Genomic DNA, 72089 nt, shown 5'->3' with positions numbered 1-72089 from the left:
ATATCCTATAAGAGAAAGAGATCTATGAATATATTCTAGAATTTTTTGGTCTGTTTTGCTCATGATTTTGTCAACTATCACTGCACTCAAATTCCATAATCCACACCATCTTTGGCAAAAATTTTTATTATAGTGTAAATTGGAAGTACTCAATGGTAATATTACACTGTTTTGTTTCAATTCCCCTCTTCCTAAAGCTGTATTATGGAAAAACCAAGAAGTTATATGGTTGTGTTAAGAAAACCTACCTATTATTTGCATAGTAGATCATGTTGAATTAATAGGACAGTGGTTTCCAGACAAAGCTAAAGGTCAGTGGAATCATTGGAGACCCCATCACTTACCATCAATGAGTTTGAGTAAGATTCCCAAATTTTAAGAGCCTCTTTTGTAAAGTGAGAATATTAATATTATCTGTCTTAGGGGTATTACAAAGATTTAATCAAATTAGATCATTAGAATAGTGTCAGACACAGTGTTCTGTGCCTGTTTCCCTCTTCTTCTCCTTTTGCTTCCCCTTATTCTCTTCTTTCTTTTCCACTTATTCTCATCCTTCTTCTCCATTTCTGCTTCTCCTCCTTAACCTCATATTTCTCTTTGATAAAATATCATAAAACAATTTGTTATTATGAACCTTGAATCTGTCTTGGAGGTACTTCTGGCTTACTGGCCAATTTCACAAGTCTTATCCATATGTTGCCACATCACATTATAAAATATTGGTACCTACATTTGTAAGTTATGATTTCTTACATTAAAGCTTGATTTCCTGTAACACACCTAAATCTCTTAACAAAACTTTATAGAAGATGTACTCTATGAATGAAACTGTGCTGGATCGTGGCTATATAAAAGCATTGTTCATATGCTAGTGGAGGGGACAGTCAGATATAAATAACACAGAAGTCTCCACTATTACAAGCATTCTCAGAATTCTGTGACAACATAGAAGACAGAGGTCTGCTTTGCTTATGATGGTCATGGAATCTTGGCAAAGAGAAAGCACTTGAAAGAAGTGATAGAGGGGTATGTGTGTGGGGAGTTAGAAATAATTCCAGATATAGAACATCATATGCAAACTACAGAAGTATGAACTCTTGTGTTGTGCTTGCAAATTAACAAGTAACTGAATGTGCAATCTGAGGACCTACTATATATCAGTTATATAGTAAATAGGGAGTATTCAAAGACCAAAACATTGTTTTTGCCTGTACAAGAGTGACAAATTAAGTCCTCATGTGCTTTTTGAAGATTATAAAATCAGCATAAAGTATTCTTATTGATCTTTGTAATAGTCAAAATATTGTGTGTGTGTTTTAAAGATTTTATTTATTTATTCATGACACACACACACACACACACAGAGAGAGAGAGAGAGAGAGAGAGAGAGAGAGAGAGAGAGAGGCAGAGACACAGCAGAGGGAGAAGCAGACTCCATGCAGGGAGCCCAACCCAGGACTCGATCCCTGGTCTCCAAGATCACACCCTGGGCTGAAGACGGCACTAAACCGCTGAGCCACCCGGGCTGCCCCAAAATATTCATTGAGTAAAGGAATAAATAAATGGTAAATCTTAAAGATTGTTCAGGAGTCAGGTAGAAGTTTTATTTTTCTTTCTCAAATATTACCATTTATTTACTTCAGTGCTTCAATATTTATGTGATACTCAAATGTTTTATTTGGACCTGCTAATTATTTGCTGCCACCTAGTGTAATAAAATTGATGTAATTTTTTCTAGTTTTGTTGAAAAATAATTGACATATATCATTGTATAAGTTTAAGGCATACAACAAGATGGTTTGATTTACATATATTGTGGAATTATTACCATTGGTTCAGCTAACATCCATCTTCCCATATAGATGCAATAAAAGCAAAAGAAAAAAAGGAGAAATGTTTTCCTTTTGGTGAGAACTATTAGGATTACTCTTTTAACAACTTCTACATATTGTACATTAGCATTAGCTATACTCATTGTGTTGTATGTATATATGTATGTATATATGGTATTTACTTATCATATAACCACAAGTGTGTACCTTTTGACCACTGTATTTCATTCCCCATCCCCTACTCTGCCTCTGGGAATCATAAGTCTGATTTTTTTTCTATGAATTTCTTTTTTTTTTTTTTTAGATTCCACAAATAAGTGAGATTATACAGTATTTATCTTTCTCTAATCTGATTTATTTCACTTAGAATGATGCCTTCAAGTTCCATCCATGTCCCCAATAGTAGGATTTCCTCATTATTTTTTATGGCTGAATAGTATTTCACTGTGTGTGTGTGTGTGTGTGTGTGTGTGTGTATGTGTGTGTACAACTTTTTCACTAATCCATCAGTGGACACTTAGGTTATTTCCAGTCTTGGGTATTGTAAATGATATTGCTATGAACATGAGGGTGCAGCTATCTCTTTGAGTTAGTGTTTCTGTTTTCTGTGGATATATTCCCAGAAGTGGAATGGCTGGCTTATATGGTAGTCTACTTTTAATTTTTTTTAATATCCTCTATACTGTTTTCCATTGTGGCTGCACCAATTACAATCCCACCAAGAATGCACAAGGGTTCCCTTTTCTCCATATCCACACCAACACTTGTGTTGTTTCTTGTCTTTTTGATGATGGTCATTCTAACAGATGTGAGGTGATATCTCATTGTGGTTTTAATTTGCATTTCTCTAAAGACTAGTGATGTTGAACATCTTTTCATGTTGGCCTTTGTGTATCTTGTTTGTAATGTTATTTTTAATCAATGATTCCCTGTTGGTTTTTGAGAAGCATTGCCCTTCATAATTCATTTAAAAATTTAAGCCATAATTAAAATTTGAAAAAAGTAGGAAAGTGTCATAAGTGATAGTGTTATTTAATAGTGTGTGATGAAGATTTTTCAGATGAGAGTCTATGTATTAAAGCTAAGTCAGAGGATGCTTGGGTGGCTCAGCGGTTAAATGTCTGCCTTTGCTGCAGGGCATGATCCCGGAGTCCCACATTGAGCTCCTTGTATGGAGCCTGGTTCTCCCTCTGCCTGTGTCTCTGCCTCTCTCTCTCTCTCTCTCTCTGTCCCTCATGATTAAATAAATAAAATCTTAAAAAAAAATAAAGCTAAGTCAGTGAAAGAACTCAATATAAAATTCAAGGTAGGTATGGAAAAAACTAATATAGCTTTAAAAATTAAGAACATTCTAAAGTAATATAATGGAATTTGATGCAATATGGAGTAACTGTCTGTCCTGTGTTGCTGTCCCGTGGGTTCCTGTACTTTGCTCAAAGTTTGTTAATGTTTTCCTAATGATCATTTTTAATGTTTTTGCTTGTTTGGAGAGAAAGAGAGAGAGAAAGAATGAGCTGTAAGGGGCAGAGGGAGGAGAGAGAATCCCAGGTAGGGTCCATGCTCAGTGCAGAGCCCAAAGCAGGGCTCAATCTCACAACCCTGAGATCATAACCTGAGCAGATATTGAGAGTCTGATGCTGAACTGACTGAGCCACCTATGTGCCCTGATCATTCTAATTGTTTAAAAATTGGGTACATCATATAACTTTTTGGTAATTTAAAAAAATCTTAAGTAAATTAAGATCAGAAAATACCATTTAATTTATTCCCTGACTTTAGTTGTCATATATCTATTGGATTGTCGTTTTCTATTTCTCTCTCCATCCCTTCTTTCTTGTTTCATTCTGTGCAAAGGAAAATATTGTTTTGGTTTTTATTTCACTTTTAGAAAACTTGTGGCACTGAAGGAAATGTTGGCTGGGTAGGTCTGCTGTGACATCATTACTAGACTTTCAAGGCAAGTGTAAAATTAAGTTGTTTTTGAATCCAGCACTTGCTGTGATGGAAGAGACTCCGGAAGGAGGACTTCCTGCCCTTCCAGGCTTAGGACCTTTCAGAATTTCCTCTGAGAGCTACCAAATTTAAATGACAATGCTTTATTAGAATATTTCATCTTCCTTCTTTTTCCCAATTATCTCTTCAGTTGTACCATTAACATCATTGATTCCTACACAGGAGAAACTCTTAAGTTGGGGCCAGGAGATCTGGAATTTTAAGTGTTGTGAGTGGTAGTATGACATTAGTTAAGATACATAGGCTACTCTGGGCCCCACACTTCTCTTTTAGAAATTCAAGCAATTAGTTTAGACTTTTTGTTGTTGTTGTTCCTTTCCATCTTTAAGATGGAGTGATTTTTCCTACAATTTACTGAGCTTTATTTATTTTCCAGATTCAAAAGGAGTGCAAACCTTGATTAGAAAACAATTCTTAAAGTGGAAGAGCTCTTGGGGAAATAAGGAACATTAACTGGTTGCCATTCCCCTCTTAGGTCCATCCACTAAAAGGTAGCAGAAGAGTTTCAGACAGCCTCTCATGATTTAACAAGCTGGTTGGATTAAGTTTGAACATGTGTTTCTGTTAGTAAAGGGGTACAATATGCAGTATTGGGAAAGATGTGAGTTCACAGTTTGTCACAGAGAGCCTAATGCCCCAGTGAGATGAAATGGGATGGAAGGCACAGGACAGTCCTGGAGGCATGTTGAAACATTCAAAACACCCCAGGAGATGCAGACTATCCTGACTCCTCACCAATAAGTTGCAGGCTGTACCCATCTACTTGCATTACTTGTGGAAACTGGAGTTCTTTTTTATGAAGTAATTACTGATTTGCTGGAGTGGTTTGTGAAAATTGGTCTTATTATCAGCTCATAAATAGGATATTAGACTTAATGAACACATTCTTCAGATTATCTGAGAACAGAAAGAATTTCACCTTTAAGTGAGGCAATTTTACTTCATTTAGAGATAGCAGCATGGAACCACTTGACCTTATAAAGAAAATAAAGAATTATGTGTCAGATTGAGAGTCTATCACCATTAAGAACCTTTCCCAGGAGCTTGTATTATGGGAATGAAGGTTCAAGCCCTTCACTCTCTCTTTTCTATTTTCTTCTTGATGCCTCCCATAATCTATCCAAAACCATTTATTTAGCACCCGTGGTTTCCAAGTATTTCAAGGGCCCCTTTTTAAAAACATTAAAACAGTTATGAGATGTTCCTCTCATAGTAATGATATTTTTGTATCTAGTAATTAAAAGATGATGCAATAAGTAAAACCTGCCACTTTTAATGGAATTTGATTAATTATGCCTCTCTCCATCTATTATAACTCTACACATTTAAAACATAGTATATATATTATCTGGAGATCCTCTTCAGACTATAGATCATGTTAAGTGAGCAAAAGGATTGGATAATCTCTTCTATTGTCTCCAGGGTCCAAAGGTAGGAACCTGTCTACTGCTTTGGAACACTAAAACTCAACCAGGTTGGGGAGGAGAAGCCCTGAGATGCAAGTTGGTTAAGCTTTGGCTTCTGTTGTTAGTATTATGAATACAAAGGATGTATTGAAAGTAGGTATGTTCTTCCCCCTCAGACATTCCCCAGGCTTGAGATTTCCTTTCTTTTTGTAAGATTTTATTTTATTTATGCAGAGAGGTACACAGAGAGAGAGAGGCAGAGAGAGAAGCAGGCTCCATGCAGGGAGCCCGACATGGGACTCCATCCTCGGTCTCCAGGATCACACCCTGGGCTGAAGGCGGTGCCAAACCGCTGGGCCACCAGGGCTGCCCAGCCTTGAGATTTCTACACTGCTTTGCCTACTCCCTCACCAGTCCTCAACACTTCTCTAGGAACCCAGGCTCCAGCAGAGTGGTTTCATGCACTGGGAACATTTAATACGACAAAACCAAACAAAAATATATAAATGCTAAGAGAAATAAAAAATGGTACAATTAAGAACCTTAAAAAAAAAACCCACACCACAATACACTATCATTATTATATTTTACAAGAAGATGCATCAAGATTAGAAAGAACATAATCTCAACATAAGCACATTTATTTATTTTCCCCAAAGTTTTTACATAAATTCCGCTTCGTTAACCAACAATGTAATACTAGTTTCATGTATAGAATTTAGTGATTTATTGGGCAGCCCGGGTGGCTCAGCGGTTTAGCGCCGCCTTCCGCCAGGGGCCTGATCCTGGAGACCTGGGATCAGAGTCCCGCATCCGGCTCCCTGCAGGGAGCATGCCTCTCCCTCTGCCTCTCTCTCCCTGCGTCTCTCATGAATAAATAAATAAAATCTAAAACACACACACATACACACACACACACACACACACACAACTTAGTGATTTATCATTTACATGCAACACTCAGTAATCATCACAAGTGCCTTCCTTAATCCCAATCACCCATTTAACCCATCCTCCTACCCACCTACCCTCTAGTAACCATCAGTTAAGAGTCTGTTTTCTGGTTTGCTCTCTCTCTCTTTTTCCCTATGTTTACTATTTTGTTTCTTAAATTCCACATATGAGTGAAATCATATAGTATTTTTCTTTCTCTAGCTGACTTATTTCGCTTAGCATAATACTCTCTAGCTCTATCCACGAGTGTAAATGGCAAGATTTCATTGTTTGTTTATAGCCAGGTACTGTTCCATTGTATATATGTACAAACCCCCTCTTCTTTATCATTCATCAGTCGATAGATATTTGGGCTCTTTCCGTAATTTGGTTATTGTTGGTGGTGCTGCTATAAACATTGGAGTGCATATCCCCCTTTGAATAGTATTTTTGTATTCTTTGGGTAAATACCTAGCAATGCAATTGCTGGATTGTAGAGTAGTTCCATTTTTAACTTTTTGAAGAACCTCCACACTGTTTTCCAGAGTGCCAGTTTGCCTTCCTACCAACAGTGTAAGAGGGTTCCTTTTTCTCTGAATCCTCATCAACACCTGTTTCATGTGTTGTTAATTTTAGCCATTCTGATATGTGTAAGGTAATATCTCGCTGTAGTTTTGATTTGTATTTAACTGATGATGAGTGATGTTGAGCATCTTTTTATGTGCCTCTTAGCCCTTTGTATGTCTTGTCATCAACATAAGCAAATTTAAATTAAATGAATTTAATTTAATGGAAAATTGGCTGCATTGCTCTCATTTTTCTTTCTTTTTTTTTAGCAGACTGGTGAAAATACCTGTAATAAATACCTATAAAGGTATTATAGACTAGTTATTTAGAATCATTATAAAGAGGATAAAAGTATAATCTTAATTTCAAATAACATAATTTTGTTAAATATTTTTATTTTTTTTTCTTAGAACTTATGTTCAAATCCTTTAAGAAAGACTCAGATAATAACTTTGTTGCTTCCATGTTGAAAAAGCTTCAAGCTTGGGTCTAGCTATGATGTTTATTTTATTTTATTTACTTTTTTGCCTTATTCTGTTACCTTCCTCTGGTTATAATTCTTCATTTTGTCATTTAAAATAGTCTGCCCTGGGGAGCTGGGTGGCTGACTGGTTGAGCGTCTGCCTTTGGCTCAGGTCATGATCCTGAGGTCCTGGGATCAAGTCCCACATCAGACTCCCCGCAGGGAACCTGCTTCTCCCTCTGTCTATGTCTCTGCCACTTTCTTTGTGTTTCTCATGAATAAGTAAATAAAATATTTAAAAATAAATTAATTAATTAATTAAAAATACTCTGGCTGATTCCTAAAAAACTTATTTGAAGTGGCTTATAGCATATATTGTAATACAATTAAATAAATAGAAGAAGAAATTGAAATAAGTGAAAAATGAAAATAAGGAAATAATATTAGAATGAAAAAATATATGTTGAGAGTCCTGTAGAAATTTTAGACGTGAGCCTCATATTTTCCTAACAGTCAAAATAAAAAGAGAAGCAGATTGATAAACTATTATTGTATAACAAATTACCTCAACCCTTACCTGCTTTTTTAAAAAAAGATGTTATTTATTCATGAGAGACACACAGAGAGAGGCAGAGACACAGGCAGAGGGAGAAGCAGGTTGCCTGCAGGGAGCCTGATGTGGGACTTGATCCCAGGACCCTGTGCTGAAGACAGATGCTCAACCACTGAGCCACCCAGGTGCCCCAAAACTTATCTGCTTAAAAAGAATTTTGTTATCTCTGTGGGTCAGAAATTCAGGAGTAGTATAGTTGGAGGGTTCTGACTCAGGATTTTTCATGAGGTTGAAATTGAGATGACAGATGGGGCTGCAATTGTTTGAAGGCTTGACTGCGGTTACAAGATCTATTTCCAAGATAGGTCATCACTTGGGTGTTGGCTGAGACTGATGGCCTTAGTTCCTTAATGGCTGTTGGCAGAAGCCATTAATTCTTCACCACATCTCTCTCTGTAGGGCTGCCTAGGTGCCCTTACAATGTGGCACTGGATTTTCCAGAGTGGGTGATTTAAGAAAGAAGACAGGAACCATATTGCCTTTAATGATTTAGTCTTGGAAATGACATACTGTTACTTATATGGTATTCTTTTGGTAACACAGACAAATCCTAGTGCATTGTGGGATGCAACTACATAAGAATGTATTAGGAGATGGAGATCATTTGGGTTATCTTGGCGGATGGCTCCCCAATGATTAAATTAAAAGCTTCAATGTTATTAATTTAAGAAACAAAGCAGGTTTGTGGGGAAAAGCTGTTATGTGCACCTCCCAAGCTGAGATATAAAAAAAATTATTTCATGGAACTACATAAAGGGGACATTATATGAAATTATAAAAGATGGTCTCAATCTAAAAGAGCTCATATGTAACTCATACATAAAAGTTACATATTAAGGTTTTTATGTTACCTCTTGTAACATAAAATGAATGGTTGTATCCTCCCCAAATTCATATGTTGATGATATTAGGAGGTGAGGCTTTGTGGAGGTAATTGAGATGAGATCATAGGGGTAGGCTCCTCACAACGTGAATAGTGCCCTCATAAGAAGAGACCAGAGAACTCTATCAGCTAAGTGAGGATACAGCAAGAAGATGGCTATCTGTCAACTGGGAAAAGGATTCTCACTACACACTGAGTTTGCTGGAACCTGAATCTTGGATTTCTCAGCCTCTAGAACTGAGAAATCAATTTCTGTTGTTTAAGTCACCCAATCCATGGTATTCTGTTAAAACAGCCAGAACTAAGACAGCCCTTAGTGTAAATTAATGGCATAAAAACAAAATATCACTAAGCGAAAGTATCGTTATGAGAAATCTATACAATCAGTCAAGACTCAAAGTGTTCAAGTGCATAATAACAAAGATAATCTTTAGGGAAACTGGAGTGATGCTTCTCAGACTGGGGTAATTTTATCCCTAAAATTATATATATCAGTGTGTTGGAGTTACTTGAAACCAAATAATATGTTCTGTCTTTCTGAAGCATAAATTTACATAAGTTTTATAGAGAGAAATTGTAAATGTTTTTTATTAAAACATTTTGTCTCATAAATCTATAAGAAAAATCAGCAGTTGTCTTGTTTTATGTTTTTACATGTGTGTGTTTTACCAATTTTGTTTTGCATGTGTTAAATTTTTGTACATTTTAATATTTTTATATAGCAGGAATTACTGGAATTTTGGACTTTTGTGTCATTGAAGAAGTCTGGTTTATTTGGTCCTCCCCTTCTCCTAGTTGAGTGCATTATGGCTGTAAACCCACCTCCTCCCTGTTATCCACCCTCTGACTTGCCTCCAAAACAGTGGTTAGGATTGGACCATGTGATTTCTCAGTCAGCTTTCCACATTAAGTTTTTAAAAAAATATTTATTTATTTGAGAGAGAGAGCGAGTGAGCAGAGCACATGGAGGAGCAGAGGGAGAGGGAGAAGCAGACTCCATGCCAAGCCTGGAGACTGATGCAGGGCTCAGTCCCATCACCCTGAGATCATTACCTGAGCCAAAATCAAGAGTTGGATGCTTAACAGACTGAGACATCCAGGGGTCCCACGCATTAAGTATTTTGAAGAAAAGGTGGCCTCTTTTCATATGCCTACATGTATTTGTGCATTTATTTATGATTTTAGTTACAGAAAATAATTTTCTCACAAATCAGCTCAACTTCCTAACACAATTTCCCATAATCAAGTCTTTGGTTTACAAATATAAAATTCCACTTAATGTTACTTCCCATGGCAGTGAATTTCCTTGAAATACAAATATATCTGAAATTCTGCTTTAAAGGACAGCCCAGGGGGCTCAGTGGTTTAGCACCGCCTTCAGCCCAGGGTGTGATACTAGGGACCCGGGGTCAAGTCTCGCATCAGGCTCCCCGCATGGAGCCTGCTTCTCCCTCTGCCTGTGTCTCTGCCCCTCTCTCTCTGTGTCTCTCAGAATAAATAAATAAAATCTTAAAAAATATATATGCTTTAAAATGACTGTAATGCCTCTTTGTCTTTCTAAAGATGTAATATCTAAAACTGTATTTTCAATTAGGGCCACCCACTGGTGGTGGCAAATGAAAATTTTGATGATTATGCTTAAAACCTATGAATATGTAAACTGTTCATACTCAAAGAAAGTAATGAAAGTGATCAAAGCTTGTGAGCAAGTGGCATTTTCCTTAAAGACTCCCTCTTAGCAGAAAAAAAGAGCATTACTCCAATCATAGTAGTGAGTCAGCAGCAGTAAGAAGCAGCAGTTAATAAAAAAAAAATGTAGAATATACTCAGATGTAAGACTATGTGTGGTAGCAAATAAACTCAAATCTTAGGGGCTTAGCAATACAATTGCTCCCTTGATCCCAGCCCAAAACTAGTCATACGGACTTAACTGCAAGTATATCAGGAAATGTGGAGGAGCACACGTATATTTGGTGAGCAGTATATGTCTCTCTCATGGATGCATCTTTAAGCATGAGTCTTATTATTATAGAGATACAAAATAGCTTGAACCTTAATATGACTTACAGGGATAAATTTTGACTGCATAAAACCACCCATCTTTCAGTGGCTTTTAAAAACTAACAACATGAATTATATTTTAAAAATCACTAAAAAAATTAAAGAAAAACAACTTAAAATCAGTTTCAGAATTCTTGTTGGCAATGAAACTACTACATAGGAGAAAATTTAGTGAATTAGTACTATAAATTAGGTACTGTAAATTTGGTCAAAAGGTTTTGCTTCAAAAATTGGTATCCAAGCTGAAACAATGGACCTTTCTGAACTGTACCATCAAAAGACATTCTTTGATATGCTCAAAATACGTATTCAAACAAACATAATACTACTATGTTGAAGACAAATTATTTAAAAAAAATTTTTTTTTAATTTTTATTTATGATAGTCACAGAGAGAGAGAGAGGCAGAGACACAGGCAGAGGGAGAAGCAGGCTCCATGCACCAGAAGCCCGACGTGGGATTCGATCCCGGGTCTCCAGGATCGCGCCCTGGGCCAAAGGCAGGCGCCAAACCGCTGCGCCACCCAGGGATCCCTGAAGACAAATTATTGGTCTACCTTTCACTGATTTTTCTTTATTGTTGTTTGCCATGAGAATATTTGTGAAGTCATCTTTATTGCCAAGGGCAAACAAAAATATTGTCAGCAAGATGTGATTTTAAGTGAACAGAGTAGCAACTGAAAAAAATGAATAAATGGGTATCCCATATGAAGCTGTAGGAGTGCTTATCTCCTGAAGTTATTAACTAATCCTGAATCATTTACTGAGAACATTTCATCTGAAAAAATTTGCCTCTCTACTTAGCATGCTTAACAGGATGTCAAAAATGACAGGCTGTGAATATTTTTGTTGAAAATAATAGCTTTGTTTCAATGAAAAGTGATTTTTGAGGGTATATGAAGAAAGTTAGTCTTGAGGATCATGAACCATATGAGACTTTTACTTTTACATGTGATAAAACTTATAGATTTAATGGTAAAAAATCTCACTTTCTTCATTGAAAATCTTTTTTTTTTTTTTTTACAGATTTTATTTACTTATTCATAAGAGACACAGAGAGAGGCAGAGTGAGAGGCAGAAGTGAAGCGGGCTCTATGCAGGGATCCCGATATGGGACTCAATTCCAGGACTTCAGGATCACGCCCTGAGTCGAAGGCAGACATTCAACCGCTGAGCCACTCTGGTGTCCCTGAAAATGTCTTTTGACAAATAATCCCAAAATTGTAAAAGGTACTGACCCTGGATTGTCTTTTTTTTTTTTTTTTTTTTTTTTAAGATTTTATTTATTTTTATTCAAGAGAGATTGAGAGAAAAAGGTAGAGGGCGCCATGCAGGGAGCCCTACTTGGGACTCGATCTCTGGTCTCCAGGATCACACCCTGCGCTGAAGGTGGCGCTAAACCTCTGAGCCACCCAGGCTGCCCTAGATTATCTTTCTTATGTTTCTAGTGATGTGCTCTCATAGAATGCCTGACGTTAGCCTGAGTTTCTGCTTGCACTGTATTATCTTTGTAGCTGCATTCTGAATGTCCCCTCTTGATGATTTCCCTTCATAGCTTGTGATGTAGTAAAAACAAATACACAAATATACATCTCATCAGTCTCTATCGACAGATTTATGGGATTCTGGGATCTCCAAAATATTGTTACCTCCAGAGGGAAGAGAAAATTGACAAGAAATTGAAAACGTGTTTGGTAGGAGCTTGCTTCAATCCAATTTTATAAAATCGATGCATTCACTGTTATAGCATTTTGTTCATTTACCACAGGACATGCTGTTACTCATTTTTCCCCCCAGCAGTAACTAATTTAAAACATTGTTTCTATATTCAAACAGACATATTGTAAAGTAGGAAGCAAGAGATCCAATAGATCCAGATCTAGTTTTGTCCTGCGGCAACCCCATTGGGCTGATTAAGACTTTCAGATCTGTATTGTTTCTTGAAGGCTTTCCTGCCTACCCCTGCTTCATTCACTTTAAATTTCATAGATATCAAACCTCCAATAAACCCCTTACCCTCCTAATATTATCTTGGTGCCTACCTACTCAAGCACCTGAAGTAATGCTGTAAGGCACCAACTGTGAAACCTGGGGATTGGATCATTCACCAACCGGCTGGCAATGACAGCCCTATTCTAGGTGGTATATGAGGCAAAGAGTGTGTATACAAGATTGCAGCCAAACTGCTAAAATTTCCTCCAGTGGTGATTTGGGAAAATTTTCTTGTGGAGGTGAGCACCTTCAATGGTGCAATAATTCAGGCTTTTGAAAAGTGCCTGGTGGTGGGCAGACAAAGCATACTGAAACTGGCTGGCTGTTAGTAAGTTGCATTGATGCCCAACTACAGAGGGATAATGGAATGTTGAGGACATTTAACAATTTTTTTTAAAGATTTATTTATGGGGATCCCTGGGTGGCACAGTGGTTTGGCGCCTGCCTTTGGCCCAGGGCGCGATCCCAGAGACCCGGGATCGAATCCCCCGTCGGGCTTCCGGTGCATGGAGCCTGCTTCTCCCTCCGCCTGTGTCTCTGCCTCTCTCTCTCTCTCTCTCTGTGACTATCATAAATAAATAAAAATTAAAAAAATAAAGATTTATTTATTTATCTATTTATGATAGACATAGAGAGAGAGAGAGGCAGAGACACAGGCGGAGGGAGAAGCAGGCTCCATGCTGGGAGCCCGACGTGGGACTTGATCCTGGGACTCCAGGATCTCGCCCTGGACCAAAAGTAGGTGCTAAACCACTGAGCCACCCAGGGATCCCCCTTAACAAGCAATTTAAAACTAAGTGTTAAGGTCATAGGGCCTCTTTGGTGATTCCTTTTTTTTTAATTTATTTTTTATTGGTGTTCCATTTGCCAACATACAGAACAACACCCAGTGCTCATCCCGTCAAGTGCCCCCCTCAGTGCCCATCACCCATTCACCCCCACCCCCTGCCTCCTCCCCTTCCACTGATTCCTAAAGTCATTTGTTTCCTGAACTGAGAGAGCAGAGATTGCTGAAAACCATACTGGGGACTTAACAGTTTGGGTCACCAAGCTACAAAGACACTTGACTACTCAGCTAAGGCAGACTACTATGTTAAAGTCGTGGCTATGATTGGGAACTTTGGATTCCTGACACATGGGATGGGGCCATTTTTGTGGGTAACCCCATAGATTTTGTGTTTTGTTTTTTTTTTTAACCCCATAGATTTTGAATCCCCAGATTCCTCTGAACTCTCAGCGCCAGCAAAGGTCACCCTCCCTATTAAAAGCTAGCATTCCCATCACCTATTCTCATGGCCTCTCCCATGCAAAGCAGCAGAGTCTCCCTCAAGATCTGCCCTTTCTTACTCTCTTGACTTTCAGGCCAATAACTAAGATTAAAACACGTATAGTGTGTTTAGTGACATACTAGACTTGACTAAAAGGGGGAAGAAAGACCACACCACAAAGGAGTTGCAAAAATTAGCATGTGCTAGCAGGACCAAGGGAAAGTTCTTGATAAAAATGGCTAAAATTTAAGACTGGATAGGGGAGAGGTTATTGACTCGGGACCACTCTCCTGAAGAAGACAAGGGCCCATTCTGATGAAATTGAAATGCCTGAATTACCGTGGCTAATGGTAAAAGTAAAAGGCTTAGAGACGAAGTGTGCCAAAATGTTCATATTACATGCTGCCAGAAAACCCACCAGGGGATTATGGTCCAAGACCCAGAAGATACACTATTTACTAAGGTCGTCATGAATGCATAAGTGAGAGGCACATCACTAATTAGGTCAGTGGTGGTTTTCCTTTACAGTCTATGATTAATGGTAGGAGAGGTTGTCACATAGCTTGGCTCATGGTAGCAATGGGGACAATGGAGACTTAAAGCTATAGAGTTCCAATTATTGTAATGTCCAGAGAGGTTGGAATGGCAGCTCTCTCATTCAGTTTGGGTTATTATAACAAATACCATACACTGGCTGACTTAAACAACAGAAATTTATTTCTCACAGTCCTGGAGGCTAGAATTCAGCAATCAGGGTGTCAGTATGGGTGGTGGTTTCTCGTGAGGGCCTTCTTTCTGGTTTGCGGACAGTCTTTTTCTTGCTGTATCCTCATGTGGTAGAGAGAGGAAGCTCTGGTCTCCTCTTCTTACAGGGACACTAATCCCTCATAAGGCTTTGTCTCATGACTTCATCTAAACTTAGTTACCTCTCAAAAACTACCAAATACCATTACTTTGGGTTTTAAGGCTTTCAATATATAGCTTTTAGGGGGACACATTCAATTCATAGTAGCAGGCTTGAGCTACTATGAGGAGATGGTTAATAGAGTGTGGTATCCCTTGGGACAAAATATATGAGCACACAATGAGGATGTTGTTTAATACGTGCAATCAAAAGAGAATGGCAATGAATGAGCAGGAGGCTGAGTTATTCCCATTAAAAAAATGATGATCAAAGGTGACATATTATATGATTCCATTTATATAAAATGTCTACAGTAGGCAGATCCATAGAGATAGAAAGTAGATTAGTGGCTGTCAGACCTGGTAGAGTCGGGGGTAGGGGTGAAGAATGGTAATGAAATTAATCATTAATCATTACTGCTTAATGAGTATAGGTTTTCTTTTTAGAGGTTTTAAAATGTTTTGGAATTAGTGGTGATAGTTGTACGAATCACGAATATGCTTAAAAATCACTTAATTGTACATTCTGAAGTGGTTTAAACAATTTATGCTACTTGAATTTTATTTAAATTAAAAAAAAGAGAGATGATCTCTTGTCCAGATGAGTCAGTTTTTGGGTCAAAGATCTACTGACTGAAAAAAAAGAAAAAAGTATCTACTGACTGAAAAAGTGGCCAGATTGCAAGAGAAAAGACCGTGAAACACCACAGCAAGTATATCCTCTGATAATAGCCTCAGTCCTTGCCCTAAGGGACATAGGGCCATTTAGTCAGGTGACTGTTCATTTAGGAAAGGGGACTATTCAAACATGTTAAAGACTACAAGACCAGGATGACTTCATTTAACCTTAATTATTTCCTCCAGGACCCATCTCCAAATATAGCCATACTGGGGTTAAAGCTTCAACATAACAAGCTTTGGGGGGAAACATTCAGTCCATAACACTCCCTATTACAGTGAGGGTACAGGAGGGCCAGATAATAAATAGAATCCTGGCCAAAGCCTCTTCCTGTGGGTCCATTAGACTGCAGACCTATCTGGTGTTCATTTTCATGTTGCTGAATTAGGAATGACATTCTTGCCTATGTCAAGTATGTCATAGTACCATATTGGGTCCTTGGTTTGTGACATAAGAACAATCATGCTGGGGTAAACCAAATGGAAGCTTTTTAAATTTCCCATCTTTATCACCAGCCAGAATAGTAAATTGAAAACAGTGTTGGATCCTAGGAAAGGTAGCAGAAATTAGTGTCTCACTTAAATGTTAAAGGATGCAAATAGGATGATCCTGATGGTCTCCATTTAATCCGCCATTTTGGCCTCTGCATAAAACAGATATATCCTGGAAAATAACTGTAGACTACTTTAAGCAGGTGTAGTGTTTTTTGCTAAAACAGATAAATATGGCCTCATGTATATTATTTGTGGCCATTTACTTGGTGAATAAATTATTTTTCATCCCAGCAAGGAAAGAGAATCACGAACAATTTGAATTTATGTGAAATGTGTGACAAAACAGAACTTCGGGGCTCAGGGCTATACTAACTCTTCTATTTCCTGTTATAGTCAATAGAGATCTGAATCATCAAGCACCCCACATAACTTCACATTCATCTGTTGCATCATAGGCATTATGGTGATTGACCAGGATGAACATGAGGTGGCTAGCATGGTGAAGGTCTCCATAAGACACACACACTCCAGGATCCCTATGAAGATTCAAGGGCTTGCCACATTAATAAAAATTCTAGAGATCTAGTTGTCAGGGGCATCGCAAGACATTTCCACCAAAGTAAAGTCAAATGGTGTCATCTTATATCCTTTAGTACAAAGAAGGAGACCAATACCTGATAGGACTTTTTGGGTTCTGGAGACAACACATTCCACACTTGAAAATACTGTTCTAACCAAGGAAGGAATAAGCACAGACTCATGAACAATGGTGAATCGCCTGGCACACTAATCAGGTGTCTGGAAAGAAAAAATACTGGAAGATCAGAGGAAAAAAGGAATAGACAGAAGTGGATGGATGTAATGAGAATAGTTGTGAAGTTTGAGAACCTTTGAATCACACCCACAAGAAAGCATTCACTTTAGAAGAAGCACTGAATATAATCAGGCATGCTGGCTAGCTTTTGTCACCATCCATTTGAAACTGGCAAGATGACACAAATGAAATTGTCATGGTGGCAGAGAGATGGAGTCTTCTTATGGGTCTGACAGCTTTACTTACCAAAGCTGCTAGATCTTGCTGCCTTTGAATATTCAAGCAACAGAGACTAATGCTGAGCTCCTGATACGATTCTATTCTTTGATGGACCAATCAACCAATTGGTGGCAAGTTGACTATACTGGGCTTCTTCCATTGTGCAAGGTCCTCATAGGAATTTGCTCAAATGTAATATTTTGTGAGATTGAAGCATCGTCTTACTTGATGCTGAATCTTGTCTGATACATATGATTTAGAGACCTCTATAGGGCACTGTGTTCCCCATAGGAAGTATACATGGGCCCAGGATCCAAGGGATTGTGATAGGACTAAGCCTCACTTATCATTATTCATAATGATCCATTGGAGGAAATAGGGCTTTCTATCCCTAAAATCCCCCTACAACTATGGGATAGAGGTCCCTAAAAGTGATGCACTATTCAGGGGATACAGCTATAATCTCATTCAACTACAAGATATGGCTATTGCCTAGGCACTTTAGATATTGTTTACCTAGGAATCTGCAGATAGAAGAGGAGTCACCATCTTGACAGGTGTACTTATCTCTGATCAGTAGAATACTGTTATATCATGGGTAACAATGTGGGAAGAAAAATGTGGAACTCAAGTGATCCATTTGGGCACTTGGTTCTCCCTTGCCTATTTGGAACTGTGAGTGGAAAAGTACAGCAATCACAACCTGAAGAGTAAATGGTTACCTGTGGTTCAGACCCCTCAGGAATGAAGGAGTAGTTCACACCAAAAGGTAAGCCACAGAGACCTTCTGTGGGATGGGGGGGAGGCATGACGATTGAGGGCGAGGGAGAATGGAGGAAGTTAGAGGATGAGGACCTACATTGTAGAGATCACCCACGAGAATGGGGCTGTAGTTTGTTCTACTAACCTCTTCCTAATTTTCTCCATTAGCAAGAGAGGAGAAGCTGCTTCCTAAATGAAGGTGAAACAGTGGATCTATTTGGTGCAAGGAATGGACTGTGGCAGCCTTGGAGGTGTGCTACTCAGATCTCCCTTTTAGGAAGAACTTGCCATTCAAGTTCTTCACACCTCTGAGGTGTGCAGTTAGCTGACAGCTTCCACTGTAGCACTTTTGGAGTCTATTGCAGCATTTGAGACAAAGACACTCTTCAGCCTATGACTAGGTGTGTGAGGGTACTGAAGTCGGGTATTTCTCCTGCCTACTTCTGTTGGGGAATCTCTGCCTTCACGTTTCTCATTGGTTTGGTTGATGAGACTTATTAGATCTGCAGTGTTTTATGAGAATGTTACATCTTTTGTAGTTGTTCTACAGTTCTTGAACATTCTATTCTGCTACATTTTTCTCTTACATTTTCTCTTTTTTCTCTTTGCTTTTCAGTTTTGGAGGTTGCAGTTGAGATATCCTCAAGCTCAGACATTCTTTTCTTTGGTACATCCAGTTTACTAATAAATACATAAAGGCATTCTTCATTTCTGTTAGTGTTTTTGATCCATTAGAGCCCTTACATATTAATCATAGTTGTTTTAAATTCCCAGTCTGAGAATTCTAACATCCTGCCATATCTGAGTCTGGTTCTGATGCTTGTTCTTTTTCTGCAAATTGCGTGTGTGTGTGTGTGTGTGTGTGTGTGTATTGCCTTTTAGTATGCTTTGTAATTTTTTTTCTTGATTACTGGATATGATATACTGGGCAGAAGGAACTGCTACAAATAGGTCATTAGTAATGTGGTGGTAGGTGTGGGGGCAGGGGAAGTGTTCTGTAGTCCTCTGAGTAGGTCTTAATCTTTTAGTGAGCCCTTGCCTCTGGACTGTGATCTTCACACATGATTCTTAGTCACTCCCACTTCCTTGCACCCCTTATGCGGGACAAGTTGGCTAGAGTGGGATGGAGTTGGGTATTTCTCTTCTCCCAGGCCAGTTAGGCTTTGTTAAGACCCTAGCAGGTTAGTCTCTGGTTAAATAATATCTCCTGAGGGCAGATCTTATTAAGAACAGAATGCTCTTGCATATTTCAAAAACAATTCCTTCTACCTTCCTGCTGCTGGGAATGCAAGAGGATTTTTTTTCTGATACTCATTTTGAGAACCAGGCAGAACTCTAGGAGCTAAAACTTAGAAAAGTGTGCCCCTCCTGATCTCTGATCTCTGCTGAATTAGGTCTTGCTGCAGTTTTTAATTCTCAGAATGGTCTGTAGCAAACTTCCGGTAATTTGTCAATTACAGTCCAGCTTTGCCTACTCTAGCCACTAGCTCCCAAGGAAGTTTCTGATTACAGGTTTTTGCTTCTCTAAGTTGTGATTCTCTATATTCTCTTGTTGGTCTCTCTAATTTTAGGGACAGTGATACACCCTTGACCTCATTTATCTTCAACTCTGAGGAGTTGTTGATTTTTCAGTTTAGTCAGTTTTTTAACTTGTTGTTAGGATGAAATGGTGACTTTCAAGCTTCTTACATGTCAGACTGGAAACCGGAAGTGCTAATTTTTAAAATCATAAACAGATATTGCATTTTTAATCAAATGCTTTTCCTGCTTCTATTGAAATTATCATGGATTTCCTCTTTTTGTCTGCTAACATGCTTAATTACATAATTGGTTTTCTAACGTTAAACTAACATATTTTTGGAATCAATCCAAAGTGGCAGGCCATTTTCTAATTTTTAATTTTAAAAAATATTTTATTTATTTATTTGAGAGAGAGAGAGAGAGTGTGAGCTGGGGAGAGGGACAAGTAGACTCCTTGCTGAGCACCCACCCCGATGTAGTGCTTGATCCTAGAACCCTGAGATCATGACCTGAGCTGAAACCAAGAGCCTGATGCTTAACTGACTGAGCCACCAATGTGCTCCCATTTTTAATTTTTTAAGTGATCTCTATACCTAATATGGGGCTCGAACTCCAGTCCTTGAGATCAAGAGTCACATGGGCTCTCCCCACGCCATTTTTCACACAGTTAATAAAGTGATAAAAAGAGTAATAATCAGATAACGTTACTCTCTGTTCAAAAGAATTCAACCTTCTCATTGCACTTAGCACAAAACTCAAATTATTTCGGTGGCCTCCATGATTTGGCCTTGCCTCTTTTTTTCAACATCATCTTCTATCACTCCCTTTTTAATTTGTATTGTACTCTTTTCTATTTCTCCAACATATCATACTAATTCCTGCCTCAGGGTTGTTACCTTCTGCCTGCAGTATTTTTCTTTTAAATCCTAAAGTGACAGATTCCTGCTTATTCATGCCTCTGTTCAACTATTACCTTCTCAGAAATATCTTCTCTATTGACCCTCTTCTCAGGTTTCTTCTGTTATGCATTTTCTAGTCACTTTTTCAAAACACATTTTCTTCATAGCATTATGGCCTTTTGATGTTATTTTATCTACGTCTTTATTATGCATTTACTATTTATCTTCTTAATTAGCATGTATGTACCAAGAAATGAGGGATCTTGTTTGCCTTCTTCTCTGCTGTGTCCCCAGCATCTAGAACAGTGTCTGAAACATAGCAGATTTTGACTGATACTTGTTAAATGAATATATAAATGAGGTGACGGAGTCCTCTAAAGTAATAGCAACCTTCTTGGAAGGTAGTCAGCAGGGTCTTTTCTATTCATATCTTTCCAGCTGAAACTTCAACCATGGATATGTTTTTATTACTTGTGATGATTCTTTTCTAGGTCACAACTTGTTAAGCAAAAGGGAGGGTAGGGCTGTCCTGCTCAAAAATAAAAACTAATTTGACAATAAAGGCCAGGGACAGGTGATAACCATCCACAAAGAGTTCTATCAACTTTGAGTGCACTCACCTTTCAAAAGCAACTTGTGGGCCACACTGATCGATGTTAAAGAACACTAGCACTGGACTGGTTCATTGGAAACTCATCAGGTATGACTGCCATTCTTTAATAGCTTGGAAAATACTAATGGAAGATGATGCCATTTGAGAGATTTTTTTTAAAAAAGCTAACAGTTAACTGGAAGGAATTCTACATTTTTATCACCTGTATGTATAGACTCATAAAATGTTACATTTGGATATGAGCTCAGATCTTTAATCCAAAGCATTATTATGCAAATAAGGAAGATGATGCTTAAAGCTCTTAAGTGATTTACCCACAATTACAAAATTAGTATCACAGCTAGGACAAGTTCCTATATTTCTTCCAGTTCTTGGTTATCTTTGCATGAGTTTTTAAATTTATTGATTCTGAAACCCTGGATTAGTTCAAGTTTGTTCAACTTAGCTCTCTTGAACCACAAAGTCCTGATTTCCATTCAATCAGAGCTTCTCAAACTCTCTCTCTCTCTCTCTCTCTCTCTCTCTCTCTCCACACATATATATATAGTTTTTAAATATATCTTTTGTTAATAAATTTTAGTGGCTTAAAATAGCATTCATTACATTATATAGTGTGATTGTTAATTTTATGTGTCAACTTGGCTGGATTGTGAAATGTCTACATAGTTGGTTAAAACATTATTTCAGGGTGTCTCGAGGTTATTTCTGAAAGAGATTAGCATTCGAGCCAATAGACTAAGTAACACGAATTGTCCCCACCAACCATTGTGGGTGGGCATTATTCTATCTACTGAGGACTGAATAGAACAAAAAGATGGAGGAAGAAGAATTTGCTCTCTCTCTTTCTGACTGCTTGAGCTGAATATCATCAGTCTTCTCTTGTCCTTGATACTCGTGGTTCTACAGAGATTTCTTCCTCATGGAGGGAAATGCTAATCTGAAGGTTAAAGACTTTAAAAAATATCACCCTTCTCTTCTTTCCCTGCCCCTGTTTTGCTGTGTAATTTAATCTTGAGGAAATCAGGTCATTTGTCCTATGTCTGGACTTTGTTGAGTGCGTGCCCATAATGCAGTTTAACATGTTCTCTGCCCTCTGTCTTGCTGGCTGACACTTGAATCTACAGATTTGATCAGAAGCTGAAGGATGGGTGGTTTAAGATTCATTTTTAACTTCAGATTTTTTTTTAACGGCTTTATTTATTTATTTATGAGAGACACACAGAGAGAGTCAGAGACATAGGCAGAGGGAGAAGCAGGCTCCCTGTGGGGAGCTTGATGCAGGACTCCATCCCAGGACCCCAAGACCATGACCTGAGCTAAAGGCAGACACTCAAGCACTGAGCCACCCAGGTGCCCCTCAGCTTGACTTTCCAGCTCACTCTTCTCTTTTTCTCATGTTATGTTCACCAGGCTGCTGGCTTACTTTCTGAGATCTTCTGACTCCTTCCCCTCTTCAATTCTGGATCTCCTCTCTCCTATTTTTAATCTGCACCTCTCTCCTATTTCCAGCATTTTCTCCTTAGTTTGGGAATGGAGTTAGGGTTAGTTAGCTCTGAGAGTTGATGGGCCTCAAAATGCTCCATTAGCTTCAGAACTCAAAATGTACCCATTGTATGCATCTGCTCCTGGACTGGGTGTGGCTCCATTCAGTTTCAGCTGCTGTCCTCAAATTGGCCCACTGAGCTTTCCAGAGTGTCTGTCAGCTTGTTTGATATTCTGTCTGGTGTCCCTGCTGTTTCTCTCTGCTTTCTCTTGCTGAAACCACGCAGCTCTGTAGCTCTTGGTGGTTTGTCCCTATCATCACCTGTATTTGGGGTTGTAGGGATACTTTATGGTAGTAGCTGTCTACAGACTTCTGGGTTCGTTACTTATTTTGTCTAGTTTTTTAGTCAGGGGAATTTAGGGAGATTAAAAACTAATGCCAGCGCTATTGCCATTTCCCCATTATTTCTTCACACTTTATTTGTAAGGAAAAAATGTTGAAATGCTATTAAAATGCCTGAGAGATTATTTTGCTTGATTTGAGTTTTGTTGTACTGCTTTGATTATAAATGAAAGATTGTGTTGAAAAGCAGAGGCTAGTGTGAGAGACAAATCATTTTGGAGGCTTTATCCTATGATTTAAAGAATGAAGGAGATCTGGAAGACATAATGTGTCATGGCCTGGGCATGAGAGTAAAGGACGTAATCTCAAAGGATGATGGAAATTTACATTCCAAGGGGATCTGACCTAACAAATTGCATCAGTTCATGGAGAAGAATGAATAGTTCTCCTTTTCTTCTGATTTTGGGAATAGAATGAAGACTCCTGTCTTAGATTCCCCATAGACTCAAGCCATGACACCAAAAGTGAGTTGGAACCATCTTCTTGGTAAATAAACCAATGCAAAATGTAGATTTTTTTTCAGTACGGGATCTAATGTAATGAAAAATAATTATCCTTATTTTAATATGGTCTTCCCTTCTGATTAATTCAGAGAGTTTCCCACATAAAAGTTATACCAAAGAGACAACATACCTATGAAGTATAATTGTCAGGTACTATAATCCCTGTTTTAAAGGAGAGGAAACAGAAATATCTCATTTGGGACGGCTGTGTGGCTCAGTGGTTGAGCGTCTACCTTTAGCTCAGGTGGTGATCCTGGGATTCTGGGATGGAGTCCCACATTGGGCTCCCTGCAGGGAGCCTGCTTCTCCCTCTGCCTGTGTCTCTGCCTTTCTCTCTGTGTCTCTCATGAATAAATAAATAAAATCTTAAAAAAAATATTCATTCATTCATTTATCCAATCAAGCAGGGTGATACAAACATTCTAGTTATGTTAAATCAGGTCATAAAACTCAAAAGTGAAAATATTTAAAAAAAATAATTGAAAATAGTCTCAGTGTTGAGATCTCATTCTTCCCAAGGCAAGAAAACTTAATTTGGCCAGTTCCACATGTACTTTTGTTACCTACGAATCTCTCCTGTACCCAAATCATTTCTGGTTAACATGTAATCTCTTTATAACCATCTCACTCCCCCTTGTACTTCTCAGGGTAGCCACTAAATTCTTTGGGGTAGAGTGTGGAGGCAGGTGGCAAGGGGAGATACCTGGTTCTCAGAGGTGAACACCTTTGGCTTTACCTCAGAAGCTGATGTCCACTTTTCCATTGCTTTTGGATCACTGATCTATGCACTTAGCTCTGCCCTTCTTTGTTTTGACCTCTAAGTCATTTCACAGCTTTATAGTCCTCTCTCAGACCCTTTGAATGGTTTTTAATGCTATAGATACTAAAGAACAGATTTGGGGGCATTCCTCTGGCTCTTCCTACCCAAATGCTTTATGCTAACATGCTGCTCTCTGTTGGATTATTAAAGAGAAGCTCCAGGCCCTTGGGTGTTTTTCTGATCCCTACCCTAGCAATAGAACTCAGATCTCCTCTGTCTTCAGATCTTAGAAACATATCTGGGGGTTTTCTTATCTTTAGCTCCATAGTTTTTTTCAAGCCAATCTTGACTAAAATGGGGAGGTATAAATCCCTTCTTGGAGATACACATCAAAACCTCTGGATGAGAGAAATGGTTCCCTTGTGTTTGGGGCAGATTGCATTATTGTTTATAATTAACCACCCACCACTGCCCTATAAGATTATAATCCATGCCCATTGACATGTGATTTGCCATGGAAGCTGTAGACTTCTTCTTCACTGATTTGGGGTTTGACTGTATGAAAGGTTTTGGGCAATAGGATTTGAGTGGATATGTCATGACATGCTGAAGAAGCAGCTTTAAGAGGCCACATGTGTTTCTACTAGTTCTCTGGTTCTTCCCATATGTCATGAGACATGTATGCCAAGTCCCATACAGGGGCTACTTCTTCAGCCTGGGACCTGGAACAAGAAGACCTAGGGAGCTTATCCACAGCATGTTATTAGTACAAGCAAGAAATAAACCTTTGTGGCAGCTGGCCATTGGGATTTGGGAGTTGTTTTTAATAGCAAAGCTGACTTATACATTATGGTTTAATTTCTTTTTTTTTCTTTCAGTCCTAAAAAGCTATTCCAAACTCAAACCTTTTACTTATAAGACTGTTGCCACACCATGAGCTTCAAATGTCTATTAAACAAACATCTGAGACTTGCCTTCTTTTTCCCTGAGGTGAGGAAGGAAATGCCCTAGCTGTTTGGGAATAATATAATACCAGGGGCAGAGGACATGGAAATGTATATATGTGTGCACAAAGCTGGAGTGTGAGGTACCTCAGTTAATACTTCAGAGTTTTATCCTGTCATTCAAAATTGAATGAAAGAATGAAATATACAGTTTGAGAAATCCCAAGATATGTATCTTTTCTGTCCTAAAGAAATTTATAGGGCAGGTTAGTAATTTCTTTAGGTAACTATAATATGAGGCAATAAATATTAAGTATGTCATCAGGGTGTGCAGACAAGTGCTATGGAGATCATCAAAGAAGAGTCCTTGAAGGATAGGTAGGATTTAGAAATACAGGGATGGGGAGAAAAAGCACTTTGCATCCAAGATGCAGATTGAGCTAAATTAGAGAGGCAGGAAAGTGAGTGCCATGTATGGTATGAGTAAACAGGTAAGTACTAGTGATTGTCTTGTTCATCATTAGACTGGTGGGAGAGTTAGGTTGGAAAGGCTAGCAGGGGTGCCCTTGCGGTCCTAGCTAAAGAGTATAGACTGTGGAGTGGCTAAAGACCGTGCAGAAAAAGGTCTGGAAAGTGGATTTCAGCAGCATTTATCATTCTAAAAACAATGTGTCCCTTTAAGATTTTGACACATAAAGTATGTATACAAAAATTGGAGAATCATGGGCAGCCCAGGTGGCTCAGCGGTTTAGCGCTCCTTCAGCTCAGGACGTGATCCTGGAGACCCGGGATTAAGTCCCATGTCCGGCTCCTTGCACAGAGCCTGCTTCTCCCTCTGCCTGTGTCTCTGCCTCTCTCTCTCCCCTCTCTGTGTTTCTCATGAATAAATAAAAAAATAAAAATCTTTTTAAAAAATTGGAGAATCAATTCAGAAAAATTCTCTTTTCTACCTAGGCCTGATAGATTGATCTCCCCAAATGGCCTGTGCGCACTAGCTGTGTGTGTATGATTGCTGAATTATCGTATTTATGAAGCCATTTCTGGAAAACAGTCAACCTGGTTTGTTGTTGGTGTTACTGAACGGTGTGTTTCGTTCAAAGAAACAGCCTTAATTTCCCGCAGTAGTTGCCTACTACTAGCGCACATCTTGCTGTACTTACATCTCCTTGAAATTTTACACTTGATCTTAGCCAAAAGGCTGAGAAGCGATCTCTCCTTGAAATTTTAATTAATGGTTAGAAAATAAGTACATGGTCATAATGACACTGTACACTTAAAATGGTGAAAATAGTAAATTCATGTATATTTTGCCCCCCCCTCCCCCCAGCAAACCTTCCTATGGAATAGTTCACAAATTAATAGAAGTTTAGAGCTGGAAATTCCTCAGCTCATCTCTCATTGTCAATCCTACAGGTGTCGAGGTTGACTAGCAGATGTGACACTCTAGCACCAGCCAATCTTTTTCTGGTCTTTTCTGCCCTGCAGATAAGGATCCAGGGTCTAGGAGAAAAGTCTTCTCTATCTGTTGCCCACCGTGGTAGAGGAGTGTGTGTTGTGTGTGTTTGTGCACACACGTGCGCACACGCGCCCTTGTGTGACTGGAGACCACTGAGCCGCCAGCCACAGTGTCCTTCCTCCATTCTGGGGAAAGGTACGGTCTAAGGGTGCTGTTACAGCACTTGAAGGGATCCTGGACCATCCGGCGGGACCTGAGGCGGCAACCAGCGGACGGACGGCGCGGCTGGAGTGAAAAAAAGGTTTGGATCTCAATGACAGCAGAAGAAAGTTGCAAAAGGTCTGCCCAAGCGCCTGCTCCGGATCAACTTTCCGCCGCGGACGTGAGGAGCAGCTCTCGGGGCCCGTGGGCGGGGTGATGCGCCCTGCTCCCGCCTGTGCTTGCTCCCCATCCGCGCCCCAGCGCCTCTGCTCTGGCGTCCGCACCTGGCCGGCGCGCGCCCCGAGGGTCAGGGACCCAGGCCAGAGCCGCCCGCGCGGCCGCCGCCCCTGCTGCTGCTGCTGCTGCTGCCGCCGCGGCCGCCGCCGCCGCCTCCGCCGCCGCGGCCGCCGCCGCGGGCCCGCCCGGCCTGGCACATGCGCAGTGGCGACGCCGGGCCGGCGCCTTCAGTCTCCTCCTCCGCCGCCTCCCGGTTCCGCAGTCACTTCCTGCAGCTGTTTCCCTGTGGGTCCGGCCGGACTGACTTTTGACAGTCAGCCTTCAGCTGCGGCGGGGGCCTGGCGGGGGCCAGCCGGCAAAGTCGCGCGGGGGAAGGCGGCGTGGAGGCGGGCCGAGCCGGGCGCCGCGGGCGGAGCGCGGCGAGCAGGCTCCCGGCGCGTCCCGAGGGTTCCGGTGAGTGCGGGCGATCGCGAGCCGCGGGGCATTCGGGACGCGCCCGGGAGCGCCGGCGCCCAGCGGCTCCCTGCGGCTGCGGGCTTCCCACCTGCCCTCCACGTGACAGCCTTGCGCCGCTTTTATTTATCTGTTTGGTGCTGAGCTTCTCACGTGCACCGCTCGGAGCGCCGGGGCGTGCAGCTCCGGGGCCACGGGGGATTCCATCTTCCGTGATGGCATCCTGACGGGCAGAGGTGCGCGTGTGCGCAGGCACACACCGGGACCGCGGGCCCTCCGTGGGCGATGCCGAAGTGGCCGTAGCGCACCTGCAAGTGTGCAAACGATTCCCTTGGATTAGGAAGCGTCACAGCCGAGACTGGAAAACACTCGCCAATTCACCAAGGCCTCCCCCCCACCCCCCCCCAGATCCCTGCGTTCTTTTGAGTCTTCCCTATATGATTTACCTTGCTCAGCTGGTTATTTTTCTATTTTCCTCTCTCTCCTTCCTCCCCACTGCGTTCCGATGACCTCTGAATGATGCTCCCCGATTCCCCCTCATTTCCAGGATTCCCGATTACCGTACAGACCTCCTTAGTTCGCTGAGGTGCCAATTACCTGTTCCTTTACACCGTTCTCTTTCCTCTGTAGGTTTCTCCAAATGAGAAAGTGATTGTCTTTTCATACAGTCTGTGAAGAGTAGGCCCCAGTCCAATCATGAAAACTATGTGATGATCATCCGTTTTCTTTAAACAAGGGTATATATACCACGAAGCTTTGACTTTATTGTCTCCGCAAACCTCCCTTCCGAACCAGGACATTAACCACCATAAATCCTTATGTCACTCCAAGCACCAAATGAAATGCAATGGTTTTTAAGATCTGAGGAATATATTATTTACATCAGCTGCCGAGTTAGTTTCTTTTAATCTCATGCAGTAGCTGAACAGATCCCAGTGGCATATGCTTTGGGTCTCTCTGTATTCCACCATTCATGCTTTCACTAAAGGTTCGGTTTTATTTCTTTTAGATTTGTGCTAGTTTTTGTTTGCCAGCATGGTAATCCCTGATGTAGTTGTTATGCACAGAGCCTCTTTGGGAGTTATGTTATCGTTTCGATTGTTAAATATTACAAGAAATAACCTTGAAATACCTAGCTATTCTTTAAAAATTTTGAAGATAAAATGTGATAATGGGTATGTCTGTACTTGGCAAGAATTTTTTCTGTAACACAGGGGATTTTATCACTTCCAAAAAGGGGTCTCTTGGACCTCTGTGCTTGGAGACTGGCCTTTATTTTGATGGAAACCTGTAGGCAACACTGGGGGAGATGCGGGCTGGAATTTCCTCAAGTGGGAGTGAGCTTTCATAAAACAAGTCCAGACATGTCTAGGCGATCAGTAGTATTTGATTTTGTTTATATTGTTGATTGCCTTTATCTAGATGTTTCAATACCCTCCTCCATTTTCTCTTCTGAACTGGCAGCTTGTTTGTGGCAGTTTGGTATGTCTCTGTACAGGTGGTATGTGTAGTCTTTTAATATTATGAATTATTATTACTTGTTGAATGAGTGATTTTTGTCTCCTTAGTTTTCCTTTTTAAAATGTCCATGCCTGTCTTTGCTTGATTTAATTGAGAGGAATAATATGATTACAGAGAATCTGACTTTTTAAAGCTTCTAAATTTGTATTGCTTTTCTTTATCTTCCCGGAGCATATGGACAGCATACTTATGCTTAAGTATAAAAAAATATAGTCTTTTAAATATGATGCGTGAGAAGTATTGTTGAATAATATGACTAATTTTTGTACTTTGCCCTTAACTACATTATTTCCCCATTGCACTGATGATATCTTCTGCTGCCCCAGACCCTGAATTTAATATAAAAGTTGTTACTTGCCTGCAATGTCCATGTGTATACTTATTAGATTTGGTAAAAGAGACTTAACTTTTTAAAATTTTAGTTAATTTTAGTAAATGCATTATCATCTGAAAATATACACATTTCTCTTGCAGATGGAAAATTTCAACAGTTTAAAATAGCCATAGTTTATTGACCAAAGAAAGAGGTTTTAATAGTATTGAGAGAGTGGAAGGAATTGTGTATTTTGGAATAAGGATTTTAATTTGGGTTAATTAGAATCATGGGAACTCATAACGTGTACTGTGGTTCATTTTGAGATACTCGGGGTTAGAAAGCACCATCTGGGTGGAAGGCAGGAGAAATCATGTATAAAATCGAAGAGCTATTAGAACATATTGGATGTTTTCTGAGTGAAACAGAAAAATCAGTTATGTAATAAAAAGAGGAAAGGAGATTGCTCTAAGACTGAGGAACTAGAATTAAATGGGGGCTTATGACAATGTGATCCATTACCTCATAGGACATTTGCTTATTGCACTGTTATGCAGGTAATTTATGACTAGAAGGAGAGAAAATATTCTGATTTTATAGGGGACTCATGAAGGCTGTATGAGGTGGGGTCCTAAGCTCAAGGGCCTACAGGGAGCAGGTAAGTAACACAAATACAGACAGCAGGCTAAGCGGGAAGGAAGTGGCCTGGAGAAGGCAGACCTGGCTACTGGGGACAGTGCCTTTCAGCACTAACTAGGTAATTGTCCGTGTAGGGCCATGTGCCCAATGTTGCCAGATCATTCTTTTATCAGGAGAAACCATGAATCTTGATTTTAAAATGTTGATGACTAACTCAATTTAAAAAGTGAAAGCAAAACAAAACACTGTATATTCAAAACAGACACATCTGAGGCTGCATGTGGCCTACACACTGTCTGCAGCCTCTGCTGTGAGGAATCATTGGCTTACCTATTTAAATATTATTGGTTGATGGGAAGGAACTCTTTTATTTATTTTTGTTACACAGTAACTGAGTTATTCCTAGACTTCCTTGATATTTTAGCTAGCGCTAGAAGTGTTTTAAGGGTTCTGAGACATGAAAGTCTATATTTCGCTCTTTTTGATTCATCTGGTTGGAAAGACTAGTTTGGATGGAAAGGAGACATTTGCTAAGCCAGTGGTGTTTTTGTCTATGCATAATTATCATCGAGAGTATTTAAGTGTAAGTGTGCCTGAGGGAAGGGGTCCGGACTAGGTGACCTTTGATGTCCATTTCATCCATATGACTTTTAGATTTAATTAGCCAGGATGCAATGCTATTAATGTTCATAGGCCAGAGGGACCGCAGTTGGAGCTGTGCCAAGCAAAATAAAGTGAAATCTATAAAGCTGTTCTCAGTGGAAGAGCACGGTGTCAGTGTGGATTAACAGATAGGGGACGTCTGCTAGATGAGGCAAAAAGAAATCCCAAAGGTGGTATGGAGAAGTAGAGGAAGGGGTCAGATGGTATGTCATTTACATGTTTGCTGAGTTCACATTTTTAACTGAGTTTTTTTTTTTTTTTTTTTTTTTTTGCTGTTGATTCAGGTTTGAAGATCTGACTTCTCCTCGCCCATTGGATTATGCCCAAGGCTTTCCTACCCAATGATCCTCTTGCAACACGCCGGGCTTCCTCTGCCTAAGCGGCCCTCATCCTCTCCTCCTATGTCAGTGGCCGCCAGGTCTACAGGAACCTTGCAACTTCCTCCACAGAAGCCTTTTGGGCAGGAGGCTTCCTTGCCTCTGGCAGGGGAAGAAGAGTTACCTAAGGGAGGGGAGCAAGACTCTGCCCTGGAGGAGCTATGTAAGCCCCTGTACTGCAAACTCTGCAATGTTACCTTGAACTCCGCGCAGCAAGCCCAAGCTCATTATCAGGTAAGGGGAGAAAAGAAAGTCCGGCCTTTAGTGAGAGAACCTTTTAGGGCTTTGCCCATTTCAGAGTCTTCTCTCTAGATATGACTAGTTGTGCCTGTAATAATCAAAATGGCTTAGTGAACAACTACATTTTTGTTTGTTTGATTAAAAGCATAATGTTCCTACATTAAAAGAAAGCATCACTTTTCTTAGAATGGGATCTCAACCTAATTGTGTGGCTTTTGATAGTTTCCTAGTCATTGTAGGCTAGTGTACATCATCTATGCTTGTGTACAAACCTGTGATTCTAAAGTGAATAGGTATTTGAAACATGATGTACCAAACTCAATTCAGTGTCAAACTGTTTAGGAGACTTAGCCTTTTAAATATTCTCCTCCAGCTAATACAGTTTGCATCGATTCAAGGTAATCTGTCTATGAATGTTATGCTTTTTCTTTTTTTTTTTAAGATTTTATTTATTCACAAGAGGCAAATAAAGAGAGGCAGAGACATAGAGGGAGAAGCAGGCTCCATGCAGGGAGCCCAGTGAGGGACTCGAACCCACAACCCTGGGATCACGACCTTAGCCAAAGGCAGACGTCTGCTCAACCACTGAGCCACTCAGGTGTCCCTGTTTTGCTTTTTATATTTGGCCTCGGACTCTTCTTATATAACCTATCACTGCTAAGGAAAACACAGGTATTTTTCTGTGGTTGGAATAAAATGACATTGGAATATTGAACCTTACCTCATAAGGAAGCATACTCTGAACTGATCATTTCTAAGACTTAAAGCTTTCACCTCCATGTAGAATGTCTAGTGGGAAGGACAGTTTTACAGGGTGTAATTACCTAAGAACAAATAGAAAGCTAACCTTTGGCTAGAGAGAGTACAGTATTTCTTTTTATTTTAGATTGCTATCCATATGCAATTATACAATTTCCTTTTTTAGAGAAAGGAGACCCGAGAAGCAATTGAGGTCAAATGTCACCGAATGAAAGGATGTCTTCTGGGTCAGCCTTGTTTTGACTATTTATTTTCTGCGCAAGTAGCTGCAATAATAAGACATGGCAGAAAGAAGACTTACACAGCTATTTCTTCTATCGTGCCATTCTGTCTCTAACTTAAAGTTTTTATTGACTCTAGGTGTAAATCTTTTTGTTTTGTTTTGATCCTAAAGACTGATGATTGTGTCACTTTGTGATTGTACCTCAGAAATATTTTGATGGTGTATTGTTTTCCCTGGGATTTAGGGGAAGATATAATATATTGCTTCCCTGGAGTTCTCTTTGTTTGGGTTTGTTTTGCCCTCAGGTGTAGGGAGGTGAGTTAATTATATCTCCAATCTTGGCACGTGTCCTCAGCGGTGCATAAAGGCATCTTCTGGTTTTATTTTTACGCACCCCCCCTTCTTCAATCCTACTCTTGTTCCCTCTGTGTACCACTCTCCAAACAACAGTGGTTGGATACAGGGTCTTCCTTTGCCTATCTTACTGTTTGAGGGGTGTTGGTTAGGATAGTGCTTCTCAAACCCAAGACACAGTGCTAGCTTTCCTCTTCATTTATTCCTGTGGATATTCAGTTTTATAGCCTAAGACTCACTTTGAAAAATCATGCTTGAGTTCTAAAGTTTTGATTTTTAGGTATGTAAAGCCCCTGGTAAATCATTAACTTGAGAAAACCCACCTGTGTGTCCTCTAAAGGTAAACCTCTTGGGAAATGTGTAATTTTAATATGTGTGTATGGATTATACCTGTATCTCCTGCCTGTTTGTTTCTCCTAATATCACTTTGTGTCTCTGTAAAAGGCAGTGATGGCTGCTTTTGGTTATGCATAAGAGAGGATTCAGTTTGAGCAGGCTCATTGGATTATAAGGTTTAAATTAGATAAGAAACAATCTGGATTCATATGGATTTTTTTCTTTGATTCTACATTTGTGTGTGTGCACGCGCTCTGAACTTTTTAGTTAATAGGGTTAGTAATTATACTTAATTTCGGCTCTGTCCATAATGTGGTAAATATATCAACTAGAAAATATGGGAATAGGGAAGTGAAATTTGGGTAAGTATCTCAATAATCAAGAATTTTTAAGTGGAAGAGTTGGAGAAGGAGGACAGTCTGTTGTAGTGGATAATTTAAGCAGCCTAGAACTAGGGTAAAGATGAAGAAGCTAGTGGGTATTAAGAAAGTAGAACCTAATGGAAAATTAAAAGTTTGGGTTTTTCTAAGAGTTTATTTTTAAGAGCTTAGGAGCAAAGATTTGAATGAAGAAGGTTTGGGGATTTTTTTGTTTTTGTTTTTCTTTACAGAGAAACAAGTCAAAGCAGTTAGTGTATGAAAGTGTGGAGCAATTTCATTAGGATAGTACAGGAGAAAGTTAACTTTAGAAGTGAAATCTGGATTTCAACAAGAAAGATATGGTCAAGATGAGGGAGTGTGGATCAAAGAGTAGATCAGAATAATAAACAATCAGAGCATGAACATAACTTAGAGGTGGGTGAAACCACCATAGAAGGGAAACATAAAAATGTCAGCCTGAAAGTTGCATCAAACGCCATATACATGGTACATAAGTAGGCAGTTATTTAAAAAGGCTATTGAAGACAAGGGTAGGACCATTGAGTAAGGCTTACCAAGGCCCAGGAATAGGCAGATTGGCAGTGATTATAAGTAGACTACTACAACAAAGTGGTAGATGAGATGATGGAAAGTTTTATTTCTGAAAACCTGCTTTATAATTTTTAATACAGAGTGGTACCAAGACCGCAAATTCACTATTTCAGTTATGTGTGGGATAAAAGGGGTCAGTGGTAGCCTGTTTGTAAGCTAGAAACACATTTGTGTGAAGTGATAAATCACTGTGATTACATTACTCCAAATGGTTGAGTCAGTTGATGCCATTGTTGAAATTGCAAAGTTTCAGATTGCCCAGGGTATTGTAAACAATCTTCAGTCTGGTGTGAACAGTGTTATATTAGAGTCTAACTGTATCATATTCCAGAAATCCAGGACACATAATGGGAGCTGCTCAATCAATACTTCCCTTTAAACTCACTACTTCTTTCCCTGACATCCCGCTAACATTACTAAGTTGGGGCTGCTGTAGCAATGATCCTTGTGTATCTGTGGTTGCCACAGATTTACTTTTATTCCCAGGACTTTTTAACTTAGTCATTCTGCTTCAAAATACCCTGAATTGTTGTTTTATTTTTAGTAAGATTACCTATTTTTACAGTCTCAGAATTATGGCTTTAGTTATATATTAATTTAAAATAAAATCTTTGGAAGAAAAAACATATCTTCATTTTATTAAAATCTATCTGCTGCCTGCAGGTTACGTAGGGCAAGCCTGGCATGGAGTAACACAACACTGTCTTAGCAGCAAACATGCCCAGAGGAAGAACTACTTCAGATGGAAGGTCATTAACCCAAATAAAACAAGCAAAAAACAAAACTGGTTGAATTTTACATGTCCATTTAAAAAATGGTCTGAATTCATCATGCAGAGAATGCAATTGATATTATCCCAAAATTTAGAATACTGATTTTGGCACTCATATTTTAACAGGGGTCACTCAGGTTTGGATGACATTATCACCAACTCTAATCTCAGCTAATTTTTATGTTTTCAGAGTTCTCCCACCTGGTTGTTTTCCAAATGAACTTGCACTGGACTGAGAATAGTCCAAATGCACTTCACAGGGGGACAGAAGTTCTCTATGATGCTGCTGGTAGCTGCACCTTGCCAGCTCTCTCCCTCAATCCCTGTTCCCCCTACCTCGTTTCTTCTTACTTCCCAAGAGTACATATCCCTTCTTCTGACAGGCTGATTCCTCACCCTAACTCTGGATTTCATCACCTGTCATCACTTCTTTACCTCGATCAAATTAAAAAGCTGCTCAGGTTTTTCTATGTAAATAAAAATAGCAACAGCAGCCTTCCCTTTGTTTTAATCCCTCATATTGGCAGCTTTTCTCCTCTCCTTAGGGTTCTGACAAGTATAATTGTCCTCTTCTGATCTCTATTTCCCATTTATTCCCCTGCCCACCACTGCATTCTGGTTTTATTCTACTAATATTTATCCAATATTCTACTAAAATGGCCCTCTCCATGGTCACCTGTGACCTTACAGGCCAAATCTAGCTCTCACTTGACCTTTTGTAGCATTTGCCACAGGTAGCAGCTTCCTCAACACATCGAAAGGAATTGTAGCTCAAAACAATACCTGTAGAACAAAAGGTGTATAATGAAAAGCAGTAATCACCTGTGCTCCCTTCCTCTTCCATCACCATTTCTTCTCCATTCTCCTTTCCACCTCTCGTCTTGTGTTGGCTCTAGTTTTACTTTGACACCATTGAGGTTGATCACATTTCTGTTTATTCCGTAATCAGGTTAAGTTTACCATGCTCTATTTGTAGGTTGATTCCAATTGTTGAAAACCAATACGCAGCTTTTGCCTTACTAGAAGTAGGAGTATATTGTTCACCACAGAGTTGTCTTCTTCTCTGTTTCCAATGTCACAATCCCATGCTACTCAAGAAGGATGGATGGATGGCCCTTTCTTGAATGCCACCAACTGCTCAAAATCATCCCCTTTTCAGTTTGTTTCCTATGTATTGTAACTTAGAAATCACCTTTTGTATTTCCTTGAGTTTCTGACACTTTAAAAAATAGGGAGAAGAATCTTATGCATTTATAAGAAAACAGCCATCAGCTTCTTAATCTTTCTTTTTATTGCTTATGATCCACTTCATACATCTTCGTTAAACCCACTGATGTCCTCTTTTAATTTGAACTAGTTGTTTTATTACTGGATCAGGACTTCATGTGTAGCTTATTGTATATCCTAGGTTTAATTGCTTTTCTTCTGTTCCCTCCTTTTTCTTACATAATGTATATTTATTATCCCTATTTCCCTCTCCAGACTCTCAGTCACACTTGCTGTTGTGTGGAATCCCTCCACCTTCCTGTTTCATTTGCAACTGGTTGCCCTCTAGGTTTGCTGCACAGCTGTCGAATTTGGATTTCTCTTTATTGCTCTCTGGCTTGGGCTACATGGTTTTCTAAACATGCATGCTTGCTTTCTCTTTTTCATTTTATTTTAAGAGAGAGATGTGTTGTAACATACATTTACATTTATTCTTTCTTCAAGTAATGTGTGTGCATGTGTATGTTTTGTTGTGTTTTTTTTTTTTTTTTTTTTTTTGTAATCTGTATTGCTGATGAGAAATCTTACCCTGATTCTTATTCTTTTGTGGGTGACTTACTTTAATTTGGAGCATTGTTTTTCCTTCTGGAAGCTCTTAGGCTCTCCTTTGGATCCTTGATACCTGAAATTTTACAGTGATGGATGTGTTTAGTTGTGCATCTTTTTTCATTTCTTGGTCAGCACTAGTAGTTTCTTCAGTTTGCATATTCCTGTTTCTCTTGGGCTCTGGGAAATTTTCTTTGATACTGTTTCCTTGATGATATTCTTCTCTGGTTTTTTGTTTCAGTCTCTTTTCCTGGTAATTCTATTTGTGCTAGCCTGGACTAGCTGGATTGATTCTTTATATTGCTTCTCTCTTCTCTCTTTTATCATTTCCGTATTTCTGTGAGGTATTCTTGAATTCTAACCCTCTATTGAATTGTTTTCATTTTGACAAGTATGTCCTTAATTTTAAGAGTTTTTTAATTTTTTATCGTTCCTTTTGCTAGCATCTGTTTTATAGGCTATTAATTAAGAACATGAAATCATAGACTTTGAGGTCAGTAGCCTTCAAATTGTAGTCTTACTACTTACTAGATGTGTGACATTGGAAGAATTATTTCCTAACTTCTCTGTGTCTCATGAGGAAGATGATGATGATACTAATGATACCTGCATATTAGTATATATGACATTTAGAACAGTTCCTGGTACCTGAGATGTCCTTAATACTGTTGGGTTTTCCTAGGGTGCAGTGGAGCATGGTGGCATGGTTTCTGGAATGAGAATAGTCCTGGCTCTGCTATTTACCTGTAGGTTTGGGCAAGTTTATTTTATTTTATTAACTTTTAAGTGATTAACATTTAACTTACAAACCAATTCCAAAAGCAGTACAAAGAATTCCTGCATGTACCTCATCCAGATTCCCCAAATGTTAATATTTACATAACTGTCTTACGATTATCAAAATCAGGAAATTAACCCTGATATCAATAAAATTATCTAATCTACAGACTACATTTCACCAATTATCTAATTTCTGGTTCCAGAATCCAATCCAGGATGAAATTTTGCATGTGGTTGGTTGTTTTGCCTCCTTTGATCTGGACAGGTTTCATTTTTCTTTGCTTTTTACAATCTTGTGATTTTTGAAGAATTGTTTTGTAGAATATCCCAATTTGGTTTTGATTGATGTTTTCTCATGATTGAATTCAGGTTATGTTTTGTTGTTGTTTTGTTTTGTTTGTTTGTTTGTTTTGGCAAGAATACCACAGAAGTGATGTATTGTCTTTCCTAGTGCATCATATTAGGAAGGTTGTGAGTATTTTGTATCACTGATACTATTAACTTTGATCACTGGTTAAGATGGTGTCTGCTAGGGTTCTTCTTTATAAAGTTACTGTTTTTCTTCTTGTGTTTAATAAGTTTTATGTGGGGAGATACTTTGAGACTATGTGAATTTTTTTTTTTTTACTATGTGAATATTTTATTTCTCATGGTATTTGAGAATACCAGTAATTTTGGCATCCAATGATGATTCTTCCCTACAGTGGTTATTACTGTGGTGTTTGCCAAATGGTGATTTTTCTGTTTTGATTATTCTTTTTACATTTATTGATTGGAATTCTACTTTAAGGAAGAACTTTCTGTTTTCATTCATTCATTCATCCAGTCACCATAGATTATGTTTTCCTACTTTATTCTGGTATATAATCTATTACAATCATTATTTATCCTGATGTTTATTTTGTTACAGATTTGAACAGTGTGGGCCCCTTCAAATTGGTGCTTGTGTCCTTTTAACATATCCCTGTAATTTTTGTTATATTTCCTTAATTGTTAAAAACAAAAGATTCAAGGATTTTCTTGTATTTTCCCCATGCTAGCCATTTCTTCAAGGAGCCAGGTTTCTTTTATTGGAAAATGGTATTTAGAGACTAAAATCTGAGTGCAGGGCATGCTTTTCACTCCTGGGATGTTACTGTTTTTAGATCCTCTCAGTGACAGAACTAATAATATTTATCTACGTATATACACATTTATATTTATGTGAACATATGTTGAAAGCTGAGTTCTGACTGATACTTCCAATTTCAATAAAACATGACAATGTTCATTCTAACCTTCTATCTTTTATTCATGTTTCACTCCTTTCTTTGATAGTGAAAAATGTAGGCTTTTATTAACCACATTAACCACAGAACACACACACACACACACACACACACACACTTTTTCTTTCTCTCTCAGTATATATAGTTTGGGGATTGGTAAGCTATATACCTATGAAAAACAAACCTATTAAGCAGGGGATAGCATTTGTGTATTGTTCTTTTTGTCTTTAGCATGATATATAGTCAAATACTATTTTACAGTTATTTATGTTACAAAGATGCTGCCTGCTAAGGTTCTTATTTTGTAAAGTTCCTATTTTTCTTTTTGTGTTTAATAAGTATTATGGGGGAGATACTTTAAGACCAAGTGAATAGTTTTTTTTCTCCCCTCCCCATTTAGTATGGTTTTGTGATTAAATTTTTTATATAGTTATTTGTTTGTTTATATTTATATTTCATTTTGGGTCCTTCCCAATCCTTGCAGACTTTGATTCTTTTTCTAAGTTTGTGAAGTGCTAATATAGTTCTAAAAGTCAGAACAATACAAAAATGTATACATAGAAAAGTGTCACACCCTGCAATCCCTTGTAGTTCATTCTCTTTCCTCCATTTATACATTTTTATTTTATTTTTATTTTCTGAGAGAGAGCAAGAGAGCAAGTGTGTGAGTGGGGCAGGGAGGAGCATAGGGGAAGGGAGTGAGAGAATCTTAAGGATGCTCCATGCTCAGCACAGAGCCCAATGCTAGGATCCATCTCATGACCTGAGCTGAAATCAGGTGTCAAACACTTAACTGACTGAGCCACCCAGGTGCCCTTTTATACATTTTTAAATGATTTTACTACCCTGTTCAGTTATTTAATGTGTTGCTATCTGGGTTTGACAGTTTTTAATGTATCTCAGCTAAATTGCCTATTGCAGAATCAATGAACTTATTCTATCTTCTTCCTTTTTCTATTTTTTCCTGCATTATTTCCGTTTTGTCATAATGTGTAATATTTGAACATTAATCTTTCACCCTCATTTCCACCGTTAATTTAGTCTTTGATTTACAGTTATATCTATGAAAATACTCACCATTAGCCCTTTTGCAGAAGTTTTCCCAATCATTTCTTGGTTGAATGAAGCTCCAAAAGATTCCTTAAGTGGAACTTACCAAGTATTGAATTCCTAGGGTTGTGTATATTAAAATGCTTTTCTACAGTCTTGACCCTGAATATAGAGATGGTTGGCTATGCATAAAATCCTTAGTTCACACTTTCATTAAGTTAAAAAAAATGATTCTCAACTACTGCTTTGTTTTACATATTATGGAGGTCATTCTAATTCTTATGCATTTGTAAGTTATTTGATCTTTTTGCCCTAGAGAGCCTATAGTCTCATACCTTTTAAAAGATATACTTCAGATCTGATTGCTCTAATTTTCCTGGATACCTGGTATGCCTTTTCAATATGTAGATTCAGGTCTTCACTTACTTTTTGACATTTTTCTTGGGTTATAGTTCCAAATATTAGTTCTATTTGAACTAATTTGTTTTGTTTTTTGTCTTCAGGGACTCCAATTTTATATAAGGTATTCCTTCTTTACCTGTCTCCCATTTCCATTGCTTCCTCTTTAGCCCTTTAAAATTTTTCTTTATATAGTCTTTTCTTTATTTTTAAAATAAATTTATTTTTTATTGGTGTTCAACTTTCCAACATATAGAATAACACCCAGTGCTCAACCCACAAGTGCCCCCCTCAGTGCCCGTTACCGAGTCACCCCCTACCCCCCACCCACCACCCATTCCACCACCCCTAGTTCGTTTCCCAGAGTTAGGAGTCTCTCATGTTCTGTCTCCCTTTCTGATATTTCCCACTCATTTTTTCTCCTTTCCCCTTTATTCCCTGTCACTATGTTTTATATTCCCCAAACGAATGAGACCATATAATGTTTGTCCTTCTCCAATTGACTTATTTCACTCAGCATAATACCCTCCACTTCCATCCACGTCGAAGCAAATGGTGGGTATTTGTCGTTTCTAATGGCTCAGTAATATTCCATTGTATACATAGACCACATCTTCTTTATCCATTCATCTTTCGATGGACACTGAGGCTCTTCCACAGTTTGGCTATTTTGGACATTGCTGCTATAAATATTGGGGTGCAGGTGTCCCGGCATTTCACTGCATCTGTATCTTTGGGGTAAATCCCCAGCAGTGCAATTGCTGGGTCGTAGGGCAGATCTATTTTTAACTCTTTGAGGAACGTCCACACAGTTTTCCAGAGTGGCTGCATCAGTTCACATTCCCACCAACATTGCAGGAGGGTTCCCCTTTCTCCACATCCTCTCCAACATTTGTGGTTTCCTGCCTTGTTAATTTTCCCCATTCTCACTGGTGTGAGGTGGTATCTCATTATGGTTTTGATTTGTATTTCCCTGATGGCCAGTGATGTGAAACATTTTCTCATGTGCTTGTTGGCCATGTCTATGTCTTCCTTATATTGTCTTATTTTCTTGATTGCCTTTCTTTCTTTCTTTCTTTCTTTCTTCTTCTTTCTTTCTTTCTTTCTTTCTTTTTCTTCTTTCTTCAGTGCCTCTTACTACATTTTTATTTGTGTGTACTCTCCTTTGGCATATATTTACTTCTCATTTTTGATACAATTCTTTTTTTCTTTCCTGAGTTTAATTACCCTACTTTAAATTTCTTATTATTTTGGCTATTTTTCTTTGTAATGTTGGATTCCTGGTTGAAGGTGATTTTTCATATTTCCAAATTCTTGTTTGAATATATTTAATTCAATTTGGAGTTTGTATTAATGGTTTTCTTCAATTTCATGTGTTTTTTGGGGGATGGTGTTCATTTGCTGAGATGTGTTGATTTTTTTGGTAATAACTTTCTATAGAATTGATTTGTTTTCATCTTTCCATTATGTGGATTTTTGGGTGGTTAATCAATAGCAATCTCTTTTATAACTGTAGCAAAGTTCACTTCTTCATTTTTTTTTTTTTTTGGTGGTTTGTATGCCCTCCAGTTTTTTGCTCTTTTTTGTCTTATAGAATGCTAGTTTTGTTTTTTTACCCCCTCACCTCTCAGTTGCCAAAAGGTGCCAGATCTCTCTTTCTTTTTGTCTCTTTCTCTTCCAGAAGCCACTTTTACATTTGTGATCAATTGTACATTTAAGCCCCTGTGCAGCAGTCAGTGCTCTGTTCCACCAGATCATGTTTTAGGATTCACAAACTTAGGGTGGGTTTATTTTTCCTGGTTGTGGCTTCAAAGCATTTTTAGGCCTGCTGTTAGCTCCCTCTTCTCTTTCCTGCAGTTTTTGTCAGACTGCTCTTGCTTCCTGTGAATGCTTGTGGCAGGAGCATGAGCCATGGCTTATTGGGATTTGGTGTTTTTCCCTTTTTTTAACTTTTAGTTATTTTGAAGTCTGGGCATTCTATAACTCTACTTATGTGGAGGGCATGGCTTCTGTGCATTTTATTCCATTACTTCTTTTGCACTTTTGCTACATACATGTTTTCTTATTTAATATGTAGTGGTTTTCATGTTTTTAACTCCCGTATTAAAAATTATTCTTACATAACTTATTTTGCAACTTGTTCTTTTCATTCAGCATTTTGTTACAAGAATCATTCATGGTGCCATGCATGGTCCTAGAATGTTTATTTTTTACCACTGCATAGTGCTCCATTGTATGAATAGGCTATACTTTATGCATTATCCTATACATGGACACTTAAATTATTTTTAAAAAAGATTTATTTATTTTAGAGAGAGAGTGTGTGCGAGCAGGGGAAGGGGCAAAGGGAAACAGTGAGTGAGAGAGAAGCACTCCCCACTGAGCATGGAGCCTGATCAGGAGCCTGATCCCTTGAACCTGAGATCATGACCTGAGCTAACATCAAGAGTCAGATGCTTAACCAACTGAGTCACTCAGGTACCCTGACACCTCAATTATTTTTACTTTTCAGTGTGTCCCTCCTAGGAACATTCTTATAGATATCTCCTTAAATGTGTGTTTCTGTTTGGTGATACCTAGAAGTATAGTTCCTAGGTCATAATGTATCTAGCTAGACTCTTCTTTTGAACTCCTTATTCTAGGCTTCCGTAATGCCCCACTTGTCTGTTTTTTTTTTTTTTTTTGATAGGCCATTCTCATTTTTCTGGATCCTCATTTTCTGTATTATATTGTCCTAGGGCTGTGTCCTTGGCTGTCTTCTATCTACCTAGCTCTAGCTTTGATCTACTCTGATTTATCCCCCCATGCTAATCCCCAGTTGATCTTTATCAAACCCAATCCAGTCATGTAACTACTTTGCTTAAAGTCCTTCAGAGGCTCCTTTCTGCCTCTAAAGTCCAAGATCTGTTTCATCATCAAGCTTCCTATGTATCTCAACTCCTACTCTTCCCCAAAGGATCCAGAAAACTATCCCTCCTTGTGGCTCCTCAACACAGTTTGCTGGGCTTTTGATTATAGTATTTTTCTCTGTTCACAATTTTCTTTCCCTTTGCTCTTTACCTGCCTGGTAAACTTTTGCTCATTTTAAAAAGATGACTTGATTTTCCCCTTTTCAGGGAAGTTTTTTCTGATACATTTAGACAGAAGTATGAAATTCCTTCTTTCTGTTCTCCTGGAAGTTTATTCATTATCCCCATTATGGTACTTGGTTCATTTACCCAAAAAATCTGATTGCCCATGCTATGCTAGTAAGTGTTGTAGACATTGGGGATAGAAGAGTAAACAAGACAGATCCTTATTTTAAAGAAGTTTACATTCCAGAGACTGTAAGAGAAAAAAAAACAAGTAAACAATATCATGTTAGATCATTCTAAGTGGCACTAAGATAAACTAGACTTACAGTGTGATGGAGAATGTGTTGTGCAGAGTAGGGGAGAATGGCAAGACTCTTGAGATTCAGTAAGATGCCATTTGATTAAGAACTGAAAGGTAAGAAGGAGGCAGCCATGCAAAGATCTGAGAGAAGAACAGTCTAGGCAAAAAGGAAGACCTGGAGCTAGAATGAGTTTTCTCATAGTTCTAGAGGCCTAAAGTCTAAGATCAGAGTAATAGCATGATGGGTTCTGGTGAGGTCCTCTTCCATGTTATAGATAGCCAACTTCTCCTTGGATCCTCACATGGCAGAATGAGGAAGAGGAGCTCTTGGGCTTCTTTTTATAAGGGCACTGGTTACCCACATGACCTAATCACCTCCCAGAGGCCCTGCCTCCCGATACCATCACATTGGGATTAGATGTCCACACATGAATTTTGGTGGGACACAATGATTCATTCTATAACAGAGATAGATAATTTGGGAGCTACTAACTTGTCAAATATATTTTAAATTATATTTTACCAGACATGGTAAAATAACATAGACGGAGAAGAGGGCCAAGGGTGGAGTTTTGGATGTTGCAGTGTTTAGAGAATGAGAATTGGGGGAACAAGAAGGCATCCTAGGAGACAACAGAAGGGAGTATCAATGGTGTCATGCCTAGAGTTAGAATATAGTGAAGCCACAGATGTGAGGCTGGAGGTCAGCAGGACCATGGCAAGAGCACCTTTAGGGCATTCCAGTGGTCAGAAGGTAGAACTACTCCCCTTACTCTAATTAACAGCTTACATATCTTTCTTCTCTTCTTGGCATGTGCTAGTCCTTTTTATTTCTGGGGTTTAGCATATCATAGATGGTACTGAATGTTTGCCTATAGGTTTAAAGTTTATAGTGCAGTCTGAAGAATGACATATTGTTTCACCCTCATTTAGAATGCTTTCAGACCACTCACCCTTCCCACAAGTTTGTCATTTCAAGGAGTATAATCATGTGAATAACTACTTAAACAAAACATCCTGAGAAAGGCAAATACATTTTAATAGAGGTTCACAGTGCCTCCTGAGGCCATCCTGAAGTAGTCAAAGGGTCTTGCTTTGGTATTCAGGGGGCCTGCATCAAACTCTGGCTCCGCTACTTAGCCCAGTTAAAGGAACGTGCCAGAGCAAGTCCTCCACAGTTTCTGGATTGCAGTTCCTCAGCTATCATATGTGGATAATATTAACAAATTCCTCTTACAGAAATTTTTGTGAGCAGCAAATGAGCTAATGCACACGAGAGTCCTTTGCAAGTAAAAAGATACTCTGTAAGTGCTATTTTTGTAAAAATAATTGGATTATCCATTTCATTACTGACTTATAAAATAGATTAGATCACAGTGTAATAAGATTCGTATTTAGGCAGTAGCATATGAATGGCAACAAGTTGGGGGAGGAAATAGGTCACTGGAAAGTGCGATACTTTTCTAGAAATATATAAGAAATTAATTTCTTTTGGCTTTGTTCCCTTGTCTTTCCCACATAAATCATTCTGTTAGAACCAAGGAGTAGACTCTTACCTTAAGATCTAGTGGGCTGTTTGCCCCAGTGTTGCATATATCTGAAAGAACAAAATGCTTGGGGTTTCCTCCCCCCACCTTTTTTTCTTTTTTTAGTGAATACATTAACTTGAGTTGACAGATTTTTTTTCATGGTGATTAGTCATTTTATTTTACTTCTAGGGTAAAAATCATGGTAAGAAACTCCGAAATTACTATGCAGCCAACAGTTGTCCTCCTCCTGCCAGAATGAGCAATGTGGTAGAACCTGTGGCTCCTCCAGCTGTTCCTGTTGCTCCGCAGGTGAGGCACATGTGTCGGGGTGGGAGGTGTCCTCTGCACACAGGGTCACGGGTGAAATTTGTCATCCATGAGCCTGTCAAGATGCAGTTGGGCAAATACTCCTGAAAGGTTCTTCTTGGCACTTCTGATGCCTCGAACTGTGGTGCTGGATGTAAAGCATGCCAACATCCATGACCTTGAGATTTCTCATTGGCTTTGGTTGTGATGCATGAAATAAAGAAAGAAAAATTGTCACTTGTACCTTTCTCTATGCATTTCTCAGAATTCTGGGTCAAAGGACCCTGAATGTCTAGTCTGTGCCCTGAATGAAAAGAGAGATTTTTCAGTATTTATTATCTTTATAGTAGTTAATCCCATTTACTTTATATTTTGCCTTCCAGCAAGGTCAGTTTTTTGAGATTGCCCCTCTCTTACCTCTGTGGAGTTTGCCTGTGTAAACTTTTCCTGAACTTTAGTATACTGACACATACTTGAGATCCAAGTTCCTCTCACTGTTTGGTAGATAAAGCAGGTGTTTTAGGCAAGATAGTGCTGTACTTTAATAGCCTCTGAAATATGGATTGCATTCCTTAATCTGTCTTTGTCCATAGAACAATATGTGGTCATAAATAATAATAACTCTAATTGAGTACTTACTATGCCAGACACTCTAAGCACTTTTCATGCATTACTTCATTCAGGGCTGGGACTAAGGTGAGGTGAGGATGCACTTGACTGAGGCACAAAATTTAAGAGGGAGCCAAAACACTGAGTAATAGAGATAAATATTTTAATGTAATATTTTAAAAATCCAAATTAATGTGAAAAAAATCAGTGGTAAACAAAGTGTCAAAAACTTAAAGACAGGTAAGTATTATTGATTTGCCTCAGGCTGCAGTATAGCTTGTCATGGCACTGTTACTGATCCTGTCTTTATTTAACATTTTGCTATTTTGTTTACAGTGATTTTTTATATTCGGTTTGATTTGTATAAATGTTCCATTAAAATATTATTTATCTTGATTGCTGAGTTTTTTGACGCACCTTTAAATTTCTTGCCCTTGGCAAATGTTTGCCTTGCCTCATTCTAGTCCTGGGTCCTGAACTTCATTTAATGTTTCCAATAAATTAGAGGTATTGACCTTCTTACTGGGAGTGTAATTCATGGGCCGGCAGCATTTGTCTCACTTGGAAGTTTATTAGAAGCTCAGATAAACTAAGTAACTTGTCCATGGTGTTATGCATCTTGTGAAGTGGTGGAACAAGAATTTCTTTCAACCTTGGACCTCTACTCCTAGCTGCCATGGTATAATTTTACTTTTCTGAATGTCAGTTTTCCAGTATTTAAAACATGAATGTCAATACCATCTGTTCCTCCAACCTCATGAATTTGTGGGGTAAATGAGAAAGGATAAAAACAGAATCAGAGAATAGGAAAATACACAGATTTTCAGGCTGAGCAGTTTTCAGGACCCTGATTCCTGAAGGCTGCTCTGGACAGGACAGCCACTCCCCACTTGGGATTGTTTTCAGCTGGCTTCCCCTCCCTGAGCAAACAGCCATAACCTTCTTTCATAGCACAGCCCTTTGTGATTTTTGGAGACTGCTTTTCTGTCCCCCTAGAAAAATCTGCCTATCCAGGTGAAAACAGTGCTGTTTCTTCAACTGGCCTTGATAGGATATGCTTCCAGACTCTTTATTAAGTATTTTATTCACCTCTAGCTAAAATCTAGTATGTCTATTTTTGTTAACCCAACAGTATTTGAGTATATACTCTCTTCCAGGCACTGTGGTAGGTTTCTCTGAACTTGTTTCTTAGCCTGAATACTGTTGCCTGAATCTGCTAGTTATTTTTCTAGATATATTATATCTGTAGCTAATTTGTAGACTTTTTGGGGAACAGAGGCTCATTTGATAAATATATGTCTGCATATCTTTTCTGCATTTGGTAGCAAGCCCTATAAACAGTAAATATTTATTGATGGATTCTGGAAGGACTTTACCTTTCTGGTCATGTGATTTTCGGCTTTCCCTTTACCTCCCTGTATCTTCTATGCATTTTTTAAAAAATGTCTCCATGGAGATAGAAACAAGCCAAACAAGCCATTGGAGATACCAAATAACTGGTTTGGTACATAGGTGATCGTAATACAAAACTGCGATGGGGGCTCCTAGCCTTTTTTCCTTTTTCTCTTTGTTGTTGTTTTTCTGGAATGAAGTACATCTTTTCCATATAAAGTTGAGTGCTTGCGGTCTTATCATAACTTTTGCTTATTTTTCAACTGTTAGAAGAAACTGTGAAGGGGAAGAGGGAATAAGCTCCACCTTTTTTTTTTTTTTTTTTTTTTAACTTTGTCTCTTGTGTCTTTGATGTCAGATGGGTTCCTTTAAGCCAGGAGGCAGAGTGATCCTGGCCACAGAGAATGATTACTGTAAGCTCTGTGACGCCTCCTTTAGTTCTCCGGCTGTGGCTCAGGCTCACTATCAAGGGAAGAATCATGCCAAGAGGCTGCGGCTGGCGGAAGCTCAGAGTAACTCATTCTCGTAGGTATTGCCATTTTCTCTCAGGCCAAAGTGTTGTGTAAGACTGACTATCTTTAGAGAAAAAGAGTTGAAAGAAATCCTTGTTTAGAAGTCTCACACTTTTAAAATTTCTTTTCTCCAGGGAAGCCTCAGAGGCTGGTCAGCGGCGGACCCGGAAAGAAGGGAATGAGTATAAGATGATGCCTAATAGGAGGAATAATATGTATACAGTACAGAATAATTCAGGTATCTTGTGGATTTTCCATGTACCTTGGCTACATTCTGCAAGTGGTCTTCTTTATTTTTATTTCCTTTAATGGTAACAGCCCTGAGAATTTGAGGTTAGTTCATCAGTCTGATCAATTTGTCTAGTGGCTTTTCAAGCTGGTGTTTATTTCAGGTCTTAGTTATTTATTTATTTTTGGTTTAGTATATTGTTTATTTTTATTTTAAATTAGAGTTTATGTTTTAAGGTCTCTGCTTACAGTTTCTGGTGTTTGCCAGCCGAGAAATGTAAAATGCATTATAAAAATGGGTTATTTGGTTTAAAGTTGTACCATGTTAAATCTTCAATTGTTGGGGAAAATAAAAAAGATTAAGCAGTAGCTTTTAACTGGGGTAGTGAATCAGAATCACTGGGGGAGTTTTTATAAAATACACATGCCTGACCCTGACCCGTGGCTTAAAGGTTTTCAGTCAGTAAATTTGGAGTGGGATCCAGACATACATGAAAATGCTTCCTCAGTGATTCTGATATACACCTTTAGTTGAGAAGTACTGCTTTAGAGGAGTGTTTTCTGTATTTTCTGACTCTCTGAATAGTCCTTCATCCTCCCCCTATCACAGCCTCCAATGCACACATATACCAGCAGAGGTAATTCATGTGAATTGTAAGTCAAATGAAAAACAAAAAAAGTTGGGACACCCAGTGGCTCAGTGGTTGAGCATCTGCCTTTGGCTCAGGGCTTGATCCTGGAGTCCTGGGATTGAGTTCCACTTTGAGCTCCCTGCCAGGGGCCTGCTTCTCCCTCTGCCTGTGTCTGTGCCTCTCTCTCTGTGTTTCATGAATAAATAAAAAAACAAAAACAAAATAAAACCAAAAAAAGTTAATTGGACAGGCAAGAGAAACATAGAAAAAAGGGACATATATAGAAAACATAATGTGATATGATTAATAAAAGTTGGACAATAGGGATGCCTGGGTGGCTCAGTGGTTGAGTGTCTGTCTTTGACTCAGGTTATGATCCTGGGGTGCTGGGATCGAGTCCCTATTATTAGGCTCCCTGCAGGGAGCCTCCTTCTCTGTCTGCCTATATCTCTGCCTTTCTCTCTGTGTCTCTCAAGAATAAATAAATAAAACCTTAAAAAAAAGAGTTGAAACATGTATCAGTGATTATAGTAAGCGTGAATTTACTGAGGTCCCAGATAAGACAAAGATTATAAGATTTGATTAAAAAATTCAGCTGAGATGTATTGAGCACTGGGTGTTACAGATATCTGATGAATCACTGAACTCTATCTCTGAAACTAATAATGCTCCATATGTTAATTAATTGAATTTAAATTTTAAAAATGAAAAAAAATTCAGCTGAAATGAAGGAAGCTGAGATAGCCGTATTAGATAAAATAAACTTTAGGACAGAGGGCAATTTAGACTACATTTTCTAGCCAGAATACAATTAAATGAAAGGTCAATAACAAAAAAGATATTTTTTAAAAACCCTACAAAATTTCCATTTGTTTGGAAATTTTAAAACACTTGTAAGTAACTCCTGGATCAAAGAAGAAATCATGCTAAAAATTAAAATTCCTAAAATCAAGCAGTAATAAGAATATATTAAACTTTGTAGGATACAGTGAAAATAATATTTTGAGAAAAGTCTTATTTAGTATAATAGAAAAGCAGAAAATTAATAAGCAATGGTCCAACGTAAGAATTCTATTATATAACTGCATATTTACCCAAAGAAAACAAAAATACTGTTTTGAAAAGATACATGCACTCCTGTGTTTATTGCAGTGTTATTTACAATAGCCAAGATATGGAAGCACCCAAGTATCCATTGATAAATGAATGGATAAAGGTGTGGTGCGTGCGTGTGCGCGCACACACACACACACGCACACATGCACACTATGGAATATTACTTCAGTCATGAAAATGAATGAGATCTTCCTATTTGCAACAACATGGATAGACCTAGAGGGTATTATGCTAAGTAAATACAGAAAACAAGTGGTTGTTAGGGAAGAGGGGGTGGCTTGGGCAAAGTGGTCAAGGCGAGTGGGAGATACAGGCTTCTAGTTATGGAGCAAAGAAATCAGGGTATAAAAGATAGAGCATAGTGAATATAGTCAGTGGTATTGTAATACTGTTGTATGGTGACAGATGGGCTACATTTGTGATGAGCACAGCATAATGTATAGAGTTGTGCGGTCACTGTTGTACACTTGAAACTAATGTAACATTGTGTGTCAGCTATACTTCAATAGAAACAAAACTCATTAAACCTAAAAACCTAATTTGGTTTACCTATAAAAATGCCACAATGAGTATTTTGAAGGCTTAAGGAGAATTTATTCAAGTAATTATAGATTAGCTTTTTTTTTTAATGCACCAGTGCAGTAAATTCAATTTAACAAAGTTAAAAAAAGAAGTCACTTATGTAAAAAAAAAATTGCTAATTCTACCAACATTTTTGTATATGTCATTCTCATCTCTCTGTATATTAGAATATAGAAATAGATTCTAATATAGAAATATAGACAATAGAAATATTATATTTTGTGATATTCTTATTTTACTTAATAGCATATTATAACCACATTTTCATGTAATCAAAGAAAATCAGAGTTTTCATTACTTATAGTGACTGCATGGTTTTCCATTCCATTCATTACCATAATTTTTCAAATCATGTATTTGATCTCTCCTTTTCTCACATCCTCTCATAAAAACTTGTATGCACACTGATGAAATAATATCCTTGTTGATAAGTCTCCATGGAAGAATTCTGTTTTCTTAGGATAGTTCTTACAAGTAGAATTTTTGGGTTAAAGAGTTAGCATAATTATAAAACTTTTCATATAATGTCTGGAAGTTAAACAATTAAAAAAATTTTATTTACTTTTAAGAGACACTGTCATTTAGAGCTTGGGTTTTGCTCTACAGTAACCTTTCTGACAATAGTTGGAGTAATCATTTTAGCTTTTTAGATTGAATCTGTATAAAATTGTAGTTTAAAAATATTAATTTTGCTTTCATTTAAAGCTGAGAATCAATGAATTCTATAATTTGATGTTAGCATGACAAATCACAGTGATAATCAGACTATTGTCATTTATTTAGTGAATATTTGGAAGGGAATACATTATTTTTATCTCTTGCTCTAGCAGGTCCTTACTTCAATCCCCGCTCTCGGCAGAGAATTCCACGAGATCTGGCCATGTGTGTTACTCCAAGTGGCCAGTTTTACTGCTCCATGTGTAATGTTGGGGCCGGTGAAGAGATGGAGTTCCGACAGCATTTAGAGAGCAAGCAACATAAAAGCAAGGTGTCTGAACAGCGGTACAGAAATGAGATGGAGAATCTGGGATATGTATAGTGGTATTTGTATTCAGATAGAGCAGCTTTTCCTGCCTGTTGTTTGCCTTCTGTCAACAAGCCCTGCTTTTGTGGTCCTTTTGATATGAGTACATTCCTCTGCTTAATGTCAATACTTGTAACCTGCAGTGGTACCATGAGATGTCAAAACTGGGGAAGGAAAAGAATGTGCTTCTTAGGTCATGATGCGTTTTCAGGTCAGTTGTGTTGAGCTACTTAGAGTATGTGACCTACCTACCCCATGAGAAATAACTTTGTATCTTGACCAAGATCTGGTCAACTAGTAGCTTGATACTTAGAGCTTTAACTATTTAAAAAATTTCACCTTCTTTTGCAATTTTAATTTTATGTACTGTTAAGAATTTTATTGAGTTCTTACTTCAGATAACGGTAAAAACAGGTAAGCAGAGATTTTGGTTTCCCAAGGTTTGGCTTCCCAAGAAACCACCTCAACGCAATGCCTTGCCAGTAGGATATACTAATATAAAACTATTCGGGTCTTTCCCAGGACATGTTTTCCCCTTGTCTTCCCATTACTGATTGAAATGCAGATTTTCTTGGATTCATACATTTCCAGTGTGCTTATAGACTTCCAAACAGTGAAATTTCATTTCCAGTTGTGGATTTTACATGTTTCAATGCCACCTTCTTCCTTCCTCCCCTTACCCCAGTTGAATTAGCTTGTTTAATAAGCTCATTTTCATGTCCCAACTATGTTATGGCTTCAAGCCTCCTTTCCATATTAGCTTGTTTAATAAGCTCATTTCATGTCCCAACTATGTTATGGGCTTTCCAAGCCCCCCTTTCCAATATTCAATGAGTTTAAGATAGATATGCTATTTTTTTACAATCTATTTTTCAGATGGCTTTGGGAAATGTAAAGATGTATTTGATTTTTCAGTTTAGAGTTATTCATTGATAATAACATACTTGTATGATGGTCTTGATCACAAGTTTAGATCTCTTGATATTTGTTTTGGCAGACTTTTTCGATAAACTGATCCTTAGGTTTTACTTATATTCTTTCCTGTCTTGCCAGTTTGTTGTCTGTCCTGAAAAATACTATTACTACCTTACTGTTTCATAGATAGGAGTTAGAAAAAAAGTTGATCAAATTTTAGTATCATCATTTTCAGTAGTAAAATACATGAACTTTGGTTTCCTTCTTTATAATGCAGCTTCCTTAAAGGTCATAGAAATACATTATGGATTACTTCGGTATCTGATAATTATAACAGTATTATTATTATTATTATTTTGTTTTTAAAATAAGAAGCTCTAGTGTATGGCTAGGTAAACTAGTGGAGTACTCTATGAACTTTCATTAGTTGTATTTTATCTACTTACTATATTTACATGGATAAGACTGGTGCTCATCCATACTTTCTTTGAAAGGCCACCTTCACCAGGATGTTTATTATGAGCAGTGTCTTGGCACTATAGTCAATTCACATTTGATTGCTTATATTACTAATTAAAAATAAAACTCCTATTTTTCCTTTGAGAATTCTATAGGCAACGAGATAAGGAGAAGGAAATTCTAATCATCATTCCTTTCCTTTAATACTTCTGAACAATTTTTTAGCAATCTATACCCATATTTAAAATTCAGTTTTGGGATTAACTTCTGGTAAAATATCAAGTTGCTCTTCTGTTGAAGTGATTCTTGAAAAATAGAATTGTTCAATTTTTTTTCCTCTTGGAAACTGGAGAATGAAATAACATTATTGAGATTCTATCTAGACCTGTGACTCTAAATATAATAATCCTTTTATACAACTGATTAGGGCAATTTAGAGCTTATTTTATTGGTCAGTAGGTTACTCATTTTGCTGCTACGTATAATTTTTGGTAGATTTTAATATTACAGTGCTGGCCACTTGGTTCTATAATTATTTAAATATCTTATTTTTCCCCCTTTCTCTGTATGTGTGTGTGTGTGTGTGTGTGTATACTATACACACACACACCCGTATTTGTGTATGTATGTACTTATATACATATATGCACTCATATATATATATATATATATATATATATATATATATATTCATGTGATACCATAGAGAAGATTTCATTGGATCCTTATTTCAGGTAATAGTAAAAGGTTATGGATAAGAATTTACAGTTTGTAAAAGTGGCATTTATCCACCCACTTTCAGTTTTTCCTTGGCATATAAAATTAAAGGAAGGATTTCCCCCACTCTCCCCACTTAACAATTTCATTACCTATATATAAAAAGCAGTGGACTTAAAGGCCTTGGTGTTCTTGGCCTTGCATATTCAGGTTTCCAGTCTCCCAGTGCCCTTAAAGGATGTTATGAATGCATAAATGCATTTTCTTTAAAGAAAAAAGTTAGATTTATAGTGTTATTTCTTACTTGTATTTCTTTGCACTAAAAAAGAGCTATGTATTTGTTTTATATGACACTTTAGATACCATATTGCCTACAATAACTCGGTTTGCTCCTTAATTTCCAAACTGTAGGAAATTGATAACATCCATGATCATTTATGGAGGTTACATACACACCTCCCTTCCCCCCATCACCAATCTCTATGACAGTTCTTTTGGGCTTGTTACCTTGCAGTATTCTCTTGTGTTCCATAGGTAAATCAAAGGGTGACAGAGGTTGTCAGAAAGGAAATACCTAAATAAATACATCTCTGCATGGTACAATTTCTCATGTTCATGCATTCCTTATAGACAGTATTTTTTTTTTTATCCCTGTCAAAGAAGGCCGTTGTTGCTACCATAGTCAGTGATACATGATCTCTGTTGGTTTCCTTTTGTGAAGTCCAGTCTTGCTTTGTAATGTGCTCTAGAATCTGCACCCTGTGCTGCCCAGGAGTCACGTTAGTATCTTTTTATATGCTGTATACAAGGACCCACAGAGACCTTTAGTCAAGCCAGTAGATTTCAGTAATCGTCTGTGAGAACTCACAGCATCAAAGTCTCTTTTCTCTGTGAATATCTTTGTGTAACTTGTCATTCGAAGTCAATGTTAGAAGGTAACAATTAGAAACTCTTCTTAAGATATTGAGGGCAAGAAGTTGTAAAGAAAAAATTCTGTGTTCCAATTAAAAGATGGGATTGCATATGCCTTTGAAGTGTTTTTTTCAAAAAGTTAAGCTACAAACCTGAGTGTGCTGTGTTAATCCCCTTGACTCCACACTGAACAGAAGACACTTTGTTGGTCTTGTCTTTGTATATCATGTACTGCAACTTGTAAATATGTGCATGTTTTTATTACATGTGTATGCCTGTCTCTTATTGCACTGAATTCTGCAAGATGAATAATATTTTATATCATTATTCATTTAGAAAAAGTTCCTTCTCCAACTCTTCCTCATTATTTTCCCTTCTAATTAGTCATTAAACTTAGAAAACCATTTAGGATTTTTTGAAACTCTGAGATTGAATGAAGAATCATGGCTGTCTGAGATCATTCTTACATTCCTCCGACTTACACAGCTGAAGGGAAGCATTACATCTTCCTTCCACCTTATTTTACAGAACTGAGATGCTTGTTTATAGCTACCTACCTACATTTTCAATGAGGGTAATAGGAGAAATATATATTTCATGTTTATATATAAACATATATAAACATATATTTGGTTAAACCTTCCTCTGTAGATAGATTCTAAGGATTAGCAATGGGATTGATGATTCCTTTATTCCTGAATTGGCTGGGACCATGAGCAACTGCAGTTTGTGGACTATCCAGTGACCTGTGTAAAATGAATCTTACCCTGTCAGGGGAGATAGGTAACTGTTAGGCATTGTATCCTCTACAGAGAGGCCTAGGGATGGTGTATTCGGAACTTACTTGGTTTCCTGAATATTGAAATGTAGGCTGAAAGTGCTCCCTAAAGAGTTTGGTGAGGTGTATATAGGACATTAGAGATTCTTTAGAAATAGTAATATTTTGTCAATATAGGCAAAAGTTTAATGCAGGCTTTTGAACAAATGCTTAAAAAATATTCCACCTGACCAACTATTTTTTTTTTACCAGCCAAATTATTGTTCAGGAGTTTCATACATAATAGTATTTTGTTGTTGCTTTTGTTTTTTGTTTTGTTTTGTTTTTTTTTTGGTTTGTGTTTTTCTTGGCTTTATCATTGTAAGCTGTTACTATCAATCTAGCGGAATGGACAAATAGCTGTGTAAATAGCTTCTCATATGATGTTTCTACTGATAGCTGTTTGACTTTTTCTTCCCATTATGAATGGGAGGATCATTTGTAAATTCCCTTTATGGGTAGCTACCAAAAAAAAAAAAAATACCGGCCTGACATGTGACCCTGTTTCCGTTAAGCCCAGAATATGAGTGCCTTTAGCAAGTTTTAGCATTTCGCAGAGAGAAGAGATGATAGAATTATTGCCATTAATCACAATTTGTAAAACAGAAGCTTGGAATAGCAAAGGTCTGTGTGAATTCTGCGTTCTACATCTTTTTTGTTTGTTTAATGCAATTTCAGTTTCATACTGAATAAAATTGTTAACATTATTGATCAGAAACTGTACACCCTGAAAATAAATCCAGTTATCCCAGGCTGGCAATAGTGATAGATTATTTTTCACCTTGATCTGTGTTGCATTTTTATTTAGTGAAGAGTGGTATGGTGGACTGGGAAGGGCTTGACACTGAGGTTTGGAAAAACTTTATTCCAGTGGTCTTTTCCAAACGTGTCTACTCTGTAGAGAGAATTATTTACTTGCAAATGTAGTGTGTGAAGAAGAGACTGTCTTGTCCACAATACTTACTAATTGTGTTGTTCATCTCTCTGTTAAAGAAGGGATCTTCACAAATTGGATTTGAGGCCGTAAGCAAAAATTCCCACTGCAATTAATTTAAAATTCTAAATTGCCTGAGTCTTTTAAACATGGCTAAATTAATTTTATTTATGGAAAATTTTAAACATACATTGGAGTTGAAAATATTTTACCAGTAAATTCTACTATCAACACTGTACTAGGCTTGTATTACCACATATCCATCCATCAATCCTTGGAGTATTTTAAAATACATACTTCAGTGTAAATTTCAGACAATACATTTCCCTTAAACACTTCAATATAGGTGTCATTAACCAGAATTTATTATTTGCTTAAATATTACTATCTTTTAAAAAGCAGTGTATGAAGTTGATAACTGGAACCAAATAACATACAGTTTTTTCTCTTGTGGACTTAAAAGCCTTCTGATTTCTGTTTTTATATGTGCTTAGTAGGTGAAGGAAGACCGCTCCTTTCCAACCTCAAGTTTTCTGGTGTTGGTCATTTTAAATGCTTAGTTGTCATACCTTTTTAAAATTCCATTAAGAATTTTTTCTTTATCCCACTTTTATGGTGTATTTTTGCTGAACTATGCAGCTTCTTTAAAAAACTGTAAATTACAGATTGGGGTTTAGTAAATGAGCTTATACCTCATTCATTCTATTGCTGCTTTTCTCCATGATACCACATCTCTCATTACTTTCACCTGCTCTACCAGAACGTAGAGGTAGAGTCAAATGCATAGGTGATTAGCTGTTTTAAACAACTTGAGAAGAACAGATTTTGTAGTTTTGAAAGTTGAAACCATTAAGTTATCTAAAGCCTTTGAATTCCTGAGAAGTGTCATTGCCCATCCTTCCTCTAGCCATAATTAGCAGGATCAAAAATGATTGTACTGTACAATGAGTTGTTGAAATTGTGAGCCTTAGTAACCATCCTTAGCTTTACTCTAGTACTGTTTAGGAAAAAGTTTTTTGACATATGCCTTTATTTTTATGCCAATTTTTTTGTGGACAAAATCTGAAGAATTTAAGTGACTTGCTCCAGGTCATGAAGATTCAATGGATAAGTCAGAATTGAAACTTCACTGTTCCTGATTCATATTCTTGTGCTTATGTGATAAGCATCATGGCTTCCAAGATAACTGAACATTCCTTTGGGGAGCGTAAAATGAAAGTATGTATTTTTTACTAATTAGACTAGTTTTTAGGCATTTCACAATTCTTTGATTTTAAAGATTGTTTTCATGGTCATGTTCATGTTCCTCATTAAGCCAGTGTAATTGCTAAAAACCTCATTTCACTGTTTAATACCAACTAATAATGCAGGTTTTATCAGATTTCTTTTTGCATTTAAATAATCTTCATGATTACTCATGACTTTTTCTATGTAAGTGCTTAAGTGACCCCCTCACTAGTGAAAATAAATGTTCTATATCACTAATTCAATGTATATTCTCTACATGATATATTTTTTTAAGGAAAAGTAACCCCATGTGTCAGGATGAGTGATATCCTAGGGCAAAGCACATATAAAGTTTATTTCTAGTCTGCAAATCTGGCATTTACGGGAACAAAACTCTTTTAGAGTGGCTGGTCATTGCCTTCTTTTGGTACTTGAGCACCTTTCTGTGGTTTTGTAAATTGATGTGTCATTTTGTAAGAATTTCATGTTGATTCTGTGTTAATTGATGTTCACCTTGTGGTATCCTCAGCTGATTGTAATAATTTAGTTTGGGTATGGTGTGTCTGCTTTGAAATGCCTTACTAGAGCATGTCAAATTTTGCTCTAAAGCATTCCATGTATCTGCTAGGGCAGTAACTTGCCTCTCTGAGTTGTATGCTCTAGATTCAGAAGCAAAACTGATTTTGCTTTCACCTTTAAGATTGCATTTTAGTGTAGTTATTGTTTTAAATTAGAGAATAAAATCATAAAAAAAAGACAAGGGAGAACCCTTCATTTAATGGCATGGCAAATTTTTAAAACTGCTTTTGCTATTTCACTAGAAAAAAATCTAGTAAAGGATATAGCTAAAAAACGCCAGCCAGAACTGTATGAAATTGGGGTTGTTTCCTAAAAATTTTTCTAAATGTCATACAGGGGTTTAACATCTGTGTATGCTGTTGGGGCTAAGTGCCAGTCACTAATTTGGAAATCTGTTTGCATTCTGGGGCTGTAAAATGGCAAAAGTGTCATGGGATTAAAATCAATCAGCTGTGAATTGTAAAATTGAAATTGCTTTTTTTGGTTTCATTTTCTTCAGCATATTGAATATAGAAATCCAAAAGTTATTTAAAATTTACACTGCTTATGTTGATGGCTCATTTTGGCTGTGTATCCTCACTTATGTACTGATTTCTGATAAAAGCTTGACATTATTATAACAGGTATTTTGTGTTCAATTTAATAAAACAGTTTCTGAGTCTTGTCTGCAGATGGTTTGGTTGTGAGTTGGAGATTCTGGGAAAAGGACACACATCAGCACTAAGGTGTTAACTTTTTTCTTTTATTCAAATTTTATTTAAATTCAATTAATTAACATACAATGTATTGTTAGTTTCAGAGGTAGAGTTCAATGACTTATCAGTTGTATATAACACCCAGTGCTCCTTACATCACGTGCCCTTCTTCATGCCCATCACCCAGTTACCTTATCCCCCTACCCCCCTCCCCTCCAGCGACCCTCAGTTTGTTTCCTATGATTAAGAATCTTTAATGGGTTGTCTCCCTCTCTGATTTCATCTTGTTTTGTTTATTTCCTCCCTTCTTCTATGCTCCTCTGTTTTGTTTCTTAAATTCCACATATGGGTGAGATTATACGATAATTGTCTTTCTCTGAGGTGTTATTTTCAATGCTGATGGTGAGTGGCTGTTGTTTTGAGTCATCTCTCTGCTTGTGATCTGCCTTGGACTTCTTGAACTTGTGCAGAGGATTGTCAGCTCTTGGGCTTGTGGTAGACTTGACCTCACTGCTCACACTCCTTTTTCCCTACATCACTGGAGTTAGCCTGAGACTGGAATAAGTTCTCAATTTTATTGATATATTTTAAAATTTCTCTTCCCTTCAAATTCTGAGAAACCCTGGGCTTAGCAGGACCATAATCATTGCTTCTGAAAATAATCACCTGTGAAAAGGCATCTACCCATTAATCTTTTTTTTTTTTAAATTTTTTATTCATTTATGATAGTCACACACACACAGAGAGAGAGAGGCGCAGAGACACAGGCAGAGGGAGAAGCAGGCTCCATGCACCGGGAGCCCGACGTGGGATTCGATCCCGGGTCTCCAGGATCGCGCCCTGGGCGAAAGGCAGGCGCCAAACCGCTGCGCCACCCAGGGATCCCCTCTACCCATTAATCTTTCGGGTGTTTCACATATAAAAATACTTTTATCATTAGCTTATACTATAATATATTATTGGGGTAGGGTCATTTAAGTCTTCTGGTTTACTCTGTGCAATGTGCTTTTGAATTAAATGCTCATTTTAAAAAGTAGATTATAGGCCTGGAAGGTGCTGGTTATGGTTTGTTGAATCAGATGCAAAACACATACACTTACTGTCATGGGAAAAATTCTTGTGTCTGCACAAAAAATTGTTTCTGAATGAATAGATCACATCAAATCTGTGTGTTGTAAAAATACTCAAGGCAGTACATTTTATTAAATCATCTCTAGGAGATCTTTAGCTTAAAATAAAGCTATGATAATGGACATTTAAAAAAAAGAGTCTGATTACTAAGCTTTTTAGCTTTTCTTTCTTCAGGCATTTCTGAAGCATATTTGCTGAAAATCTATTCAAAATTAGTCACCGTTATCCTTTAAAATTGCCTGTATGTAAAAGACTAGCAGTGAAATTTCCCAGTCTGTTATAAATTAATATAAGATTGTAAAGAGATCAGAAATAGACCTTTTTGTGATGAATCTTAAGATATCTATTATCTGAGTTGAGACAACCCACCAAGTTTTATTCCTTTTTAAAAAATATTTATTTATTCATTTTTCATTCATTCATTCACACAGAGAAGCAGGCTCCATGCAACGAATCCAATGTGGGACTTGATCCCGGGAATCAGGATCAGGCCCTGAGCCAAAGGCAGAAGCTCAACCGTTGAGCCACGCAGGTGTCCCAGTTTTAGTCCTTCTTGTAGGATATTCATAAACTATTGAAATTTGGGAACTTAAAAAAAGATGAAAACAGGCAACGATTGTGCACTTTAAATATTATTTAACAGGGATGTGATTATGAATCTGCCCCCCCCCCAAAAAATCACCAACAAATATACTCCATAGTGCATACATGCATACGTGTACATGTGTGTAAGAGGGAGAGAGATGGAGATGGACGGAGCGAAATGTGTATTAGGAGGAAGAGTGTGGAAGTATGTTGTAATGAAAGTATGTCCAAAGGAACAGGTGTGTTTGCCATTGGAAGAAATAGGCTTCATCATAGGAGTCCATAACATTTGCTTGGCACTTTGGATGTCTTTATGTAATTAGAACTTCAAATATGTTTTGGCGGGCAGCCATCCCTCCAGACAGGAACAAGATGTCTTTCATACTAGCTTTAATTTTTAATCTTTGCTAATGCCCGAGGCTCTTCTCTATCCCTGTTTTTTAGAAATTGCTTACTGGGTTATGGACTTTGACCAAAGGTATCTAGTGCCACCATGTGGACTCTTTAATTCTTACAGTTAGCAGTTTGAATGTGGTTAGTGCAGGACTTTAGAAGCAGGATCTTTAGATAAAAACCACCTAGTGGAGGAGAGGAGTTTTTAATCCATAAATAAAACAAGGACAGTCATCATGTCTTTAGGAGATAACAAGGAGTGTATTCTTTTACACCTTTGGCTACTAAAGACTGCAGAGTCAGAAAAGCAGTGGATTGGGAATCAGAATACTGTGTGTGTGTGTGTGTGTGTGTGTGTGTGTATGATTTTTTCTGATTTAAAAACATGTCTATTTTGCTTTAAAAAAATTTACCCATACACTTTTGGGTATGTGAACACCAAACATGGAAACTAAATAGGAATAATTATCAATGAAAGCCTCAAATTGGAAGCAAAGGATTAGAAAAATCTCTTATCAAAGGAAATTGTTAAAAAAAATTACATATAGGGGCAAATGTTAAAAGTGGAAATGATGCTGATAACATAAAAACTAAACTACAAAATGCAAAATACAAAAAGTTTTCCCAAACAGTTTATTTTGGGGAAAATATAATGTTCTATGCTTCAATAATCTGGCAATATTTTTAAGCAGACATATTTTTAAGTCTTTTGTTAAATATTTCAAACATTTAGAAAAAGTGCACACTAGGATAACTGGTACCAATTCTGCTCACAATGCCTGTGAGCTCCTGGGATCTTCAGTTACTTAGAATTGAGGTAAATGTGAATTCCAGTTATTTCTTTTCACTCCTCTCAAGAGTATGGATAACTTAGAGAATTAATCTTCTTTCAAAATTGGTTGAGTGTTTTGAATAGATAACTCCTAAACGAATCTAATCTCATGCTCCCATGTTTTCCTCCCCAGAAGTGATGGCACTTCCCAGTTTCTTAGGTATTTTTCAGAGATATTCTATACAATAAGAAGGGTGGCATTCCATACACACTTTTTTTTTTCTGGTGACCAGTGTGCCTTGGCAATCATTCCATAGCAGTACATGTGGATCTCATTCTTTTTGACTGTATGGTATGCACTCATATGATTTCCAAGATATCTTTTACTGGCCCTTCTTTGATTGTTCCTCATTGATTTTAATTCAAAGCTCTAAAAAATTGTGGTAAAATGTTCATAATATAAAATTTATCATTTTAACCATTTTCAAGTCTGCAGTTCAGTGGCACTAAGCACAATCATACTATTGTACATTGTTACCACTAACCAGCTCCAGAACTTTTTCCATCTTCTCACACTGAAACTCCATAACCATTAAACAATAACACCCATTTCTCTCTCTCCAGCCCCATGGCAACCATCATTCTACTTTTTTTCTCTATGAGTTTGATTATTCTAGGCACCTCATACAGGTGAGATCGTACAGTATTGTCCTCTTGTGACTGGTTTATTTTATTTAGCATAATATCTCTAAGGTTCATATGGTAGCATGTGTCAAAAATTTTCTTCCTTTCTGGGCAGAATAATGTTCCAATGTATGTACATATCACATTTTGTTTATTCATTCATCTGTCAGTGGACATTTGGGCTGCTTCACGTTTTGGCTATTGTGAATAATGTTACTCCGAACACAGGAATACATAAATTAAAAACTTAAAATTTAGAGGAGGTTAAAGATCCTACTAAAAGATGAAGGGTCAACCAGGAAATTAGAGAAAAATTTAAAAGATTCATGGAAACTAATGAAAATGAAAATACAACCATTCAAAATATTTGGGATACAGCAAAAGCGGTTCTAGGAAGGAAATACATCGCAATACAAGCCCCCATCAAAAAATTGGAAAAAATTCAAATACACAAGCTAACCTCACAACTGAAGCCTAAACCGAGCAAAAGAAGAGAAATACTAAAGATTAGAGCAGAACTTGGGGAACCTGGCTGGATACCTCAGTGGTTGAGCATCTGCCTTTGGCTCAGGTCATGATCCTAGGGTCCTGGGATCAAGTCCTGCATCAGGCTCCCTGCGAGGAGACTGCTTCTCCCTTTGCTTGTGTCTCTGCCTCTCTCTGTGTGTCTCTCATAAATAAATAAATAAAATATTTTTAAGAAAAGAAAATAATACTAGAGCAGAACTCAATGAAATAGAGACCAGAGAACTGTAGAACAGATCAATAAAACCAGGAGCTGGTTCTCTGAAAGAATTAATAAGATAGATAAACCCCTAGCCAGCCTTATTAAAAAGAGAAAAGACTCAAATTAATAAAATCACGAATGAAAGAGAAGAGATCACAACTAATACCAAGGAAATAAAAACCATTTAAAAATGTATTATGAGCAGCTATATGCCAACAAATTAGGCAATCTAGAAGAAATAGATGCATTTCTGGAAGACCACAAATTACCAAAACTGGAACAGAAAGAAATAGAAAACCTGAAGAGGCCAATAACAAGCAAGGAAAATGAAGCAGTCATCCAACACTTCCCAAGACACAAAAGTCCAGGGCCAGATGGCTTCCTAGGGGAATTCTATCAAACATTTAAAGAAGAAATAATACCTATTCTACTAAAGCTGCTCTGAAGGATAGAAAGGGACGGAATACTTCCAAACTCATTTTATGAGGCCAGCATTACCTTGATCCAAAAACCAGACAAAGACCCCACCAAAAGGAGAATTATAGACCAATACCCCTGATAAACTTGGATGCAAAAATTCTCACCAAGATCTAGCCAATAGGATCCAACAGTACATTAAGAAGATTATTCACCAAGTGGGATTTATCCCTAGGATGCAAGGGTGATTCAACACTCATAAACCAATCAACGTGATAAATCACATCAACAAGAGAAAAAACAAGAACCCTATGATCCTCTCAATAGATGCAGAAAAAGCACATCTGACAAAATACAGCATCCATTCCTGATCAAAACTCTTCAGAGTGTAGGGATAGAGGGAACATTCCTCAATATCATGAAAGTCATTTATGAAAATCCCACAGCAAATATCATTCTCAATGGGGAAACACTGGGAGCCTTTCCCCTAAGATCAGGAACGAGACAGGGATGTCCACTCTCACCACTAGTACTAGAAGTCCTAGCCTCAGCAATCAGGCAACAAAAAGAAATAAAAGGCATTCAAATTGGCAAAGAAGTCAAACTCTCCCTCTTCACAGATGCCATGATACTGTGTATAGAAAACCCCAAAACATCCACCCCAAGATTGCTAGAACTCATACAGCAATTCAGCAATGTGTCAGAATATAAAATCAATGCACAGAAATCAGTGGCATTTCTCTACCCTGACAATGAGATTAAAGAAATAGAATTTAAGGAATCCATCCCATTTACAACTGCACCCCAAACCATAAGAACCTAGGAATAAACCTAATCAAAGAGGTAAAGGATCTAGACCCTAAAAAACTACAGAACTCTTCTGAAAGAAATTGAGGAAGACACAAAGAGATGGAAAAACATCCCATGCTCATAGATTGGAAGAATAAATATTGTGAAAAAGTCTATGCTACCCAGGGCAGTTTACACACTCAATGCAATCCCTATCAAAATACCATGGACTTTCTCACAGAGTTGGAATAATCCTAAGATTTGTATGGAATCAGAAAAGACCCTGAGGGACGCCTGGGTGGCTCAGAGGTTGAGCATCTGCCTTTGGCTCAGGGCGTGATCCCAGGGTCCTGGTATTGAGTCCCGCATCAGGCTCCCTGTGGGGAGCCTGCTTATCCCTCTGCCTGTGTCTCTGCCTCTCTCTGTGTGTCTCATGAATAAATAAATAAATAAAATCTTTAAAAAATGTTTTTTTTTAAAAGACCCCGAATAGCCAGGGAAATATTGAAAAAGAAAACCAATGCCAGGGCATCACAATGCTGGATTTCAAGCTGTATTACAAAGCTGTGATCATCAAGGCAGTGTGGTACTGGCACAAAAACAGACACATAGATCAAGAAAACAGAACAGAGAGCCCAGAAATGGACCCTCAACTCTATGGTCAACTAATATTCGACAAAGCAGGAAAGAATATCCACTGGAGAAAGGATAGTCTCTTCAATAAATGGTGCTGGGAAAATTGGACAGCCACATGCAGAAGAATGAAACTAGACCTTTCTCTTACACCATACACAAATATAAACTCAAAATGGTTGAAAGATCCAAATGTAAGACAAGAATCCATCAGAATCCTAGAGGAGAACACAGGAAACAGCATTTTTGAAACTGGCCACAGCAACTTCTTGCAAGATATATCTATGAAGGCAAGGGAAACAACAGCAAAAATGAACTTGGGACTTAAGATAAAAAGCTTCTGCACAGTAAAAGAAACAATCAGCAAAACTAAAAGACAACCTACAGAATGGGAGAAGATATTTGCAATGACATATCAGATAAAGGGCTAGTATCCAAAGATCCAAGATCCATAAAGGACTTTTGAAACTCAACACCCAATTAACAAACAATCCAGTCGTGGAATGGGCAGAGGACATGAACAGAAATTTCTACAAAGAAGACATACACATGGCGAACAAGCAGATGAGAAAAAGCTCCACAACACTGGCCATCAGGGAAATACAAATCAAAACCATGATAAGATGCCACCTCCCACTAGTGAGAATGGTGAAAATTAACATGACAGGAAACAACAAATGTTGGAGAGGATGTGGAGAAAGGGGAACCTTCTTGCACTGTTGGTGGGAATGTGAACTGGTGCAGCCACTCTGGAAAACTGTATGGAGGTTCCTCAAAGAGTTAAAAATAGAGCTACCCTATGACCCAGCAATTGCACTACTGAGGATTTACCCCAAAGATACAGTTGCAGTGAAACGCCAGGAAACCTGCGCCCCAATGTTCATAGCAATGTCCACAATAGCCAAACTGTGGAAGGAGCCTTGATGTCCTTCGACAGATGAATGCATAAGGAAGATGTGGTCTATGTATACAATGGAATAGTACTCAGTCATCAGAAAGGATGAAGATCTACCCTTTCCTTCGAGGTGGATGGAATCGAAGGGTATTATAGTGACTGAGGTAAGTCCGTCAGAGAAGGATACTCATCATATGGTTTCATTAATATGGGGAATATAAGAAATAGTGAAGGGGATTATAGGAGAAAGGAAGGGAAGTGAGTGGGAAAAATTAGAGAGGGAGACAAACCATGAGAGATCTCTAACCCTGGGAAATGAACAAAGGGTAGTGGAAGGGGAGGTGGGCGGGGGGATGGGGTGACTGGGTGACAGGCACTGAGGGGGGCACTTGAGGGATGAGCACTGGGTTTACACTATATGGTGGCAAATCGAACTTCAATAAAAAAAAAGGCCCCTGAGATCAGGAAGAGGACAGAACTGATCATGGCCTTGTTCACATAAAAGACACAAGGATTCTCCTTGATGTCTGTGGAGTCACCCAGGAGAGCCAACTTTCCAGGGAGGCAGAACTGAGGTGAGCAGGCATTCATTCTAAGTGGGGGACCCAAAAGACAAAGGTGTGGGAACAGGAAAGCCCAAACTTGCTTGAGGGTGAGCTAGCCTGTGAGTGAGATGCTCATGTGTGTGTGCCTGAGGGGGCGGGTGGGTGACAGCTCAGACACCTGGACACTTCAGTGCATGTAGAGGGCCTAGTACTTTCCCAAGTTCTTTATTCCTAATCATCAGTGCAGAATCTAATAAAAATGTGGCAATTAAAGGTCACTCATGAAGCCTTTGCAGAGCCACAAGGAACCACCAGCAGGATGGGGGACATCTCCTCTACTACACGGGTTCCAGATCCATTGAAGGTCTGTAATCACTACTTATCACCTCATTGTCAACCCAGCCATGTTGCTAGGTGTGTTTTCCAGACTTAGTTCTTTTAACTTAATCTCCATGACTAAGCCTTGTCATTCTGCTTTAGAAACTGAGAAAACAAAAAAATAAATAAATAAATAAATAAAAAATAAAAAAAAAATAGAAACTGAGAAAACCAGGACTCGGTGTCTTAGCATCCCAACACCATTTATTTCTTCGTGTGTGATATCAAGCACCCTTCTTGCCCCTCTGTGTTTCCCTCACCAAATCAGAAAACAGCGATAAGGCTCACAAGAACCCAAATTTCTTTGGTGGGGGGCGGGGGGGGATAAAATGATTTAGTGCATACAAAAAGAAAGGCTTGCTCTAGAAACACTTGCTTCCTTCTGGCCTTGACAGTCATAGACCCTGGCACTTCCCATTCTCTTTAGAGGTCCAGTATCCTCTTACCTGTCCTTCCTTTAGAAAATCATTTTCATGGATGGTTGGCCCATGTCAGACAGCACCTAGGCTGTCAGGAACCTGGGTTTATACTTAACCTCTTGGCTGTACTGAAAAGGCTTACCTGGCATAGGCCAGCTCCTCGTGTTTCTGAGGGAAATTTGCAGCCTTTGTTTGGGGGGTATGACACTGACCTGCCATGGAATTCATCTGGGGCTTGTTCATACGGGGTGTTCCCAGGTGATTAAGCTCCTGATCATGAAGTGGGGACTTGGTGTGAATCTGAGCAGTGTCTGTTGCTTTAAAAAAAAATTCTTTTTACCAGCTTACAAGCATTTCAGTCCTTTAATTGCTACAGCTGAGTCCACATATGTTTATAGGTCATCAGTTTGGGGTGGATATGTGTGTCGTTCAATTTCTTTCCTTGGTGTTTGATAGTTTTCAGAATACAAATCTTTACCTCTTTGGTGGGGTTTATTTCCAGGTATCTTATTATTTTTGGTGCAGGTTTAAATGTGATTGCTTTCTTAATTTCTCCATATGTTACTTCATTGTTGCTCTATGGAAATGCAGCAGTTTTCTGCACATTGATTTCGTATCCTGCTACTTGACTGAATTTATCAGTTCTAGTTGATTTCTGGTGGAGTCTTTCAGGTTTGCTATATAGAGTATCGTGTAATCTGCAAATAGTGAAAGTTTGACTTATTCCTTATACGTCTGGTTGCCTTTTAGTTCTTTTTGTTGTCTGATGGCTGTAGCTAGGCCGACCAGTACCAGGGTTGAGTGAAGGATGTGAGAATGGACATCCTTGTCTTGTTGTTGGTCTTAGTGAGAAAGGTCTCTTTTTTCCCATGAAGTAAGGTTGATGTTGTTGCCTGTGGGTTTTTCATATATGAGCTTTCTTATGACTAGAGCTCCTCTGTTGAGGGCTTTTTTCATCAATGGGTGTTGTACTTTATCAAATGCTTTGTCTGTGTCTCTTGACATGATCAGAAGGCTTTTATCTTTTCTCTTATGGATGTGATGTTTCATGTTGATTGATTCTTTATCATTGAACCACCCTTGCATACTGGGAAATTCCACTGGATTGTGGTGAATTTTTTAAATGTTTTGCTGGATTCTGTAGGTTAGATTTGTGTTGAGAATTTTTGTACCTATATTCATCAGAGATGTTGGCCTGTAGTTCTCTTTTTGTGTGTGATGTATTTATCTGGTTTTGGTATCAGGGTCAGGGTAGCCTCATAAAATGAATATGGAAGTTTTCCTTCCTTTTTTTTTTTTTTTTTTTTTTTGAATAGTTTGAGAAGAGTAGGTATTACTACTCCTTCAGTGTTTGGTAGAATTTTCCTGTGAAGCCATCTGGTCCTGGGCATTTGTTTGTTGGCAGTTATTTTTATTACTAACTCCATTTGCTTGCTGGTAATCAGTCCATTCAACTTTTAACTTTCTTCCTGCTTCAGTTTTTGTAGCTTCTATACTTCTAGGAATTTATCCATTGCATGTATGTTGTCCTATTTGTTGGCAAAGAGTTTTTCATAATATTCTGTTACAACCATTTATGTATGCATGGAGTTGGTTGTAGTTTCTCCTTTTTCCTTTGTGATTCTGTGTCTTTGAGTGTTTCCCTCTTCTTCTTTAATGAGTCTAGCTAGAAGATCACTTTGTTGATCTTCAAAGAACTAGAGCCTAGTTTCATTATCTGTTCTACTGGTTTTTAATTTTGTTTCTGTAACATATATTCAGCTCTAATTCTATCTTCTGCTGGTTTTTGGTTTTGTTTACTGTTCCTTTACTGGATCCTTTTGTGTAAGTTTATGTGGTTTATTTGAGATAGGCCTGTATCGCTGTTGCTTTCCCTCTTTAGGACCCATTTTGCTGTATCCCAAAGATGCTGGACCATGGTCTTGCCATTTTTATTTGTTTCCATGTAATTTTTTCTTTCTTCTTTGAGTTTTCCTTTGATGCATTCATTGTTTAGTAGCATGGTTTTGAACCTCCACGTGTTTGAATTTTTTTTCAGGTTTTTTTCTTGGGGTTGATTTCTAGAAAAGATGCCTGGTATGATTTCAATCTTTTTGAATTTGTTGAGACATGTTTGTGGCCTCATATGTGACCTATGCTGGAGAATGTACCATGTGCACTTGAAAGGAATGAGTATTCTGCTGTTTGAACATGGAATGTCCAGAATATGTGTGTTGAACCCAGTACATCAGTCCAAGCCATTGTTTCCTTTTTGATTTTCAGTTTGGGTCATCCCTCCATTAAACTAAGAGGGGTGTTAAGGTCCCCTACTATTTTTGTATTACCATCAGTTAATTCCATTACGTTTGTGACTAACTGCTTTATGTATTTGGGTGCTCCTATGTTGAATGCACAAATATTTAAAACTGTTATATTCTTGTTGTGTTGTCTCCACTATTATTATATAATGTCCTTCTTTGTCTTACTACACTCTCTTTGTTTTAAAGTCTGTTTTGTCTGATAGAAGTGTTCCTACTCCTGATTTCTTCTGACAACCATTTGAATGATACATTTTTTTCTCCACCTGCTCATTATCATTTTTCAGATTTCTTTGGATCTGAAATTAGTCTCTAGTAGGAGGCATGTAAGTGAGTCTTGTTTCCTTTTGTTGTTGTTGTTGCTGTTGTTGATTGAATAAGTCTTGTTTTTAAATCCACTCTGTCACCCTATGTCTTTTAATTGGAGTATTTAGTCCATTTACATTTGTAGTAATTATTGATGGAATATATTTATTGCCATTTGATTACTCAGGTCATTAGTTTGGTGGCATTTCCCTCATGGAACCCCCCAAAACCTCCTCTCTCATTCGCCATCTTTCAAAGCTCCTGACAGGAAAGGTTCATGCACCCCATGTCATATCCGAAGCACAAGACCTATGGGGTCAAGCTCAGTTAGCAATTTCAGACAAGTCGGTGTAAGTGTGTACACTGAGGCTGAGTGTGTATACTGGAGAATGTCTGGGACCACGGACACCAGAACAACAAAGACCTAGAAGTTACCTTGTCCAGCAAGGAGAGGGTGGGGGTTTCTCTGGTCAAACCATTATCCTGGCAAGAGAAAACCAATCCCTGATCCATCAGGTCCCAGGCAGGGAAAAGTGGAGTGGCTATTATGTATCTGACCAAGAGGCTGGAGTCTTGAGGGAATTTCTGCCTTCAAGAGAACTGCCTACGGAAATGCAGGAGGGTGGGAAATCCTAGCTCAGAAGTAAGCACAGAAATTCATAGAACCTAGCCCAGGTGTGGCCATCAAGATACACGAATATCTTTCCCCCACATACAAACCAAGAGGGAAAAGGAATTCTGAGATCATTGACAAGGATCCCAGAGGGATTCCAATCTTGGTCAGGGGTGAACCTGGGGCCCCAAGAGTGAGACTGAGGATAGAAAGTCCTGCCTGCCCTTATTCCATCCTCTAATTATCTTCCCCTGGCCTCATGCCTTTCCCATGCAGGAATTAGTTTCTTTACATGTTTGTCCCACTTTAGTGTTGATGCAATTCCAGAGGTTGAACTAGACAACTACATGTTCCAAATACTGGGAACGTCAAAGAAACCCTCAAACCCAAGCCAATATAATCCACATCAGCAAAAGAAGCAAGAAAAAGTCCTCTTTTCTTTCAAGTGTACAAAGGCAGTCACTGTCCTGGGGCAGGAAGTAGTTCTGGCAAGTGGTACCCTTAAAGATGCCCAATTCAGTGGTTGTTGCTATTCCTTTGAAAGTACCCCCAACCTCTAAATCTCAGCAGTCTGAGGGGGTTTCTGGTCTCTGCTGTTTGCCCAAATTCCTTATACTGTCCTCTGAGAAAGGGGGTTATGGGGTGTCCTTCAGTAGCTAGGAAGGAGGGCTGGATCTTCTACTTCTTTCCACATACAGGAGCTGATGACTCTGTAAGATTTTTTAGTTTAAAATGAATATGAGAGAGACACCTGGGTGGCTCAGTGGTTGAGAGTGCCTTTGGTTCAGGTCGTGACCCTGGGGCCCTGTGTTCAAGTCCCGTATCAGGCTCCCCACAGGGAGTCTGCTCCTCCGTCTGCCTGTGTCTCTGCGTCTGTCTCTGTGTGTCTCATGAATCAATAAATAAAAGCTAAAAAATAAAAAATGAATGTGAGAGTCTTTACCTCTTTTAGATTACTATAGGAAGTAAAAGAACCAAACCGTACTCCTGGACACTAAAATAAAAGGGGCTTTAATATAATAATATTAAAATGTACCATTTATGATTTCAGACAATGAAATATTTGCCCTCCAAATAAGTAAAGAGATGGGAGGAAGAGGTGTTGAGCAGATGGGTCCCATGCACGTTGTGTTGCCACTGGACACTGGCTCAGCCCTGAGGTTGACTGTGGCCAGTTCTTCCTGTTCTTGAGTTCTGCTGGCCAGCTCGGATTAGGGCTCCAGCTGGCAAGACAGGATGTAGCTGAGGACAGAGGGACACATGCGAGTTGAGAGGGAGTTTCAATTCGGGAGTCTTTCCTGGTATTTTCCCAGGAGCTGGAGTCTGGTGCCCAGCAGCAAGGCTGGCGGCTGCCCCGGGAGCCAACAAAGAAGGATCATCGTAGTCTACCCCTGCCCTCACCCAGATTCTGATGGACCTTGACTCTCCTCCTCACAGAGCCACTCTCCAGACTGAAACCAGGCCCTAAGTGGATCCCTGGGCTCTATATTGTAATTATCTGCAGCCACCCGGAGCAGCATGATCTGCGTCATGACTTGGCATTCCTGGGCCAAGAGAGAAGGGCAGGATGCATGCAGAGCCTGGGTGGGGAAGCTGCAGTGTCTGGGGAGGGTTGAGCACTGGGACAGGGGACGAGTGCTGGGTCTTTGCACACGTGGCGACCCCTCTTCCTGCAAATTCATCCAGCCCCAACTTGTTCTCAGAGGTGAGTATAAACTGCCCCTCCTCTGGCAAGTTATCCTTGATTGCCATTCCTCTGTCCTCACTTACTAACTGCATGGGACTTTACCTTCTTATCAAACTATTCCCATAAATGTGAGAATAAAGGGATGGAGGCAAGGACTGTTCCTCCCAGGGACATCTCTGATAACCACAGCCCTAAACTTCCCTACAAGAAGTGATACAGAGCCTCATCTTATTCTTCTTCTGGTGGTTGATCTATTTCCCCTGGAAAGCAGACAACCAAAGTCCATCAGTAAAAGCACCCTGGTTATTACTAGCTGCTAATACCCACCCCTTCTCATGCTGCACTAAGGCCAGGCACACGACGGGACCATGCATAAAAGGGTGGCAGGACTGTGATCTAGGACTGATC

At 38.4% G+C, this 72089-nt stretch overlaps 1 protein-coding gene across 3 annotated transcripts; it reads left to right on the top strand.

Annotated features, from left to right (window-relative positions):
- The first annotated feature begins 27193 nt into the window (after positions 1 to 27193).
- Positions 27194 to 51885, top strand: ZMAT3 (zinc finger matrin-type 3). Of its 3 annotated transcripts, none has more exons than XM_055308376.1 (6): positions 27194 to 27373; positions 30794 to 31120; positions 44944 to 45063; positions 47420 to 47586; positions 47708 to 47811; positions 50959 to 51885. In XM_055308376.1, the coding sequence occupies exons 2-6, from the start codon at positions 30851 to 30853 to the stop codon at positions 51168 to 51170; spliced, it is 873 nt and encodes a 290-aa protein (XP_055164351.1). In that variant the 5' UTR covers positions 27194 to 27373; positions 30794 to 30850; the 3' UTR covers positions 51171 to 51885. The 3 variants fall into 3 exon arrangements, with proteins under 3 accessions (XP_055164351.1, XP_055164353.1, XP_055164352.1); XM_055308378.1 differs by having other exon boundaries at positions 27195 to 27373; positions 50962 to 51885; XM_055308377.1 differs by lacking the exon at positions 27194 to 27373 and adding an exon at positions 28829 to 28855.
- Positions 51886 to 72089: the final 20204 nt, after the last annotated feature.

Source organism: Nyctereutes procyonoides, unplaced genomic scaffold, assembly GCF_905146905.1.
Source record: "Nyctereutes procyonoides isolate TBG_1078 unplaced genomic scaffold, NYPRO_anot_genome, whole genome shotgun sequence".
Lineage (NCBI taxonomy): Eukaryota > Metazoa > Chordata > Mammalia > Carnivora > Canidae > Nyctereutes > Nyctereutes procyonoides.
Note: the sequence above shows the minus strand (reverse complement) of the source record. Positions and strands in the feature narration are given on the sequence as shown.

Coding starts and splice junctions, on each gene's coding strand:
- ZMAT3 (XM_055308376.1), top strand. CDS start 30,851: ATGATCCTCTTGCAACACGCCGGGCTTCCTCTGCCTAAGCGGCCCTCA. Junction 31,121..44,943: donor AAGCCCAAGCTCATTATCAG/GTAAGGGGAGAA, acceptor TTTTACTTCTAG/GGTAAAAATCATGGTAAGAA. Junction 47,812..50,958: donor TACAGTACAGAATAATTCAG/GTATCTTGTGGA, acceptor CTCTTGCTCTAG/CAGGTCCTTACTTCAATCCC.